The 72,089-nt window shown below is 39.6% G+C and overlaps 2 protein-coding genes across 2 annotated transcripts in view; one reads left to right on the top strand and one right to left on the bottom strand.

Annotated features, from left to right (window-relative positions):
- The window catches only part of CLEC1B (C-type lectin domain family 1 member B), a 14,884-nt gene extending 13,549 nt beyond the window's left edge, over positions 1 to 1,335 (top strand). The window contains exon 6 of the mRNA XM_043969311.1: positions 1,194 to 1,335. Within this exon, the coding sequence (XP_043825246.1) occupies positions 1,194 to 1,335 (142 nt within the window). The remainder of the gene's footprint in view (positions 1 to 1,193) is intronic.
- A 33,132-nt stretch (positions 1,336 to 34,467) lies between these two features.
- CLEC1A (C-type lectin domain family 1 member A) lies at positions 34,468 to 67,131 on the bottom strand. Its single transcript, XM_043968175.1, has 6 exons — positions 66,854 to 67,131; positions 49,349 to 49,447; positions 47,254 to 47,430; positions 44,998 to 45,149; positions 37,889 to 38,007; positions 34,468 to 35,570 (listed from the first exon to the last, which is right to left on the bottom strand). The coding sequence occupies exons 1-6, from the start codon at positions 67,047 to 67,049 to the stop codon at positions 35,420 to 35,422; spliced, it is 894 nt and encodes a 297-aa protein (XP_043824110.1). The 5' UTR covers positions 67,050 to 67,131; the 3' UTR covers positions 34,468 to 35,419.
- Positions 67,132 to 72,089: the final 4,958 nt, after the last annotated feature.

The following is a 72,089-nucleotide window of genomic DNA, read 5'->3' as shown; positions in this document are numbered from 1 at the left end:
GGAATTTGTGAGGTTACCAAATGAAGTGATGTAGAGGGGGAAAAGAAGAGGGCCCTGGAAAGAACTTTTTAATGATGAGTATATCCTAAGCATCCCTCCTTGTCTCTCTTTTTTTCTCTAAATTTTCTCTCTTAGTGATCTCATCAACTACAATGGGTTAAATTGTCATCTTTATCCATGTGATTCTTAGATCTATCCCTAATCTCTTTTGAGTTTTAGTCCCATGTTACCAAATGACTCTGGGACATTTGAATTGAATATCTCAACTCTATGTGTTCTAAAGAGAATTCATCATCTCTCCCCCTAAATCCACTCTTTTAACAAGCTGTATTTTTGTTTTCAAGGACACCATCCTTCCAAGCACCCAGGTTTAGAACTTTCTTGATGTCCTTTACTTTATGTTCTCACTTACCCTATATGGCCCATAATCTGTCAGATCTCCTGGTTTCTACTTCCACAACATCTCTCACATCTATCTCCTTCTCTCTACTCCCACAGTCATGCCCCTATTTCAGGACCTCTTCACTTCTCAACAAGATTATTACAATACACTCTTTTTTTTTTTTTTTTTGGCGGGGCAATGGGGCTTAAGTGACTTGCCCAAGGTCACACAGCTAGTAAGTGTCAAGTGTCTAAGGCCAAATTTGAACTCAGGAACTCCTGAATCCAGGGCCAGTGCTTTATCCACTGCGCCACCTAGCCGCCCCTACAATATACTCTTAATGAGTCTCCCTGTCTATAGCCTTGCTCCCATCCAATCCATCTGCCAAAGTGGTTTTCCTAATTTGTAAATCTGACTATGTCATCCTCTATACACACACACAGACACACACACACACACACACACACACATTCCTTTCTGGAGTCTTCCTTGATAACCCAGTTCAATCCATAAGTGATCTCTCTTTCCCTTGAATTGCTTTATCCATTGCTCTACCTAGCTGCCCCTCCCTTGAATTGCTATAATACTTACTTGACATTTCCTGATATATTGCCTTGTATTATTCCTTAAATCTTCATATGTCAAGTTGTATTTGCTTGTCTCCTCAATGAAACAGCTTTTTGAGGGAAAGGTCTGTGTCTTAAACCTAATACTACATGGTTATTCATGTCATTGGTGATCAATAATTATTTATTCTTTGCTTTTTAAGTTGCCATTTTCATTATCTTTTATCTACCTTTTCCTTCCACAGGTTTGAGCTTTTAGGAAATAAAGAAGGTCAGCATTGTGCCTACTTTCATAAGGGAAAAATTTATACTTCACTCTGTGAAGACACACATTACTTAATGTGTGAGCAGAAGGCCAAGACAGTAAGGATAGACCAACTGATTTAATGTACTGGAAAGACGGAGAAGAATGTTATGTCAAGGACAAGTAGCTTATGGATGGTGGCAAGTGAGAAAGGCCTGAACAGACACAAGAGACTTTACTCCCTATCTTTAAAACATACACATATGGGGCAGCTAGATGGCGCAGTGGATAAGCATTGGCCCTGGATTCAGGAGTACCTGAGTTCAAATCCATCCTCAGACACTTGACACTTACTAGCTGTGTGACCCTGGGCAAGTCACTTAACCCCAATTGCCTCACCAAAATAATAAAATAAAATAACACATCAAGAAGATGACTTAAAAAAAAAACCATACACATACACACACACACACACACACACACACACACACACACACAGAGGAAGTGTCAACTTCAATTCAAGGCAAATTCAACATTGACCATCTTTTGGCTTATCATTTTCCTGCACCCATACACACCCTTACTATAGTCTTCTTCCCAAGTTTTTTTATTTGGTTGGTTGGTTTATTTCTGTTTTTGTTTTTTTGCTTAAGTCCCCTTGTTTTTCAAACTTGAGTGCTTCTCACTCCTTTCTCAGCCATCATCATAAGTAAATAAAATCAGGGCAGAAATTGCTAATATCTCATGGATTAAGCATTTCAGCAGGACTCAGATTACTTCTAAGAGAATGACAAAGTCATTCTTATGACTAATGTTGAAATATGTTTAACATGATTGTAACGTATAACCAATATTAGATAGCTTACTGGCTTTGGGAAGGGGAGGGAAGGAAAGTGAATGTTGAAAACTATCTTTACATGTAATTAGAAAAAATAAAATACTATTAAAAAGAAAAAAAAAGTGATTTTTACAAAGCATCCTAAGGAAAACAGCTTTGAAAGACAACAGAAGGCTAATCAATGCTGTGCCCAACCATGACTTCAGAAGAAATCTAATTATGGAGCAGATATGCCAGTCTCTTTGCAGAGAGGTGATAGACTGAAAATGAAGAATGAGAAATACATTTTCCCACATGGCCAATGTGGTGATATATTTTGCTTTATTGAACTTCTTTGCTGCAAGACAGGATGTCAGAGCGGGCAGGAAACAGTGAGAAATAACAGAAATACCTAAAAAAGAACATCAATAAAATGGGAAGATACATAGAAAAAAAAAGTTTGTAAAGGAAAATAGGACAATTTTGTAACTAACAGGTTGAATCTAACATACATATGTAATATACAAAGCTATGTAAATTTAATATACATAGCTGGGCCGGGAGTAGCTAGGTGGTGCAGTGGTTAGAGTGCTGGGCCTGAAGTCAGAAAGACTCATATTTGTGAGTTCAAATCTGACCTCAGACACTTAGTGGCTGTGTGACCCTGGGCAAGTCACTTAACCCTGTTTGTTCACCTCTTTTCTTCATCTGTAAAAAAAAAAAAAAAAGGTATAGAAGGAAATGGAAAACCACTATATACAGTAGCTTTGCCAAAACCAAAACAAACCAAAACAAAAAAAACCCTAAATTTGGTCATGAAGAGTCAGATGTGTCTGAACAATACTTTGTAAAAACAATCTATATGCAATAGCAGTTCATGTTTTCACATGCAATCCACTTTATTGTTCTTTGTATAATGCAATATTTCTGTTTGTTGATGATTGTCAAGTGCTTGATAAATAGACGTTAATCCTATGAAATACAACCCTTTGTGGCAGTCTTTAAGGTCTTCTAAAGAAACTTCTACCACTTAAATGGCATTTAAGCCTTTGCTAAACAACCCTGTCCCTGGACATATGAGAAGCCTGGAAGAGGCAGAACTAGAAGATGACAAAAAAAAAAACATATAAAGAAAAAAGTATGCCAAGCAATGTAGCACCACTCTGAAAGAGTGGGAAAATATGGAGGTGAATAGCAACCAGAAGTCCCAGGCTTTCTCTTTTCCCTTTGGAAAACCCAAGACTCAGATATTAACCATCTAGTCTGTAGAGAAGGTCATGTCAAATGTTTGCAATTCATGGTGGATCCCCCAATGTATAGTGGTAAACATGAGTAGGAGAAGCATCAGGAAAAAAACAAGTGTAATAGCCCTGATGATGACACTTCAGTCAGAGTTATTGATCCTCACCATGGTAGTGTTCTCTCTGTCCTAGGGCCAGGACTGGTCAATAATGAAACTTTCCCTGTATGCCCCCCCACTCAGTGTTCCCAATATTGTTAGCCAACACTTCCCTATGAGCCCCAGCAGGCTAGATAACAAATCTCTGACCCCTTATTCCCTTTTTCTAGATTAGAGACCTTCCCTTTTTCCTTGTCATTAGAAAACATAACATTTTAGTTCAAGCCCCTATTCTTTTTTTTGTGTATGTGAGGCAATTGGGGTTAAGTGACTTGCCCAGGGTCACACAGCTAGTAAGTGTTAAGTGTCTGAGGCTGGATTTGAACTCAGGTCCTCCTGACTCCAGGGCCAGTGCTCTATCCACCACTCCACCTAGGTGCCCCTAAGCCCTTTGTCTTTTAAGCCCTTCCTTGGAAGGAATTATTCACCAGCAACTAGGTTCTCTACTACCAGTAATGTGGAAAGGTCTTATCAATTCCAGATTATAATGAACAAAAGACTGTGCTGGACCTGCCTGTATACATTCCCATGTGAGTGCCCCCTGCATTAGGAGCCATTGTTGCTGCACATTGCTGAAACTTATGCTTCTGTTCCCTTTGCCAGGGATCACAGGTACTTCTGCTGCTCCTCTATACTAGGGTTGAACACTGCCCCACTCTTCCAGGGTCTAATGATGACCCTCCCCCATCATGACTATAAATATTTGTAATAGATTTTACTTGTCTTGCCTTCTCAATGGGTGGGGGAGGGGAGGGGAAGGAGAAAATTTAGAACCAAAGATAAACTAAAATTTTATTTTGTTAACTTAATAAAGAAAAAAATAAAATTGAAAGAGGAAGCAGGTTCCTGGTACTCTTGAATAGTCATTATCATTCTGTAGTCATTAAACTAGATGATAAATATTATCTACTTTGTTATCAGTCTCAAAAGTAGCCTGGAGTCAAGCAGACTCAAATTTGGCCTCAGACAATTACTAGCTGTGTGACCCTGGGCAAATCATTTAACCCTGTTGGAGAAAGAAATTGCAAACCACTCCAGTAGCTTTGCCATGACAGTGCCAAAGGGGGTCAGGAAGAGTCAGACATGACTGAAATGACTGAACAACAAAAGAAAGGCACTCAATGTACTTGGCGCTGCTCTAAGTACCTTATGAAATCTGTTGAAAAGATATAATTCTTATTCTCTAGGAGCTTACAATTCAAAATACACCATACTGAAATAGATCTATGCCTCAACAAACTGTCTGTACCTACCTATCCATGGATTCTTGTCCAGGTATTTCCATTACTGGAGATCTAACAATGCTCTGAAAACAGCCATGCAAACCCCCTGAAGCTTGGGACAATGTACCTTCCACCCTGGAAGCAGTGCCCCACTTTAACAAAGAATTAAAATTCAAGAAATAAGATAGGAAAATAAGCAAACAGAAAAAAATGCTGACCAAGGAAGATCAAAATACATTCTGGGAAGAAGATAACAAAATCAAAGTTCCTACATCCAAAGCTTCCAAGAAAAATATAAATTGGTCTCAGGCCATAGAAGAACCCAAAAAGGACTTTGAAAATAAAGTAAGAAAGATAGAGGGGGAAAATGGAAAGAGAAATGAGAGTGATACAAGAAAATCATGAAAAAAAGTCAACAGCTTGGTAAAAGAGAAACCAAAAAACAATGAAGAATATAACACCCTTGATCAACTGCAATAGACTAGATTCTTCTCACCAATCCAATGGTATAAGAGAGTTCCAAAGGAGTCATGATGGAAAGGGCTCTCCAAATCCAGAAGAAAAAAAAAGGAACTGTGGGTACTGTTGGCTTTCTGTTTTTGAGGTTCTTCCTTCTTGTTCTGATTCTTCTTGTATAACATGACTAATGCAGAAATATGTTTAGTGTTATTATACATATGTATGTGTGTGTGTGTGTGTGTGTGTGTGTATAAACCTATATGAGATTACCTGTTGTCTGGGGGAGGGGGGAGGGAGGAGAGGGGGGATTTGAAATCTTATCTAAATCTTATCTAAACAAAGGTTGAAAACTTAAATAAATAAATATAAGAGAAAGAATATAACAAAGCCAAATGGTAAAGGGGGTACAAAAAGCCAATGAGGAAAAGAATGCCTTTAAAAGCCAAATTGGCCAAATGGAAAAGAAGGTACAAAAGCTCTCTGAAGAAAAGAACTCCTTAAAAATTAGGATTGAGAAGATGGAAGCTAATTACTTTATGAGAAATAAAGAAATAATAAAGCAAAACCAAAAGAATGAAAAAAATAGAAGGCAATGTGAAATATCTCATTGGAAAAACAACTGACCTGGAAAATAGATCCAGGAGAGATAATCTGAAAATTATTGTACTACCTGAAAGCCATGATTTTAAAAAAGAGCCTAGAATCATCTTCCAAGAAATTGTCAGGGAAATTTGTCCTGATATTCTAGAACCAGAAGGTGAAGTAAGAATTCAAAGAATCCACCAATCGCCTCCTGAAAGAGATCCCATGATGAAAACTCCCAGGAATACTATGGCCAAATTATAGAGCTCCCAGGTCAAGGAGAAAATATTTCAAGCAGCCCAGAAAGAAACAATTCAAGTATTGTAGAGCCACAGTCAGGAGAGCACAAGATTTAGCAGCTTCTACATTAAAGGATTAGAGGGTTCAGAATATGATATTCCAGAGAGCAAAGGAGCTGGGATTACAACAAAGAATTACCTATACTCAGCAAAACTAATTATAATTCTTCAAGGGGAAAACTGGGAATTCAATGAAAGGGAGGACTTTCATACATTCTTGATGAAAAGACTGGAACTGAATAGAAAATTTGACTTTCAAATACAAGACTCTAAAGAAGCATAAAAAGGTAAACAGGAAAAAGAAATCATAAGGGATATTGAAAGGTTAAACTGTTTAAATTCCTAAATGGGAAGATGATACTTGTAACTCATAAGAATTTTCTCATTATTAGGGCAGCTGGGTGGAGTATATTTAGACAGAGGGCACAATTGTGAATTGAATATGAAGGGATAGTATCTTTAAAAAAAACTCAAGAGTTGAAAGAGGAATGCACTGGGTGAAAGCGAAAGGGAGAAGTGGAATGGGGTAAATTGTCTCAAACAAGAAGCAAGAAAAGCTTATACAATGGAGGGGAAGATGGGACAAGTTCTGGTGAGTGAGTGAACCTTACTCTCATCAGAATTGGCTCAAAGAGGGAATAACATACACACTCAATTGGGTATAGAAATCTATCTTACCCTGCAGGAAAGTAGGAGGGGAAGAGGATAAGGGGGGAGGTGATAGAAGGGAGGGCAGATTGAGGGAGGGGACAGTCAGAAGTAAAACACTTTTGAAGAGGGAAAGGGTGAAAGGAGATAGAGAATAGAGTAAATGGCATGGGGAAGGAATAGGATGGAGGGAAATACAGTTAGAAATAGTAAATGTGAAAAAAATTTGCCACAACTTTGCTTTATAGAAGCCATTTTAAATCTGAACCCACTCTCCCCAGGGACCAAGTTGGTTTAGTGAAAGTTTATGTGCTTTTCTCTTATTTTAGCCTCTGAGTAAATATCCCTTTATGAAAGATAATTGATATTAATTGGTTAAATGATACTCAGTAATAATAATTGAAGGATATAGATGATATAAAGGAGATACTAATTAATTGATGATTGATATTGCAGAGAATACACTAGAATGAGGGCTTGAGCTGATAGCATTAGAAAGATACTGCCAAACTCTTTGGGGTATCCCTAGAACCCTGAGGGGGAGATTATAACTAGACTTCTGGACCTGGCCCAGGGTGACTGAAGGTCCAAAGCCTTTATCAGGTTACATAATACCCATAATCCACAAAGGTGGTTTTTTAAGTAATAAAGATTTTTATCTTATTTTCATCTCCTATCTCCAAGTCTTTACCCTCAAATTCAGCTCTTGCCACTTTCTACATAAAGTCTTTCTTTTTTGCAGGGCAATGAGGGTTAAGTGACTTGCCCAGGGTCACACAGCTAGTTAAGTGTCAAGTGTCTGAGGCAGGATTTGAACTCAGGTCCTCCTTGTGGGGACCAATTTTTAATTGGGAGTGCTAGCTAAGCGGCTTGCAGCAATATTGGGGCAAGGAAGGAGACTGGCAGCCTCCCTCAAAACAGAACAAGATTTATTTTAACAAGAATGAACTTAAAAAAACACACACAAACAGGATCAGTAGGATCAAGGGAAAGGAAATAAAAATGGGGAAAGGGAAATTATAATACCTGAAAAATACCACCACCCAGGAATCAGCTGAAAATACACAGCAGAATGCCTGTAGCTTTCCAGCTTCCACCTAGAATGCCCAATTCTCCTCCCCCAAACCTAGAAACCCCCACACAGTCCCAGCCAATGGGATGGCCACTATGACAGTCACATGACTGCCCTCACTAGGCTTCCAATCATTATAATTTTGCCAGGCCCATGTAGGCGTCAGCAAGTGGTGATGCCAGAGCCCTGGCTACAACCAGTGGGTGGAGCACCGTGTGATTTGCGGAGCCCTAGGCCAGTGAGCACCAAAGCATAAAAACCTCAAATAACAATTAATTCTTTACATTCTGAATCCAGGGCCAATGCTTTAGCCACTGCACCAACTAGCTGCCCCTACATAAAATCTTTCTTGTAAAAACAAGTTTTAGGGGCATCTAGGTGGCGCAGTGGCTAAAGCACCGGCCCTGGATTCAGGAGGAACTGAGTTTGAATCCTGCCTCAGACACTTGACACTTAACTAGCTGTGTGACCCTGGGCAAGTCACTTAACCTTTGTTGCCCCACCCAAAAAAACCCAAACAAATAAGTTTTAACATTCATTTTTTTAAATGTTGAGTTCCCCATTCTCTCCCTTTCTCCCTCTACTCTTCCCTCCCTGAGACAGTATATAAGTATATAGGTTATACTTATGCAATCATGCAAACATATTTCCATATTAGCAATGTTATGAAAGAAAATACAGACAACCTCCCATACACACACACACACACACACACACACACAGAGTGAAGAATAATTTGCTTTGATCTGCATTCAGATTTCATCAGTTCTTTCAGCATTTATTAGTTACCTTTTCTATAATGTTAGCCAATCTCATAGGTGTGAGGTGGTACCTCAGAGCTGTTTTAATTTACATTTCTCTAATCAATAGTTATTTAGAGCACTTTTTCATATATCCATAGATAGCTTTGATTTCTTTGTCTAAAATCTTCCCATTCATATCCTTTGACTACTTATCTGTTAGGGAATGACTTGTATTCATATAAATTTGGAACAGTTCTCTATATATTTGAGAAATGAACTCTTTATCACAGACACACTATAAAATTTTTCTCCAAGCTTTCTTCTTTCCTTCTAATCATGGCTGCATTGGTTTTGTTTGTGTTTTTAATTTAATATAATAAAAATTATCCAATTTTGCATCTCGTTATGTTTTCTATTTATTGTTTTGTCACAAATTCTTCCTTTATCTATAGATGTAACAGGTAAACTATTGCATGCTCCCCTAGTTTGCCCAAAATATCACCTTTTATATATGTCATGTACCCATTTTGACCTTAGCTTGATATACGATGCGAGATGGTGATCTAAACCTTCTTTCTGCAAAACTATTTTCCAGTTTTCCCAGCAGTTTTTGTTGAATAGTGAGTCCTTGTCCCAAAAGCTTGGATCTTTGGGTTTATCAAACACTAAATTGCTATGGTGACTTATTACTGCATATTGTGTACCTAATCTATTCATCTCTACCACTCTAATTCTTAGACTGTACTGGTTATCTTGATGATTACCATTTTATACATGAAGTCTTTCTTGATCCCCACTACTGCTAGTGCTTTCCTTTTCCAAACTGCCTTTGATTCATTTTGTATAATATTTGTTTGTTTGGTTGGTTTTTTGGTTTGTTTTTTTTTTAGGGCAATGGGGTTTTAAGTGACTTGCCCAGGGTCACACAGCTAGTAAGTGTCTGAGGCTGGGTTTGAACTCAGGTCCTCCTGAATCCAAGGCTAGTGCCTTATCCACTGCGCCAACTAGCTGCCCCTGTATAATATTTGCTACACACACACACACACACACACACACACACACACACACACACACACAACTAGAAAAAAGCTCTTTTAGGGCAGGTACTATTTCACTTTTGTATTTGTATTACCAGTGCTTAGTATAGTGCCAGGCACAAAGTAGGTGTTTAATAAATGCTTCTTGGTTGATTGATTGATGCTCTAACCATAGATTATAGACCACAGTCCTGGAGCTTGAGCGGACTTTTGTAGAGGTCATCTTATCCAACAATCTCATTTTACATATGAGGAAACTAGGGCCCAGAGAGGTTAAATGACTTGCCCAGGGACAAACAGCTAGTAAGATTCTAAGTCATCATTCATACTAACTTCTTACCCCAATGTCGATGCTCCTTGCAGAACCATACCACCTCCCTCTCATTGTTTATTGGCTAAATTGTCTGCCTAAGGGGTAGAATACAGTGATGACCTTAGCATGAAGAAGATCTAAATTAAAGATGACTCTCTGAAGCACATTAGGTGCTTGACTATGAGCAATTTACTTAATCTCTCATTGTACTAGGTAACCTTTTAACATGATAAATTACAGACTAGTGGTTAATCTCTAGCATTGTGGGGAAGCTGGGAATAAGGTTTCTGCAGCAGAATTTTTCTAAACAGAGAAAATTATAGGTTTGCACAACAAAGGGAATAAGGATGAGGAGGATGGAATCTTCATGGATAATCAAATGGTCTTAATGAGGTTAAGAACCAGGAACAAGATCAAGATTTAAAGATTATGTGTAAGGGATATGTATCATTACAATGCAGATATTTTATTGGGAAAAATCTTGGTAGTCATAAGTTACCTAAACATTAGGCAGCCCAAAGTTACCAAAACAAAGCAACAAACAAAAATTAAAGGAAACCATTACACGAAGGGACTGAAGATATAGTCAGAAGACCTAGGTTCCAGTCCTACCTCCTGACAATTACTGCCTTGTGTGACCTTAACTTGCTTGAGCCTCAGTTTCCTCATTAAAGAGGGGGTTGGACTAGATGATCTCTGAGAACTCTTTTAATTCCACACAAATGACCTTGTGAGTCTGATAACAAACTGTATCCTACCCCACCTCCTACATTTACCTTTCATATACATCCACAAGTGATTTTAGCTCTGACTTGCCTTCCATCACCTGGCAGCCAAATCAGATGGCCCTCCCTGTGAAGACATCAAAGTATGGAAGGAAAGAAGGAAGGAAGGAAAGACTTTAGAGTTTAAGGACCTGTATCAAATCTTGCTTCTGTTGAAGCTAACTAGATGTGGGCAAGTCACTGAACCCCTCTTAATCTCTGCTTCTTCATATGTAAAATGAGGGGCCTGGCTTAGCCAGCTTTTATGGTCCTATCTAGTTATAAATCTACGATTTGATCCTATGAAGTGTTTTGCTTCTTTGGCATCCTGAAGTTTCTGATGAGCAATGGGGAAAAACTCATTACTGAGGTAGAGGGCAGGGATGGAAGGAGGCTGCCCGTTTTCTGAAATCACCCTCAAATTTCTTTCTTTCCAGGCTTCAATTTTCATTGTTCTTACCATTCACCTCAAATCTGTCCTTGAATTTGAGAACACACAAGCACTAGAAGCTGAAAGCTGCCTGAGGGAATCATTTGAAACCTGTTAATATCTCTCAGTCCCAGGTGACAGTGGACTCCAGCAGTGATGCCTCTGGGGGTCCACCCTACTTATCTCATTAATCTCAACCAGACTTCTTAACTTACCTGCTACCAAAGTTACTGGGGCTTATCTAAAAAATTCTTGGCATTTCTATGCCAGTGGAAACTTGGGGAGAGGAGAGGAAGAGGAATTTGAGGACAGGATGCGAAAGTGCAGAGTGGTGAGTTTCAAGCTTAGCAGTGCCCTCACATGGTACATCAAGTGAACAGCACCCTTGTGGTTACTTTGCCAGGGGAAATTATAGAGTTGAACTTAAGAAGCAAGGATGGAGTTTGTCTAAAATTTTTTTTTGCTTTGTTTTGTTTTAATGAACAGACACCTATTTTATCTCTGTCCCACTCCCCATGCCATTTTAAAAAAAAGGTAAAAGGAAAATAAATTCCTTGTAACAAATATGCCTAACTGGGTATGGGGGGGTGGGGGGTGGGTATGCTCTGGATTGCTGTATGACAATACATGTGATTCATTCTTGTATCATAACACTGTCACTTTTCTGTCAAAAAGTAGATAATGTTTCATCATCCATCCTTTGGAATCATGAATGCTCATTGTGAGATCATAGTCCTTACAGCTATCTTATAGACTCTCTTGACACTCTTTGTTATTGTATAAATTGTTTCCATGGTTGTACTCATTTCATTTTTCATCAATTTACAAAAGTTTTCAAAACTGCTTGATTTTATCTCATTCTTTTCATAACCACCTGTAGTCTGGTTTATGGCACGTAATCAGATGAAAGTGCTCTCTCCAAAATTACCAATAATCTCCTAACTTTCCCTTTGCAATCCCCATACTTCTTGATTTCTCTGCAGCATTTATCAATGGGTCACTTTTTCACAACAGTGCTCTCTCCTGGTTCTCCCCCATACTTATCTGATCACTTCATCTCAGTTTTCTTTACTTGTTCTTCATCGATGTCATGACTATTAACTGTGGGCATGTCCCAGAATTCTGTCCTGGCCTCTTGTTTTCTTCCTCTGTACCATCTCACTTGATGATCTTATCTCCTGTGGATTCAATTATCATCTCAATATAAATAATTCCAGATCTATATATCTAGCCATAAAGTCTCTTTAGCTCCAGTTTCAAATTCTCAATGACTTCTTGGAATCTCACACTGGATGAAAACAGAAACTTACTGTCTTTGCCCCAAAACCTCTCTTCTTTTGAATTTTCTTATTACTGTCAAGGGTAGAACCATCTTCCCAATTGCCCAGTGTACACTGCAAAATTCCAATCAGCAACAGAAAACAGAGCTCTGAGCACGATCAATCAATTTATTAGGGAGACCATTAGTCTTCCATAAGCAATTGGATCAAAGATCTTCCTCTTAATCAAGGATTTCCCTGCTTATCAGTTGGGGGGGGGTTGTATTGCCCCCAGAAGGTTACCAAAAATTGAATGAAGTGGTACAATTCCATGATTGGTCAGCTTTAAAATGGGGCACTCGATGATCACTCCAAAAAAATCCAAATAAGGTCGTAGGAAAATGCCCTGAGCAGCAAAACTCACAGAAGAATGTGCTAAAATCATCTTCTAGCCAAGAACGGCTTGGAAGGTCAGAAGGAGGGAGCTGCTGTGCTGATACAGGAGTTGGGCCCAACCCCACAGTCACCCTGACACAGATCCAGTCTCAGGAAGTCCTCACCAGAGAAGGAGACCCCCAGAGCCTCTGAATCAGCTGCAACACCAGTGTCGTCTGGAACTAAGCTCACAGTCTGGTGAGTGGACTGAGCCCTGGGCAGGGGAGAGACTACAGGGGTCTATGCTGGTGCTAAGGCAGAACTTGGATTTTATACCCCTACTGAGAACCATATGGTAGGCTCGAGTAGAAGTGGTCCAGGTGGGGGAGGGGCACAGGCTCTTCAGAGCTAACAACCACAACACACAAAGCTGGTTGATTGGCAAGTTGGTCTGGGGTCATCTAGGACCAGGAAACAGGCAGGGCAAGGGAAGAACCTGATTCTCCTTAAATCATACCACCTGGGACTTCTTAAGCTTGGGATACTACAGCCTGGAAACAGTGCCCCCACTTTAAGGAGCTAAAAGTCTAGTAAAAGAAAGGCAAGATGAGCAGACAGAGAAAGGTGAGGACCATAGAAAGTTTCTTCAGTAACAAGGAAGACCAAGGGGCACCCTCAGAGGAAGGTGTCAACATCAGGGCCTCTATATCTAAAGCTTCCAAGAAAAATACAAATTGGTCTCAGGCCATAGAGGTGCTCAAAAAGGACTTTGAAGATAAAATTAGAGAGGTAGAGGAAAAAATAGAAAGAGAAATGAGGGTGATGCAGGAAAGACATGAGAAAAAAGTCAATAGCTTGAAAAGTCAAATGGAAAAAGAGGTACAAAAGCTCTCTGATGAAAATAATTGCCTAAGAATGAGGATTGAACAAATGGAAGCCAGTGACTTTATGAGAAACCAAGACACAATAAAGCAAATCCAAATGAATAAAAAAATAGAGGGCAATGTGAAATATCTTCTGGAAAAAACTGCTGACCTGGAAAATAGGTCCAGGAGAGATAATTTGAAAATTATTGGTCTACCTGAAAACCATGATCAAGGAAAGAGCTTAGACACCATCTTCCAAGATATTCTCAGGGAAAATTGCCCTGAAATTCTAGAAGAAGCAGCTAAAATAGAAGTTGAGAGAATAAACCAATCACCTCCAGAAAGAGATCCCAAAAAGAAAACTCCTAGGAATATTATAACCAAATTCCAGAGCTCTCAGGTCGAGGAGAAAATATTGCAAGCTGCCAAAAAGAAAGAATTCAAGTACTGTGGAGCCCCAGTCAGGATAGCACAAGATCTAGCAGCTTCCCCATTAAAGGACCGGAGGGCATGGAATATGATATTCCAAAGGGCAAAGGAAATGGGATTACAACCAAGAATCACCTACCCAGCAAAACTCAGCATTATCTTTCAGCGGAAAAAATGGGACTTTAATGAAAAAGACTTTCGGATATTTGTAATGAAAAGACCTGAACTGAATGGCAAATTTGACTTTCAAATACAAGACCCTAGAGAACCATAAAAAAATTGGAGCTGGGGGACATACCTGGGGTCGTACAGTGGGCTACTGTCTTGTGTCTGAGGCCAGGTTTTGGCTGGGATCCCCCTGGGTCCAGGGGTGATGATTTGTCCACTGTGTCACTTAGCTAGATGATAACATCTTTAGGGTTAAATTGAGGGGTGAAGGGAATTCATTGGGGGAGGGGGAAGGGCAGAAATGAAATCCTACATGAAAGTAACAGGAAAAGGCCTATGGAGCGGGGGAAGACATGGGAGAGGATCAGGGCAGTGAATGAATTTTACACTTATCAGAAAAGGCTCAAAGATCTTAAACTCATCAGAGCTGCCTCAAGAAGGGACTAATAGACACACCCAACTAGGTGGAGTAATCTATTTAATCCAGGCAGTAAATGAGCCTAACACTCATCAAAATTGGCTCAAAGACCTCAATCTCATTAGAATTGGCTCAAGGAGGGAATAATGTACACACTCAATTGGGTGGAGTAATCTCTATAACCCTGCAGGAAAATAGGAGGGGAAAGCGATAAAGAGAGAGGGGCAAAAGAAGGAAGGCCAGAGTGGGGGAGGGGACAGACAGAAGCAAATCCCTTTTGAAGAGTGATAGGATAAAAGAAGATGGATAATAGAATAAATATCATGGTGTTAAGGGCTAAAATTCTAGCTAGTCTGTCTAAAATATCCAATGAGTGGTCACCAATAAATTATAAGCTTTAGCAAGAGTTAGACTTTTAAGCATTTATTAAGGAGAACAAGAATTTGGTAGAGAGAGAAAGGCCTAGATTCCTATCTATTAAAGGGAGAGCACATTTCTAGCTCCGCTCTCCACCAGAATCCAAAGGAAAGAGTGTGAGACCAAGCGCCAGTCTCTTCCTTCCTCCTCCCACTAGCCCGCGTCACTTCCTGATGCCAAAGAAAAGACTCCTGGTCTTGCCCTCAAAGACTTTCGCTTCATGGGCAGAACTCTTCTACAGTAAATCTCCAGCAGGTGGTATCATTCCAATCGTTACAATGGGGAAGGGACTAGGATGGAAGGGAAACAGTTAACAATAGTAATCATGAAAAAGAGAAAAGGGGGGAAAATTGTACAAAAAAATATTTATAGCAACTCTTGGTGGAAGCTAAGAATTGGAATGTCCATCAATTGAGGAATGATGGGAAAAGCTGCATTATATGATTGTAGTGGAATGGACTTGTGCTACAGGAAATGACAAACAGGATGATCCCTGAAAAACCTTGAAAGACTAATGAACATTGATGTATAGTGAAGTGAGCAGAGCTGAGAGGACATTGTGCATAGTGACAGCAGTATTGTTCAATGAGTAATTGTAAATGACTTAACTACTCTCAGCAGTACAATGATCCAAGACAATCCCAAGGAACTAATGAGGAAGCATACTATGCACCCCTATAGAAAGAACTGATAAAAAGAACACTTGTGGATTGTACATACATAACCTGATTGCGATCTTGTGGAGGTGAGAGGAAAGGGAGGGAGGGAGGGAGAAAAATTTGGAACTCTAAATCTTATGAAAATGAATGTTGAAAACTACCCTTACATGTAAATGGAAAATAAAATAAATGTTTGTTGAAAGAAAAAAAGAAAAAAGAAAAAACAAAATAAAATGGGGCACTCACAATATTGACCAAGGGGGAGAAGGTGAGAAAATTTGTCCCAAATTTGGTTACTAGGAAGGAGCACCCATATTTGGTCAAGGGAAATGTCCATCAATCATTACCACTTTGTCAGCCCCATCCCTGGGCCTTTCATAGTACATCTCAGCATGGACTTTCTCTTGTTCATATTTCCATTACTGGGCATCAGTCACTAATGTCTGATCTGCAGAGACTTTCCACAAGCCTTATGAATCTTATTTCAAGCATGGTATACTAAGGATAAGTTCTAACACAGCAGCACAGGCTAAGATAAATCCTTCTAACTGTTCTCCCTAATACAGTATAAATCTATCCTATAAGTCAATGGCAAATAATATAATCAATACATGGTAGGTTAATTAATCATAATTCTCATTCTTACAGATTAACTAATATAACTAACTCAAACAATTCTATTTTACTTAACTCATTAATACAGTCACTGACACTCACTAAATCTTAATATTTGAGTAAATACTGATTAAGTTGAGTAGGGGGTATCAAAATCATCTTCATACCAGGCTTACTATCTCAGTGACATCCTCAATTTATCTCTCTCACTCATTCCACATGGCCAATCTATTGTCCAATATTGACATTTCTACTTTCACTCTACTCTCATAGCCACCACCCTTCTTCAAGCCCCCATCACCTCTCACGTGCTAATTATAATTTCCTTTCCTGCTTCAAGTCTTTCCCTGAAAGGTAGTAGGTCTGACCATATCCCCCTTCTACTTGATAATTCTATTGTTCCATATTGTCCTTAGGATCTTATAATGTCCTTTGGTTTTTCAATCTTAATGTAAACCTTCACCCTTTAAGCATTATGATTTGCATTTTGCAAAGAGGAAATTGAGATCCAATGATGTTACATGACTTCCCCAGTGGCTTATGACTAGCAAATATCCACCAGTAAGTTCAAAGACCAGGATCTGAAACTTGTTATAACCTATTTTTCAATTGGAGCTCAGAGACCAAGTTTAAACCTGAGGGCTACCTTCTAATGATAATCTGTTTGATCTAGGCTTGTTCCTACCCAGTCACATTTAATTTCTGGGAATATCTGAATTTAGTTCCTTTTCAGTCCTCCCCCTTTCTTATTCTCTCCCCCAGCAACTCAGCAAGCTTCAGATAAGCATTTGAACACAAAGAAACATTCTTACTAGGCATGTAGAAAACAGATAGGGAACTTGTCCTTGCTCCCTCCCCCAAAGGGTGGGAACTCCTTACCTGGGAAAACAGCATTGTAAGTGGCATTGGAGACCCCAGTAGAAGTCAATGTCGACCTCTTGATGTTCAGCTACTTCCTCTAGAGCATTGTTCTCCAAAGAGAGGATGTCACCCCTTGGGAGAGATTTATGGTATGACTCCAAGTCAGCTGTGCTATGACCCAAGGGGTTTTGTGACCAATCAGCCTAGATAGGAAGATGGGTCCCATCCCATGATACATAAGAAGAATTTATCTCCAAGTGCATCCCTATCCCTTAACATTCCCTCAACATGCTCCTAATCTCTTCTCTATATGCACCTAACTTCTTTGCTTTTGAGCCAGATGTTGGTCCCTCAGGACAGTTTTAACTTACAACCTAGGCTCCCATGGCAGCAACTATGCAGGTGCCTTTGAATGAATTCCACATGCCCAGAGAACCCACCACTGACCTCAAGACCACTTCTTGGCTGCTATGAGCACCCTTCAACAGACAAGCCCCATTGTACAGGGCAGTGATGGGCAAGTTTTACTCACCTCTCCCCTTTTTATTTTAAATAGTGGATTGCTCAGCATGAGTAGGAATGGATGGGTGATCTGCATCACATACTTCCTTTCTTTACATCTGCCCTACACCCTACCCCAAACCTATCCTTTCCCTAAACTTCCCTATTACTTTTGAGGGCACCACCATCTTTCTGATCACTCGGGTTCAAAACCTTGGTGTCATCTTTAAATCCTCACTCTCTCTAATCCCACATATCCAATCTTGTCATTTCTTCCTCTATCATATCTCGTGTCACTTACACTAGCCTCACCCTCATTTGGACCCAAACTATTGAAAAAAACTTCTAATTGATCTTCCTACCTCCCTTCTCCAAACAACTGTCAAAGTGATTTTCCCCAAAAAAACACAAGTCTGACCAAGTCATCTCCTTACTCAATGATCTCTAGTGGCTCCAAATGCCTCATTAGCTCATTTCAACCATGTCTGACTCTTCATGACCCCAATTGGGGCTTTCTTGGCAAAGAATGGTTTGCCATTCCCTCCTCCAACCCATTTTACTGATGAAGAAACTGAGCCAAATGGGGTTAAATGATTTGCCCAGGGTCACATAGCTAGTAAGTGTCTGTAGTTGGATTTGAACACAGGAAGATGAGTCTTCCTGACTCCAGACTCAGCATTCTATCCACTGTGCCACTTAACTGCCCACATATTAACTGTAGAATCAAACATTATTTGATCTTTATCTCATTCTTTTTTAGTTTATTAAGCATAAGCTTAATAATATATACAATTATTTATATAACAGTACCTGTTATCTACAAATAAATAAATATACCTATTTTCTTATGGGGATGTGCTGGTAAATGTTTAATAATAAGCTCCCAAAAAATGCCAATATCACACTCTTCTAAGTTTAACTACATTGTTAACATTTTCTCTACCACTTAAGTCTAGAAAAAAACAAAACAATAGATCAAGCCCTGAGTTTACCAGTTTCCAAGTTGTAAATGATCACACTGAAAATTTAACAAGAGGCTCTCAAAGCTTCTGCACACTCTAGTTTCCATATAAGTGAATACACTCAAAGTACATGCTCACAACTTTTCTGTTGTTGACAGAGCTGCATGATCAAAAAAGTTCAGAGATTAACTCCGGAGTTGATGTGTACCCCCTTTATTACTTTACAGTCTTCCTGGCACGATCAGTTTCTTGTGGCTCCTACAGTTAGTTACCAGTGTGGCTCAGGAATGCTTCACCACTCAAATGGTGGCCTTTGACTATCCAGATGGCTGCACATTCCTAAGAAACACTATAATCCTGGAAAACCCCTGTCTAGCTTCCTGCACCTTCTTGTCCCCCAGAAGTCTCTTTGTTCATGTATGCTCATCAGTCCCACAGCCATGTGGACAAGGAGTTCTGAGCTTATTGTTGATGACCCAATTCCCTTTCCAGAGACCCACATTCCCTTCACGGAGGACTTAGCCCCCTTCATAACTTTATGAGTCTTTTTTTCCATCAGGTCATATTCCTACAGAAACGAAAGTAAACCATCTACTTCCATCTTATCTACCTTGTTCTAAACTTTAAGTAGGGGCAGGTAGGTGGTACAGTAGAGTGCTAGGATTGGGGTCAAGAATATTCCTCTTCCTGAGTTCAAATCTGGCCTCAGACATGAACTGTCACTTAATCCTGTTTGCCTCAGTTTCCTCACCTATAATATGAGCTGAAGAATGAAATGGTGAACCATTCCAGTATCTTTGCCAAGAAAACCCCAGTGGGTTCACAAAGAATAGGACACAACTGAGCACAACAAAAAACTTGGAGCAGTCTCCAAGGGCAATTCTTCAGGAATTTAGAACAAAGGGGTGGATAAAGTGGATTAAAACAATGGACAGGAAGACCTGAGTCCAAATTCAGCCTCAGATACTTATTACCTGTGTAACCTTAGGTAAGTCACTTTAATCTATCTCAGCCTCAATTTCCTCATCTGTAAAATGAGCATAATAATAACACCTACCTCCCAGGATTGTTGTGAGCATCAAATGAGATAATATATGTAAAGCACTTTGCAAACCTTAAGCTGCTACATAAATGTTAGCTACTCAGGGTTTCATCACACTATAAAACTTCTAAGGATTGCTTCAAAGCCTTTTTTCTTTTTCTGTTTCTTTCTTTCCTTCTTTCTTTCTGTTCTCTCTCTCTCTCTCTCTCTCTCTCTCTCTCTCTCTCTTTCTCTGTCTCTGTCTGTCTCTGTCTCTCTCTGTCTGTCTCTGTTCCCCCCCCCCCATTCAACAAACCACAGGTTTTAGCAATAAGGATACTTCTCTCATAAATGAAGGAATGTGAGATCTTCTTCCCCTAAATAATCCCCTTTTCCTCTCTAAACTTCCCACTCTACCTACTTGATCCTTCCCTATTTCCTTCAAAGATGTGCAAGTTTCCCTTATCCTTAAAACTACTACCACTAGACCTGACAAGCTCTTCAAGCTATCACTTCATTTCATTCCTTTTCTCAGTCAAATTCATAGAAATAACTCCCTAAACCTGTTACCTCTACATCTTCTTCTCCCACTCAGCCAAGACACAGTATATGTAATCACACTGTCTAGAATTAGAGTTGAATTTAAGTATCATTCGTACGAGTGGATGGGTCTGAAGATTTCTAGGATCCCTTCCAGTTCCAAATCTTTGATGCCATTGTGAATTGACTGCATCTGTTTGCATTCCTAGCAACCAGCTGAGAATTCTTGTGAGAAGGGAAGTTTTGATTTTCAAAAAACCACTATCACTTGTTTAGGCTCAAAGTTTACCAAGTACTTTAAACACATTTCATGTGACCCTTACAACATTACCATGAGGTAGATGATAATATCCCCATTTTACAGATGAGAATACCAAGGCTGAGAGGAGTTAAGTCACTTGCCCAGGGTCACACAGTTATACATACTGTCTGAGTCAGGCTATGAATTCAGGCTTTGAAATCCCAAGGATGGGGATTAGAACACAGATATTAACAGATATTAGGTAAGTAAAGAGCTAGAAAGGAGATTGCAGGAAACTAACCAAAATTGCAAAGTAAGAAGAAGTAGTGGGCAGCTAGGTGGCACAGTGGATAGAGTGCCAGGCCTGGAGTCAGGAAGACTAATCTTCTTGAGTTCACGTCTGGCCTTAGACATTTATTGGCTATGTGACTTTGGGCAAGTCATTTAACCCTGTTTGGCTTAGTTACTTCATCTGTAACAACAGCTGGGGAAGGAAATGGCAAACCACTCTGATATCCTTTCCAAGAAAACCCTAAATGGGGTCACCAAGAGTCCGAAACAACCAAAATGACTGAACAACGACAAGCAGGAAGTAGTACAACCCAGATCCCCCTACAACAATCATTTAAGAAGAAATGAAGGGGCTGCTAGGAAGCACAGTGGATAAAAGCACTGGCCCTGGATTCAGTAGAACCTGAGTTCAAACCCAGCCTCAGACACTTAACCCTTAATAGCTGTGTGACCCTGGACAAGTCACTTAACCCTCATTGCCCCTCAAGGGGGAAAAAAAAGGTGGAAGGGAACTGTGGAAATTTATTTTGATTTGGGGACCCTACCTTTAGGCTGAGATTAGAAAGCCTTAGGTCCTCAGGGTCTCCCCCTCCTCCTCAGCTTCTGCTGAGCGAAAAAGCCCCTTGGGCTATACAAGATGCCAGATCAGACAGCTGGGGGGGAAAAAAGCTCCCAGCTTCCTCCGACCTGAGCGGAGCTATCTGAAGGATCCCAGATGGCCTGTGCTGAGGCATGAGGCTCAAGAACACCCCCCCACACACCCAGCTGCAGCTCTGGCTGGCAGATTAGCTTGGTCTGTGGGGGTGAAGGAAGCCCCGAGATTTGAGTGGAGAGAAGAAAAGGTATATAAAGACCAGGAGGACAGACCACACACCCCCGGGGGGGGGGGGGGGGGGCTGACAAGAGGAAGCCGGACCAAATAGACTAGGAGGAGAAGGGCTGCCTAGGACTAGGAGAGAGGCTGACTAGAGGGGAGCCCGGACAAGGACGGAGGAGAGTTCGGTTTGGAAAAGGAGAGACGGGTCTGACAAGGTTACAGGCCTTAATACAAACCAGGGAAAGTGTAACGTGCCCTGAGGCCCAATGCGGCTAAGGCCCTTATTGTATTCAAGAAGTTCCAAGTGCAGCAAAGAGACTACAGGAAAGCAGTCTGGTTGTACACTTTATTTCCCTGTATTCCTAATTTGAAATAGTATCTCATAAATAAACTCTGCTTTGATTATTTAGTTAAGAGCCTTCTTAATCTTTAGTCTATCAGTTTGGGAGTAGTGTGGTGGAACTTTATATACGGCCCATGTTAAATTAAACAAAGTCAGATAGCAAACAGTCAAAAGTCCCAGAATTAGTATCCCAGTCAGCTCAGCCCCCAAATTAAGTTAGTCATTCAAAAATATTCTAACAGAACTTATAGGTCAGCCAAGTCTGGCCTCCACATTTAAAGAAAAAGAAAAAGGAGGAGGAGGAGGAATAATGGAAGACCAAGTAAGATCACAGACTCAATCCTCAGATTAGTAACAAAGGATTTCTGTGGAGGGTCTGGCAGCACAGACTCAGAGGCCAAAGTCCCAATACCAGACTAGCCCAGGGTGTATCTCAGATTCAATCTCTTAACCAAGAAAGCAATCCAGTGGGGTCTTCTAAGCAGCCGCAAAAGAGCTGCCAACTTGGCAATCAATGCCATATTGTCCATAGCAATTCTGGAAAAATGCCTAAACAAATAAAAGATAAAGAGCTATTGTGGGACCAAGGATGTCCAGGAAGCAAACCCAGAAGAAGAATAACACCTTAATAAAAAACAGTTTGCTTACAAGATCAATTAGAATTCCTAAAAGACACGATGTAAGAATTTAAAAATGAGTTTTAAAATGGTATTATCGATTAGAATGATAGAGGAAAGAATACTAAAGAAGTGAGAGTTATAGAGGAGAGATTTGAAAAGAAAAGTGACAGCTTGTCATAAGAGGTACCAAATCTTACCCAAGTAATAATCTCCTTGAAAATTAGAACAAACCAAAGAGAAATGAATGACTCCAAGAGACAACAAGAAATACAAAAATCAAAAGAGTTGTTAAAAATAGAAAAAAAATTAAATACATAATATAAAAAACACCTGGCATAGAACACAGATCAAGAAGAGATCATTTGATAATCGCTGAACTAGCTGGGCATAATGGCACATAGCTGTAATCCTTGTTGCTGGAAAAATGAAGACTGGTAGATTTCTTGAGCTCAGGAGCTCTGAGTGGCAGTAAGGCTAAACCCGTTTGAGGATCAAACTCAGTAGGATCAACCAAACTAAATAGGGCACCACTATGGTGAACTTGCAGGATGCCTCAGGAACCAGACCAGGTCAGAAATAGAGCAAGTCAGTGCTTCCATTTCAATTGGGAATGGGATTGGGCAGCGAGATAGGGAGACTTCATCTAAAATATATGTGTGTATGTATATATGATATGATATTACATAACACAGTAAAGTATAAAATATTAATGGAATATAATGTAGAAAGAATCTTTGGGTTACCTGAAAGCCATGACCCCCCCCCCAAAAAAAAAGAGCCCGGATATCATATTTCAAGAAATCTTAGAACAAAAAGATAAAGTAAAAACAGTAAGAATCCTACAGTCCCTAGTCGGTTCCAAATAAAAACTCCTAAGAATGCCATAGCTCAAATATAATTCTTCCAGGCTAAAGAAAAAATATTGCAAGTATCCAAAAAGAGTTTGTCATAAGAATTCCAGAAGTTAGGATCACATAAAATTTTGCAGTTATTATTATTAAAGGAATGAAGAATATGGAACAGGATATTCCAAAAGACAAAAGACTGGGTTTACAAATAAGAATTACTCACCCAGAAAAGCTGAGTATAAGAGGGAAAAACAGAATTTTAATGAAATAGAAGCATTCTCTATAAAAGGACCAGAACTCAGTTAAAACTTTAAAATACAAGATAGATGTAAAGATAAACATTAAATAGTAATTATTTCAACAATTGAAAAAAACTTAATGAGGGTAAAGTGTTTGTATCCTACTCAGGGCAGGAAGATGATCCCATATGTTTCACAGGGAACCAGTTCAGGATTAACACTAGCAAGTAGGCCTTTCCCCAGCCCTGCATGGGGGTGGGGAGGAAAGGTCTGACTTTCTAGGGGCCATTGTTTCTCTTCTTGTATACCAAGGACTCTGACAGCAGCCTCCAGAGTCAACTCTAGGAAACGGGGGGGGGGGGGGGGGGGGGGGGGGGGGTTACCAATGCCCACCTTTTAACCTAGCAGGGATAACTTTGGCAAGGGGCCAAACCCCTGGCCCTGGGTGGTCCCCACCATGACTGGGGGCAGCCATCTGCTTCAGTAGAAGTAATACCAAGCCTAGGATGTCTGTGTGGGTACCCCCACCCCCCAAAACCAGCAGGAAGGGACAGGAAAGAGAATCCTCCTTCCAGCCTCAGGATGGTTCTTGATCTTAATTCCTGAGTTAGGGGCACACCACTTCCCCCTTTCAGGAAAGAAAGCCATAAAGAGGGAAGTTTAGGGGCTAACGAGGTGGGGCATAAATAGAAGTCTATACAAATGAGGGAGTATGGGTGAATTGGGAGCCATTTAAATCTTACTTAGAACTGGTCCAAAGTAAAGTGAGTAGGACCAGAACAATTTATACCGTAGCAACAACTATGTGAAAATGAACAATTTTAAGACTTAAGAAATATAAACACAACAATCAATTGATTCCAGAGGACAGATGATTTGGAATGTTGCTCACCTCCTCACAGAGTCGATAGATGAAATAGGGTGAAATACCTATTTTTCAACATGGCTAATGTGTTTTGCTTGACTATATGTTGCAGAAATATTGTTGGGGACGGAGTAGGAGGGAGAGAGGGAAGATACTGTTAACTGAAAAAAATGTAATTAAAAAATTGTTATACTACAGTGTGGGCCAAAAGTCATGATGTTTTAATAACTTTTTTTAAATTATTTTTTCTTTATTTTTGGCCATTTACGAGAATTGATTTTTCACACATAATGTCAATTCTTTTTCTATATATACTGTTTGTGATGCGATGTTATTATAAATTAAAAACAAAAAATAAAGGAGTTACTAAATATTGAAACCCCTTTCTTGATTTTTGGTCCACCCTGTATTTGGGCTATTAGAAAAGACAAGGCCACGGGGATGGGGGAGGGAAGGAATAGATTTCAGTTGAAGCTAGAATGAGGTGACAAGTTGTACAGTCCAAACAAAGGATGAGAGTATTGGGTGACATAGGAAAAGAGAGGTTCAGGAAGTAGGAGAGGAGTGTATGAAAAATGTATGAAGAGGATATAATGCGGGGAAAGATCTAAAATTAAATAGGAGTGGGGTAAACTCCTTCAATATTCTGCATTAATTTCCTGCTTTGGGTTTTTTCCTCAATGCTGGCACTTCCATGACTTCCCTTCCCTTCAAAATTGAGCTTATCAAAAAAAAAAAAAGTTGAGCTTATCATTCAAGGACAAACTCAAATGTGGTCTCTTTCATGAAACCTTCCCTGATAAGAAAAAACAAAACAAAACCTCTCCAACCCCAAATTAATAAAAATCACTTTTTTGGCTCAAAAACTTTTTTAATCCCTTTCATTACTAAATTCCTCTGATTAATCTTAAAAAGGAGGGGGCAGCTAAGTGGCACAGTGGGTAAAGCACTGGCTCTGGATTCAGGAGGAGCACCTGAGTTCAAATCCAGCCTCAGACACTTAACACTTACTAGCTGTGTGACCCTGGGCAAGTCACTTAACCCCAATTGCCTCACCAAAAAAAACAAAAACAAAAAAACAATGTTTTTAAATACATGAGAAAATACATAGGATTACAAAAGAAATCAGTTATATTGAAATGCTGCTGTCAATTTTTTTTTTAAGTTCATGAATCTCAGGTTGAGAATCCCTGCCAACTAGAAATAATATTTTCCTCTTTGGAAATTCATTGCACTTTTCTTATGGAACCTACTAAGTTGCTGGAAATAAAATGAGAAAAATGGAAGAAAAATTGGTCCTCCTCCCCCTATAATAATCATTATAGGACTTTGCAAGATTAGCTCCAACAGCTGCCTCTTTACCCACCCAATGGCTAGCAAATTCCCAAATGCCATTCCCTCACACCCTATGATTGAAAGTTAGTCTAATGAGGCATAAAACTCTCTATCCCAAATTTTTCTCACACTCTCATTCTTCCCCAGCTCAATCCTGCCTTACTCTTCTACTCCCTACCATAATGTCCATTCTTCTTTGGCCTTCTATTCCAATGTGGAATCTTTCTCTTTTCTTCAAATACTATCTCCTTATTGACAATTTCTTCAGCTAACACTTTCTATTAAAAGCATCTAGGTAGCACAGTGGGTAAAGCATTGGTCTGCAGTCAGGAAGACTTCAGTTCAAATTCAGTCTCAGACACTTACTAGCTGTGTGACTATGGGTAAGTCACTTAACCTCTGTTAAGTTATTACCCCAGGGGGGCATCTAGGTGGTGCAGTGGATAGAGCACCAGCCCTGGAGTCAGAAGTACCTGAGTTCAAATCTGGCCTCAGACACTTAACACTTACTAGCTGTGTGACCCTGGGCAAGTCACTTAACCCCAATTGCCTCACTAAAAAAAAAAAAAGTTATTACCCCATAAAATAGGGGTAATAGCAACTATGCCCCCCAAAGTTGTTGTGAGAATCAAATAAGATAATTATAAAGTCCTTAGCACAAAACCTGTCACATAATAAGTACATATAAATGTTACTTATTACTGTTGTTGTTAGTATTATTACCCTATTATCCTACAAAACTCCCTTAAATCTCTACATTGCCTAAAGATATTCACTCCAAAGCTCTCTGCTCTTTTTCTCATATTCTGTGACACAAAAAAACATGAAGAGACATTTGTCAACTCATAGAACCACAAATTAGAAGTAAAGAATCTCAGGATTAAAAATTATTTGAGTCCCCTTTAGTTCAAACATTGCCTCAATAAGAATTTACAGTGCTTTCAACCAGTGCTCGGCAAGCCATGGCTCAAAGACCTCCACTGAAGGAAAACTCACTCCCTCGCTCTGGAAGCAGTCCATTTCATTTTCAGACATTAGGAAATTTTAATTTTACATAAGTGTAAATTTGATTCTCTGAAACACCCACCTATTTTTCCTAGTTCTGCCCCATGAGGTCGAACAGAACAATGTAATCCTTCTTTCATATAATGACCCTTCAAAAACCTGAAAAAAAGTACCATATCCCTCCTATTTCTTTAGAAAACTAACCCTTTCTCTTCTCAGAACTGTTTCACTCTGTCTCTTCTGAGAACTCCTCCTGCTTCCTATACTGACTGCCCTAGGGTACACCCATTCACAGGCCATGGATTATGAGTCGGTAAACTCGTCCAAAGCCAGTCCAAAGCTGGGAAAAGAATCATGAAAGACAGTGATGTCATTTAAATTCAGGAAGGAAATGGTATTCCAAAGAAAAGGGTGGTTAAAAGCATTGTATGCTATAGAGATATATTATATTCTAAAGAGTGACCAGGACTGAGAAAAGTCCACTGAATTCAATAGCCAAGATCAGTAGTGACTTGAAAGAGTGGAATTTCAGTTACAGAGTCTGACAATACTTGGGTTTTTTCCTCCATATCAAATGCTAAATTCAATTGGTCCTCCTCCCAAAGGTTCCTATCATTTCTGGCCCAGACACCAGCTCCACCCTGCTGATATTAGCAAGATCTAGAATAAAAGTCTCATTTTTTCAGTCTACTTTGCATCTGCTGCCCTGTCCCGTTTCAACTCCATAGAACAAGATATCCCTCCCAAAGATAAGCTCATCACTTCTAAACTCATTACCATGTGACCAATTCAAGCCTTGATTGTTACCACCTCCCTCAGCCTCCTCTAACCTCTGATTAGAGGGCTGGAAGGCAGAGTACCAGCCTCCTCCAAATGCCTTCCTTTACAGAGGGCAGAAACTCAGCTCATTCCACTTTGCATCTGCTGCCTTGCCTGGCTTCAGTTCCACGGAACAAGATGCCCCTCTGCCGGGTATCCATTGGTGTCATGTCTCTTCCAAGCCCAGCTTTCCTTTGCAGGATACTCCCCTTTTTTTGCCTCCTTTTGTGTGTTGTCTTCCCCTTTAGATTGTAAGGTCCTTGAAGGCAGGAATTGTATTTCTTTTTATTAATGACATCCTCAGGGCTTAACATAGTGCCTGGAACATAGTAGGTACTTAATAAATATTTATTGGAATTTGAAACCTGTTAGCTCAGCCACCATCGCAAGGATGTAATTATCATTAAGTCAAATCAAAAATATTATTAGCTGCCCTGCTTTGGCCATGGTGGTGCAGCCCCTCATCATCTCAGGCCTGACTATTATAATCTCCTTCTGACCTGCCTTCAATCTCCCCACTTCAATCCATCTTCTGTTCAAATGCCAAAGTGATCTTCCTAAAGTACAGATCTGACCATGCCACCTCCCCTTCTCCCTAAACTCCAGTGGTTCCTTATTATCTCTGGGTTCAAATACAAAATCCTCCACCTGGCTTTTAAAGTCCTTCATAATCTGGTCCTTCCCTATGTTTCCAATCTTCTTACACATTAGTCCCCTCCAGGTACTCTATAATCCAGCATCGCTGACCTTCTTGCTATCTATTCTTCACACATGACACTCCATCTCCCAACTCTGCCCCTTATCTCCAGCTGTTCTCCTTGTCTGTCCTGCTCTCTCCCCCTCATCTCCACCTCCTGGATTTTTTGGTGGCTTCCTTCAAGATTCAGTTCAATCCCTGCCTCCTGCAAAAGGTCTTTCCCATTCTCCTCTACTTCTCCTGCCTTCCCTCTTAGTCTACTTCAAGTTTACTCTATACAGATCTTGTACTTACATACTTGTTTGCATGTTGTCTTCCCCATTAGAATGTGAGCATCTTGGGGGCAGGGAACATCTTTTTGCCTTTCTTTGTATCCATAAGTGCCTGGAGGCACTTAATGAATGCTTGTTCACTAAGAAAGAACTCCAGGGCAGCTAGGTGGCACAGTGGACAGAGCAACAGCCCTGGAGTCAGGAGAACCTGAGTTCAAATCCAGCCTCAGACATTTGACACTTACTAGCTGTGTGACCCTGGGCAAGTCACTAAACCCCAATTGCCTCACAAAAAAAGAAAGAAAGAAAGAAAAAGCTCCCATAAATCTGAGGACCCCCAAAATCCCTTACTGATTAAAACATCATGCCTCGGGCAGCTAGGTGGCTCAGTGGATAAAGCACTGCCTTTGGATTCAGGAGGACCTAAGTTCAAATCCAGCCTCAGACACTTGACAGGTACTAACTCTGTGACCCTGGGCAAGTCACTTAACCCTCATTGCCCTGCAAAAAAAAACAAAAACAACAAACCCATCATGCCTCTTTCCTTCACTTGGAATCTGCTTTTAAACTCTTCATCTAGTTCCTCTTTCTGTCTCCATGATCTATAGTGTACTCTTGTGACAATATTATTTCAATGTCTGCCTCTGTGGAGCCTTCTCTGATGCCTTTTTCTTAATTCTCCCTCCCACTAATTACCTTGTATTTACTTACCCATGGAAATGTTGCATTCCCCCTCTAGAAAGTAAGTTCCTTAAAGATGGGAACTATCTTGTTTTTGTCATTGTATCCTCAGCACCTAGAACAGTGCCTGATACATAAATAATAATGTTGAATTTCTAGTTGAAGTGGACAGCTAGGTGGCACAGTAGATAAAGCACCAGCCCTGGATTCAGGAGGATCTGAGTTCAAATCCAGCCTCAGACAAGACACTTACTAGCTGTATGACCCTCGGCAAGTCACTCAACCCTCATTGCCCCACCCAAAAAAAAATTCTAGTCGATACTACAAAACATTCAAATGAATCTACAAGTCGATTGTTGAAGAATACATCATCCCTGAGCAAGCTGTGGGCTTTAAAAAAAATTTAGATAGATAGATAGATAGATAGATAGATAGATAGATAGATAGATATAGATATATCTCTTTAGAGGCAGCTAGATGGTGCAGTAAATAGAGCACTTGCTCTGGATTCAGGAGGACCTGAATTCAAATCTGACCTCAGACACTTGACACTTACTAGCTGTGTGACCCTGGGCAAGTCACTTAACCCCAATTGCCTCACCAAATATATATATATATATATATATATATATATATATATATATATTTGATCTTGAGCTGAGATAGAGGGGAGTTGTTTTCAAAGGTTACTTACTCTCTTCTTCATGCTAAGCTCTGGGAAGGGATAATATAGAATGTTACGAAGCAGGGGCTTTATTTGATGGTTCCCCTGAGCTCCATTGTCCTGCTAGTGTTTGGATAGAGTAGGGATAATAGCCATTCTTGTTAGTAATAGATAGAAGTGTCCAGAAGTCTTCAAAGGCTTTCACAAACTGGGGCTAAGTATAGTTCCAAAACAGGAAACTCATAACTCTTCTTAGCCACAGTACAATGAGGCAAAGGATAATAACATCCTCCTGCAGATGTCTTCCTCCCGACCAGTTGATACAGTGCTGGAAGAATGAGAGGCTTGTTTTCTAGTCCAGATGACCTTACCCCTGGGATTTTCATTATTATCAATGTTTATCATGCAGGTGCATTGGGGAGGCAACTCTTCCTTACAGATCGCATATGGGCCAAGATTCCTGGGTCTTATGATAAGTGATTTAGAACAAGAAGAGACTTTGCAAGCCATGTCATCCAACTCTCCTCTTCCCCAATCCCCTACCTACTTTACAGGTGGGGAAATTGATTCCCAAATAGGAAAGGTGATTTGCCCATGGTTACACAGGTAGCAAATGGCAGCACCAAGGTTCAAACCTAGTTGCTCTTACTCCAAATTCAGGGCCCTTTACACTGTGATATACTGTCTTCTTGGCTGAGGTGTTAGAGGTCAAACTTTGTCACTTGAGGTCAGAGAATAATGTTCATAAGTTCCATCACTGACATTTAGAAAACTCTAGGAGATTTGTTTCTTTTTTGTATTGTTTTGTGGTTCTTTTTTTTCTTCTTTGCTAGGTTGATGTCTTCCTAAGAATATGGGAAGACCTTATTTGCTGATATGATTAAAGTACTCTGAGCTCATTAAGATATATGTATAGGGGCAGCTAGGTGACGCAGTGGATAAAGCACAGGCCATGGAATCAGGAGTACCTGAATTCAAATCCGGCCTCAGACACTTGACACTTACTAGCTGTGTGACCCTGGGCAAGTCACTTAACCCCAATTGCCTCACTAAAAAAAAAAAAAAAGATATATGTATAGTGCTCTTCCTGGACCCTCCCTCCTAATTGGGTACTCATACTTGAAGTTTGAGGTCATAGAAGGGTAGATGTCTATTCATTCCCAGGGCTCAAGGGGTAGAACCGGGTTTCTAGTAGTGTTGTCCACCCCAGCCCCTCCCACCTATAGCATGAGCTCCAGAATCAGAAAACTTGATTTCAAATCCTATCTCTGACTCTTACTACCTTGGAAAAATCACTTAAACTTTCTGATTCTCAGTTTCTCCATCTGTAAAATGAGAGATTTGAACTAGAGATGGCCTTAAATGTCTTTCTGGCTCTAAATCTGTGATCCTACTTTGCATACATGTGGATGCCTATTAAACATTATGTCTTTGGCTTGGTGGCATAGGTAGCATGTTGGACTGGGCTTAGAATCGAAAAGACTTGAATCTAAATCCTGCCTCAGACACTTACGAGCTATGTGACCTTGGGCAAATCACTTAATCTCAGCCCCAGTTTTCCCATCAATAAAATTAGGGATCTGGACTTGATGGTGTCTAAGTTCCCTTCCATTCCTAAATTAATATTCTTATGAACAATCAACCAGTTGTCTCAATTAACTTTTAGAAAATATATTTACTAAGATGACATGTTTGTACAAAAAATTTTCCTTCCATAATCCTATTACAGTATCCCACAAATACATATAGGTCCATGGGAAAAGTCAGCTCACGAAATACAGTAATAGTGAAATACACTTATAAAATATTGCTTACTTTAGTGGCAAGAAAGCAACTCACTATGACTGGCATTTTTTAGCCTTTATTTCATAGCCAACATTCCTCTCTGATATAAAGGGTCACACTCCAGGAAGCTGCCTACCTCCTTTACTAACTGTCTTTTCCTGGCTAAATATTCTGACTCTTAATGAGTTATCTTATTCCATTGTCTGTTACTGGTTCTCTGATGACATGGTTAATGTTGTCAATCGGGGATTTCAGTTCTGTCTGACTCTTTGTGATCCCATGTGGGGTTTTCTTGGCAAAGATACTGAAGTGGTTTGCTATTTCCTTCTCCAATTTGTTTTACAGATGAGGAAACTGAGGCAAATGGTTAAATTACTCCCGGGATCCCATAGCTAGCTATTAAGTGATTTGTCCAGGATCACACAGTCATTAACTGAGCTGACTGGCTGAAGGCTGGGGGTAACTGACAGACTTCAAACCTGTTGGTGAGTTAGGGGAATGTCTCCTCCAAGGATATGAAGACTTCCCCTGGCAGAATGGGAGAATGAGAATAGTTCATTCTAACAGCCATGAATGCAACTGAAGTAGGTGCTGCGGAGTGCTTAGAGCTTGGTGAAACATCAAAGACACATTCCAAGCCATTGCCAGTCATTTTGACTTTTGTCCTCACACTGAACTATGATGACTCTGGAAGAGAGACTGAGGCTAACAACTGTGCAATTCTGCCTCACTTAAATCCAATTCCTGCAGAAGTCAAGATATCATCCTGTGATGTCACTTGTCCTCTTCAAAACAAAGGACAAACAGCAACATTAAACACTAATATTAAGAATACAAAAACCCCTTAAAAGTGCTTTTGGGGGGCAGATAGGTGGCACAGTGGCTAAAGCACTGGTCCTGGATCCAGGAGGACCTGAGTTCAAATCCTGCCTCAGACACTTGAAACTTACTAGCTGTGTGATCCTGGGTAAGTCACTTAACCCTCATTGCCCTGCCCTCCCCCCATTTTTTTTAAGTGCTTTTGGTCAACCTTCTTAGAGGACACTAAGATCTCCTTGGGCAATGCCTCTTCTGGTTAGACTGTTGCCTAAATGCCCACCCACTTTTTCTGAATCAGTTTGTATTTAAGGTCAAAGCCCCATAGGCCATTTCCTGCTATTGCCATGTTTACCTCCTGTATCCTGCTGATAAAACCTAACTACTGATTCTGTGTTCTGAGGGAAAGAAAGAGCTAATTACTTACTGTGGGCCACTTCTAACAGAAGAAAGCCTGCTCCCTGCAATTCTTTCATACTTACCTTTACAAACAACGACAGGAAGATCTCAGAGAAGCAGAGTCCTTAAAACTAATTCCTCTTAGTTTTTGTTTCTCTGTTATTTTTAGTCAGGATTATCCTTGTTCAACCTATAACCAGAGTCACCTTTTCCCTTATCTTATCAGAATTTTTTATTTGAAAAAATTTATTCTACTCTCTTCTTTGTCACCTATTACTCAGGATATAAGTTAATATTGCAAGCTCTCTTATAAATAAGAAAATTTAGTTACAAAAAAAGAGGGTAACTAGTCCAAGGTCATGGAAAATGTCAATGACTGAGGTAGGAATAAATATCACATCCTGTTCAGCAACTCATTATACAAACTTTCCTAGCTTTTTAAAATGAACTCTCCGGGCAGCTAGGTGGCGCAGTGGATAGAGCACTGGCCTTGGAGTCAGGAGGACCTGAGTTCAAATTTGGCCTCAGACACTTAACACTTACTAGCTGTGTGACCCTGGGCAAGTCACTTAACCCCAATTGCCTCACAAAAAAAAACCCAAAAAACACACACACAAAAAAAAAACAACAAAAAAAATGAACTCTCCATACTTTCCTCAGGTAGATTTAAGCTTATTTTAATTCACAGTTACATTTCTCTTAGGGTCATCACACCCAATTTACATTTGCAGGATGCTAATATTTGCATGCATCAACCATCCCAACTCAGGTATTGCCAACTTTCATCAAACCTTACCCATAAAATCTAGGTACTCCACAAATTGTCCATGTGTTTACAGGTCTCTGGGGAAGGACTTTTCCCACATTTCTGTAGCTTCCCTCCCTCTATTTAATATCTCAGAAGATATTATGGGGACTAAAATACACATTTCTACTTTCCCCTTAGAATTTCAATTTGTTGTTCCAATATAGACTGGAATATTTAGTACAATACTGCTGACAAAACATACTGTTCTGTGTTCTTCATTCTAGACTCATTCCCCAGGTGATCCCAATAACCAGCAAACACCAGGTGAACTGGCAGACCATTTTCAGGAAATCTATCAACACAAAGAGGTTGTTGACTGAAGCCAAAGTAACCATACACATGAACAGGTTCCTAGATGAATTCTTATAGAAGTTTCACCGCCAGCCACATTTTCACTGAAAATTGACCTGAAACATCCAGGATGCAAGAGGCTCTATTGGAACCATGTGCAGGGTCCTTTGATTTTCTTCCACATGTGACTTTCTGTACTGAATGACAGTCTCTTCATGTTGGAGTTTGTTCTTCCATCTATTAACCTTTCCTGTGAGCTTGGGGAAAAGCCATTTGCCCTCTTTAGGACTAAGTTCAGGAGGCGGCTGGGTGGCACAGTGGATAAAGCACCGGCCCTGGATTCAGGAGTACCTGAGTTCAAGTCTGGCCTCAGACACTTGACACTTACTAGCTGTGTGACCCTGGGCAAGTCACTTAACCCCCATTGCCCTGCAAAAAAGAAAAAGAAAAGGACTAAGTTCAATCATTTTTGTTTGTTTGTTTGTTTTTAGTGAGGCAATTGGGGTTAAGTGACTTGCCTAGGGTCACACAGCTAGTAAGTATTAAGTGTCTGAGGCCGGATTTGAACTCAGGTACTCCTGACTCCAGGGCCGGTGCTCTATCCTAAGTTCAATCATTTATAACCTGTCCTTAATACTCTTGTCATGGAACCTTTTCCCCTCACAGTAGAGGTCATGGCAGCGAGCACTGAATACCAGTGTAAATCCACCTCACAGTTAGTATATACACACACATTTCTTTTTATACAAGTACCTGAAAGGATTGATGGTAATTATCTAGTGGGAAAAGGTGCTTAAAAGTCACTAATCCCATGTAAAGAGAGACATCTGGAACCTTACTTTTCTCTGAACTCCCAAGTGCATGAAAGGAGGAAATGAGTCTTATTCCTTCCCATAGTGATCTAAAATAGATATCCTTGGCTTCTGTAGGCCTCAGATAAACTTTCCTCCCTGGAGACCACTGGGGTAAAGGAAAAATCCTTGGGTGGTTAAATGATTCTCAAAGGAGGAAAATAATTCAGGTGTTATGAATTGCAGGTGTACCATAAATCAAACAAACAAAAAAGTATAATGGGGGTTGTTCTTTGGGACACAGAATTTTCTGTTAGTTGCATGACTTTTGCCCCCAGATTTCTCATTTTCCTTTAAAAAGTACTAGGAATGACAGCAGAAGGATATGAGCAACCAGTACAAAAGGGGAAAATCAGGGTGTTGAGAATTAAAAACAAGCCCAGGTTGTAGAAGATGTGAGTCTAGGGCAAGACAAGGTAACAAAATTGGATTTTTATCTGGTTGAAAAGTTTGGGGTAAAACCCTGGTATATGGGGCTGATACTTCTTGGCAGTTTCCATGAAAAAGATCCATTTTTTACTGGCCAGAGAGACCTGCTCTTCTATCCATAGTGATCTCAGTGATTCAGAGAGCTCTTGTCCTTTCTCCCTGCTTGGCCTGCATCTTTTTTGGCTTGTAGGTATGTTTGAGAGTCCATTTATCTCCATGCATTCCTTAGGAAGACTATTCCAGCCACTCTGGCATCACCATTGCTGCTGTTCTCTGGCAAGCACAGCGCCTCAGCTCCCTACAGTCCTTTGAGAAAGCCCTTCCATTTAATATCGTCACACAGTCCCAGTTCCTTAAGCTGCTGAAGTCAACAGCAATATCAAACCTAGAAAAAAAAGAATCAATCTTGTGTCACTCCCCATCATCAAAATCCTGCAGAGTTAAAATCATAGAGAAGAAACAATCTTACTGCCATAAAAGGGTCACAAAGGCTGGATGCTCCACATTTTATTTACCCAATTTTCTCTTATGCCTTGGTAAAATAGGATGGGATTAGCTATAGTAGTTCAAGAGACAAAGGTATTAATCCAGTGTCCTCTTGTCTACTGACCTATGGCAGTCACCTAAATTCTCTGTAGCTCAGTTTCACCGTCTATAAAATGGGAATGATTGAACCTTTATTTTTCTTATCTTCTGGATGCATATAAATGTGAGTTTAGTATATGGCCTTCTCCTGGCTCCTTTAAAGGAGATTATAACATCAATCCAAGACATTGCTTGAGATGGTAAGAATTTAATAGGTAGAGATTACATCTGAGTTTATAACCTCTACTCACTCTGGGTAAGTGGTTTTTGCTGCATGCTGCAGAGGGAGGAATGCTTTCTCATTACCTGAGAGAATGCTAAACCACAATGGAGAATGGAGGCTCAAGATGGTTGAATAACCACTAGAGATGCAAGCTTGGACTTTTGAAAGGCAGACAGAAGATCCCCTGGAGTCTCAGATGTGTGAGAAAATGGCACCCAATGTGTCCCTTGGTTTCTAGCATTTGTAACTCTAGAGATTGATAAGAGCAGATTCTACTTGATGAAATCATTCTTTTTTCTCTTTGCTATTATAGTTGTTCAGTCATGTCTGACCTTTCATGACCCTGTTTGGGGTTTTCTTGGCAAGATACTGGGGTGGCTTGCCATTTCCTTCTCCAGGTCATTTGACAGATGAGAGAAGTGGGACAAACAGGATTAAATTACTTTCCCAGGGTCATATAGTTAAAAAGTGTCTGAGGTTAGATTTGAACTCAGGTCTTCCTGATTCTAGACCTGGCATTTTATCCACTGAGCCACCTAGCTGTATTTTGGTGAGTTGAATTCTTATCCTTCTCACAGCTACAAAGGTCCCTTACTCTTGTATGTCTTTTATGTAGTCTAATTATTGCTTACTTTGATAAAGAGGTATACTAGCTATTCATGATGGCCATTTGTGTAAACAGTGTTTGATGGGAGGGAACTAGGTTCCTCTTGAGAACTATCAGAGAAAATGGCATTGATTATCACAATGGAAGCACTAGACTTCAGAGAAATCAATACACTCTCAGGATCACCATTAAAATAATTCCACTTTTTTAATTAAAAAAAAAAGAAAATTTCTTGCAAAAGAAATAACCAACAAACATTAGTGTGAAAATATTCCTGCAGATAAACTCGCCCATGTAGAAAATATGTGGTTGGCTAATGTACCAGGAAGATGGCTAGACTTGTGCCTGGCCTGAATAGTTATCAGAATTGAGATATGGCCCTCCCATCTCCTAGGAAGGCTATAATTTCTGCTTTTGTGAAAAGCATGAGGAATACTGTTGTTGGGCTTTCTGTCCTTCCTTCACTTGTCTTCCAGAGAGGAACTGGGCTAGGATTATATCTGCCACTTCTTGAATAGCAGTATCTTGGAGGTGCAATACTCTGGATAATCCAGTAACATTTTCCCTGATCTCAAAAACTTGCATTTCAAATAACTAATATACCTATTTATTGAAGTAAACAATAAACAGAAATCTGGAAAGTAAGACAAATTAGGATAGATCAAATAATATTCAAAAGAATAGAAGCTCTTCAGCTGGATATGAGATAAGACCTTGGCTCACAAAAAAAATAGAACAATCACCAAGGGCAGTCTGCTTTTAGTAATATCTAGGCTGAAGCACTAGAGGTTAAGGGATATGTTGGGTCCACTTCCCCAACTGAAGCTCCAGGGGAATCTCTTTTTGCCGCTCTAAAGATTGAGTTTGAGGGCAGTCAGGTGGCGCAGTAGATAAAGCACTGGCCCTGGATTCAGTAGGACCTCAGTTCAAATTCGGCTTCAGACACTTGACACTTGCTAGCTATGTGACCCTGGGAAAGTCATTAACCTTCATTGCCCCACAAAAAAAAAAAAAAAAGGATTGATCTTAACTCTTCTCACAATGTCCTCATCTCCCCAGTTTCCAAGCCCATCATTACCCAGCATTCTCTTAATCAACAAGAAGTTATGTCTCTCTCTACCCTATGTGGTAAAAATCACCCATCCTAAGCGTACAAAGGTGTTATGATTTCAGAGCTTCACATTCTTTGTTCTGTAATCATCTTCCCTAGAGTGAGATTTCCATTTCACAATGAATTCTCTCTTCTCCTTTCACCCTTCCCTGTGTTCCTGAGGGTCTAGAGTCTTACAGGTCAGAGGAATGGAGAGATCCATCTATCCACAGCCAGGGATTGCCACTGCCATTGCGGGACAGCCCTGTCCAATAGGAGTAGAAAAACTGAGAGTAGCTCTGAGGCATCACAAATTCCTGTAAGGAGACAAAGAAAGTTTGGGTTGTTCCTTATCTTCTTTTTGTGCTGTTATGGCATACCAATCAAGCAAGGAAGTCAATGTATTCATGAAAAATGATCTAATAGTGTCACTTCAGCCACCACATTTGGACTAAAAACAATCAATAAGTGGTTTTAAAGCACCTACTATTTGCCATTGTTCAAGGCAATAAAGATACGAATACCAAAAAAAAAAAAAAGAGAGAGAAAACAAAACCCTTTCTTTCAAGGTGATTACATTCTAATTGAGGGGAAACATGCAACATAAATATGAATTTAACAGATACATATATAACTTAAGTGGCTAAACAAAAGGCAATTTAGGGAAAAAAAGAATTAGTAGTTGAGGGACCAGGAAAGGCTTCATGTGGAAGATAGTGTTTTAGCTGCATCTTAAAGGATTGACATGGTTCTATGAGAAGAAGGTAAGGAGGGCATGCATTCCAGTCTTGTGAGATAACAAGTGAAAAAGCACAGAGCTGTCAGAGTCTCTGATTTTCTACATGAGAAAGTAAAAATGGAATGAAAGAAAACAAAGACAGGAAGACCCAACTGTACCAAACCAAGTTTCTCTAGAGAAAAACCATGATCTTCATGAAAACTATTTTTACATTTTCTGAGAGGGTACCAACTCATTGGGGAGGGGGCAAAATATAACTTCTTTTTTAGTTTCTTTTTTAAATAAGTTTTTATGACAATAGTTATTCCAAATATCCTTCCCTCTTCCCTTCCCAAAGAGTCATTTCATATGACAAATTATAATCCTTAAAAATGAAGAAAAGTCAACACAAGAGACCAATAAATTGAAAAGTACAAAAATATGTGCAGTGTATAACACCTGTGGGCCTCACACTTTTGCAAAGAAGTAGTTGAAGGTTTCTTCACATGTCTCTTCATTTGAGTCTTATTCAATCTTTTAAATCTTGTTGCTTTTACCTTTGATTTTGTGATGTATAGTTGTTCTTTCCATTTATATCATTGAAGTTACCATGTATATTTTTTCTTGGTTCTGATTACTTCACTATACATCAGTTCTTGTAGATCTTTCTATGTTTCTCTATATTCATCACACACATTATTTCTTAAAGCACAGTAATAGTCCACTACATTCATGTACCACAATTTGTTTAGCTATTTCCCAAATGATAGGTATCTGCTCTATTTCCAATTCTCATTTATTTATTGATCTATTTACCTATTATTTATTTATTTACTCATTCATTCATCCGTTTATTTTTTTGTTTATTTTGTGGGGCAATGAAGGTTAAGTGACCTGAGCAGGGTCACACAGCTAGTAAGTGTCAAGTGTCTGAGGCCAGATTTGAACTCAGGTCCTTCTGAATCCAGGGCTGGTGCTTTATTCACCATGCCACCTAGCTGCCCTTCTAATTCTTTACCATCACAAACTGCTGCTATAAATATTTTGGAGAATATAAGGACTGTTTTCTTATTGATTATTTCCTTGGGATATAATCCCAGGAAGGAGATCTCTGGTTAAAATTTTAGTCATTTTACTTGCATAATTCCAAATTGTTTTCCAAAATAATTGTATCATTTTACAGCTCCATCAACAATGTTTTAGTGTGCTTTTCCTTCCACAATACCTCTAACATTGACTGTTGCCTTTTTTTCTTTTTTGTTATTTTTGCCTATTTGCAGGGTATGGGGCAAAGCCTGAGGGTTGTTTGAATTTGTATTTTTCTTATTATTAGTGATTTGGATCATTTTTTCATGTGGTGAATATTTTACAATTTTTGGGAAGTTTGTTCATATCCTTTAACTATCTATTGGGGAATGGCTATTAGTCTAATACATATATATATACACATATATGTATTAGACTATATATATGTATTATATATGTATACATATATGCATTAGACTAATAGCCATTCCCCTATATATGTGTGTGTATATGTATAATATGTATATAATACATATTTAATTATTGTTTACATATCTTGGATGCCAAACCTTTTTAGTGGAAATTTAATACAAAGATTTTTATCATACCAAATTTCAAACTATATCACAAAGCAATCATTAAAACAATCTGGTACTGGCTAAAAAATAGAGTGGTGGGGCAGTGGAATAGATTAGCCAAACAATATATAGTAGAAAGGGGCAGCTAGGTGGCACAGTAGATAGAATGCCAAGCTTAGAGTCAGGAAAGACTCATCTTGAAGAGTTCAAATCTGGCCTGTGACACTTACTAGCTGTGTGACCTTGGGCAAATTATTTAACCCTGTTTGACTTAATTTTTCATCTGTAAAATGAGCTGGAGAAAGAAATGTCAAAACATTTTTTTGCATTTTGTAGGTATTAGGAATGGAATTTCTCTTGCCACTATTGCTTCTTGTGTTTTATTAGTATTATATAGAAAAGCTGTTGATTTTTGAGGATATATTTTGTAGCTTGCAACTTTGCTGAAGCTTTTAATTGTCCCATTTGGTATCTTTACTGAGTCCCTATTATTCTCCAAGTAACCCGTCATATCAACAGCAAACAGAGACAATAATATTTGAACTCAATTCAACAAACATTGATTAGATGCTAAATAGAATGACAAAAGACACGCAACAAACACCTAAAAGAAATACCAATTGAAAACAACATGTAAATAGAGAAATAAATATAAAAATATGCAAAATAAACACAAATCAAATTGAAGTGGGAACACTAACAAGCTGGGGAGTTAGGAAATATCTTTTACCAAAGGTAATCTTTGAGCTAAGACTTGAGATGCCAAGTGGTAAAGAGGGAATCTTATCTTCAACATGGGGGAGGGAGGATTATGCAAAGGCACAGAAATGGGAGAGAAAAAAATATTGTGAATGATTGACATCAAGTAGAACAGTTTGACTGGCATTGAGAGTGTATGAAGGAGATTAACAGCATGAGGTTTCAAATACAGGCTGGAGTTAAACTGAGAAGGGCTTGACATACCAAGGAGATGTTTGTATTTTATCCTAAAGACAATAAGGAATCAAAGAAGCTTCTCGAGCAGGGAGGCATCATGGTCATACCAATTATATCAATTTTTCATCTTTGTAGAGAATAAATGGGAGAGAGAAGAGGTTGAAGGTAGAACGATGAATTAGCAGAGTACTTCAATAGTCCAGATAAATGATGAAGAGGGCCTGAAGTAGGGTGGTGGCTGCTTGAATGAAGAGAAGAGGGTGAAGCTGTGGAAGTTGAAATGGCACATCTTGTAACTGACTACATACAGCTGAAGAAGAGTATGGAGCTGAAGATGACCCATAGGCTATGAACCTGGGTGACTAGAAGAATGTCAGTGTTGTCCATAGGAAAGGGGAAGTTAAGAGGAAGAGTGAACTTAAAAGGAAAGATAATTAAGTTTAAAGCATGTTGAGTTGGAGATGCCTATGGGACTTCCAGGTGGAGATATCTAGCAGTCAACTGAACATGTAGAATTGGAATACAAGAGAGATAGGAGGGCTCGACATTTAAATGTAGGAGTCACCTACAAAGAGATGATACTTAAACACCTATGAATTCATGAGATGACCAAGTGACATACTGTAGAAAATGAAAAGAAGAGGGCCCAAATTAGTGCCCTTGGCATATAAATACAACATAAAAGGTGCAGGAAATAGATGATGATCTTGCAAAGGACACATGATTGAACAGGAAGGAAGTGCAGCTAGGTGGCATAGTGGATAAAGCACTGGTCCTGGATTCAGGAGGACCTGAGTTGAAATCCAGCCTCAGACACTTGACACTTACTAACTGTGTGACCCTGGGCAAGTCACTTAACCCTCATTGCCCTGGAAGAAGAAGAAGGAGAAGGAGAAGGAGAAGGAGAAGAAGAGGAAGAAGGAAAGAAGGAAAGAAGGAAGGAAGGAAGGAAGGAAGGAAGGAAGGAAGGAAGGAAGGAAGGAAGGAAGGAAGGAAGGAAGGAAGGAAGGAAGGAAGGAAGGAAGGAAGGAAGGAAGGAAGGAAGGAAGGAAGGAAGGAAGGAAGGAAGGAAGGAAGGAAGGAAGGAAGGAAGGAAGGAAGGAAGGAAGGAAGGAAGGAAGGAAGGAAGGAAGGAAGGAAGGAAGGAAGGAAAGAAAGAAAGAAGAAAGAAAGAAAGAAAGAAAGAAAGAAAAGTAGACAGGTAGGAGAAGAGAACAGTCTCCAAAATCCAGAGAGTAAAGAATATGAAGGTGTAGAGAAAGGGTAGTTGATAGTTGCTGCCCAACATTCAGTCAAGTGTTGAGCTCTAAAGCTAGGTTGTAAGGCAATGAGAAGTGAGTAGGAGATGTGAAAGTCAAAGTAATGAAGGTAGATAACTTTTTAAACCAAACATTTCTACTTGAAAACATGATTGTGAAAATAGCAATAGTTACCAACCTTTGTATCTATTTTCCTAACTCTACAAAATCTTTATGAGAATAGTCTTCCCAAGCATGCAGAGAATCCTTAATGAGAATGGAATAGACTTTCATAATACTTTATAGCAATTGATTTTTTAAAAAATCATACAATTGACTGAAAAGTACAGAAACTATCAAATCCCTTTGTGATTATTATTTTTTTTTGTTTATGAAACTTTTGCTTTGACATTATAAAATGTCACTTTAAAGGCTCTCTGTCAATAAGGTATCTCTGATGCATGTAAAAATTATACAAGATTTCTTGGGAAATGAAACAATAGAGAGAACCTTGCTCAATGATCTTTGGATTATTAATATCAAATGAGACAAAAAATAGAGATGTATGCTCACCAAAGGTGTTTGTTACTGTCATGTAGATGGATGCAGACACCAAATAGATGAGAAATTCCCTATAGGTGATGAGATCCTCCAGATGCTCCTTTTTGCAGATAACATTGGGATTGTATCAAGCCTCAAAACATTGCAGAGACTCCTAAATGAAATTCATAGTCACTCAAAAGAGTTTAACCTAACTATTCACACAGGAAAAACTAAGTAGATGAAGAATGCCTATATTCCAGACTATAAGATGCAGTTGGTTGGACAGCCCATAGACTTTAGCCATCAGTACACATATCTTAAATAAACAGCCTACAGATCTTATCCATAGGTAAATATATCTCAAATAGATACTACAGATGGATAATGAACTGGGCTGAGAATTGGAGGAAAACAGAGGGTTGGATTGCATTTGGAGAATTGGACTATTCTTTTAATGACCCCGAAGTTTCTCTGTGAAACAAACAAAAAAACAACTCAACAACTTTTTAACACCAATATTTAGCTAATACCATATAGTAATAAAAAATCCTCATCTAAGAAGAACCAAAATTGAAGGTAGCCAAAGTGAATGAAGATATGAATGGTAAATGTGAGTAAGCTCAAGAATTATGGACAAGAATAGGCCAAAATATATATTATCAATGAGATTTGTGACTAGAAAAGAAGAACCAATCATTTAGAAAAATCAAGAGTTTGGTACCAATATATAGCAAAGACATTAAAGGAAATCACATTGAGCAGATCTCCTGTGAAGGATTTATCAGAGGACATAGACATGTCATACAAAAGAAGAAGATATGGATAGTTTGTTCTTTGCAGAGTTTGAGGAAGTATCCACACTGATGAAATCATGTTGAGAGATCTGTAGATATACCAAAGCAGTAATTCTCATATTGTGACCTAGGGACCCTTGGAGATTCCAAAAGATCCTTTTGCGAGTCTACAAGGTCAAAACTATTTTCATAGAAATACTAAGATGTGGGGCAGCTAGGTGCACCGGCCCTGGAGTCAGGAGGACCTGAGTTCAAATGTGGCCTCAGATACTTAACACTTACTAGCTGTGTGACCCTGGGCAAGTCACTTAACCCCAATTGCCTCACCAAAAAAAAAAAACCCAAACAAACAGAAATACTAAGATGTTTTAAATGCTAACATGGTAAATAACAATAGGAATAACTTGCATAACCAACAAAAAGTCTTTGGGGATCCTCAATAAATTTTTAATTTTAAGAGTATAAAGGGATGCCAAGACCAAAAACTTTGCGAACCACTATCCTGGAATACTGGGAAAGCAATATCTTTAAGTGGACTCTAAGGTCACATATGGCACCAAATAAGATGGGTTATGTCCCATTTTGTTCTGTTGTTTAGACTTTTTAGAGGTAATAGAATTTGAGCTATGGCTTCAAGAACTGTAGGCCTTGAACATGGGAAGAAGGCAAAAGAGGAGGAACAGGAGCAGCTCAGTGGTGCAGTGGATAAAGCACCGGCCCTGGATTCAGGAGGACCTGAGTTCAAATCTGGACTTGACACTTACTAGCTGTGTGACCCTGGGCAAGTCACTTAACCCCACTTGCCTCACCAAAGGAAAAAAAAAAGAGGAGGAACATCATTAGCAAAAGCAACGATGGGCATATAGTAAGAGACTCTAAAAATGTGATTATATTTATTAAATGGCTCATTCAGTTTTCAGTATGCCTTTATGTCAGCATGCATGAATACTGTGCTTTAGATCGTAAATTCTTGGAGGACAAGACCATTCTTCTAGTCATTCTGGTTTGCAACCTAAGAGCCACTTGAAACATGGCCCTCTCTCTTCCCCTATTCAGTTCATAGTGTTAATAATAGCACATTAATATGGAAATTTTGATGGTGACAATGTTCACAGTGATCATCTATAGTTTTTAGTCAATAATTTGTATATTTGAGAGGAGGATGACTGTGGGTGGTTATAGAACAGCCAACAATCGTACTTTTGATTCTCTTTCTTCTTTAACAAAACACTAGACATTCGACGTTCTTCCAGTTATCTGATCTGAGTTTGAAATAGAAATCTTACGAAGATTCCCTAGTCCTCATGGGAACTATTTTATTTGTGTTTTGCTGAGGTACTTGGCTAGGAAGTGTCACTCCTAGATGCCCCCAGTGAAAGCTGCCAAATGGAATGGGGTCTGGAACCTGAGGTCTTGGTTCTCTTCCTGTCTCAAGAATACTAGGGATAAAAAGCCCCAACCAAGGACACCTTACCAGAACATCTTGTGTCTCTATCTTCAGAAGGGTGGAGTTCTCAGCAGTGCAGAAATGTTCACAGTCTTGCCAAGTATTGCTCTCCTTAGAGAAACAGTAGCAATTATCCTTGTGCCATTTCCATTTCTTTGGGCAGGGGCTGCATTTGTGTTCTGGGAAAGAATCCAAACATTGTATTTATTTGATTTGTTTAGCTGTACTCTTCCCACTTTTTTTTAATGGAGTTTTCTAGGGAGGAGGGAGAATGAGTAAGAAGTGATGACGGGTATAGCTTATATTGAATTGCTTGAGTTCTGGGGCGGGGAGGGAGGGTGGAAGAGAATTTGGAACATAAAGTTTTTTAAAAATTGATGTCAAAATTTGTATTTACATGTAATTAGGGAAAAATAAAATTCTAAATTAACAAATAAAAAAGAAGTGATGATGACTTAAGAAAGGGGGAAAAAAGCAATGATAAAGAATTTTTTTCCTTTTTAGAGGAAAGAAATCAGTAAGTTCCTTCTCCACCAAATGATTGTCACCTCCCCCTTAAAGTTAGTATCTCAATCAGATATTCAATCAATCAAGAAGGCTTTATTAAATATTTCCTATGTGAATAATCAGTAGGGATACAAAGTTAAAAGTGAAATAGGCTCTGCCATCCAAGAGCTTACATTCTTTTTTTTTTTTAAGTAATACATGCTTTTATTTATAGTTTTGTGTTCCAATTTTTATCCTTCCTTCCATCCTTCCCCTACTCCCTCCCTGAGGTGGTAAGCAATCAGATATGGCTTATACATGTACAATTATGTAAAACATTACCATATTCATCATTTTGTATAAGAAAACTCAGGACGGGGCAGCTAGGTGGTGCAGTGGATAAAGCACCAGCCCTGGATTCAGGAGGACCTGAGTTCAAATCCAGCCTCAGACACTTGACACTTACTAGCTGTGTGACCCTGGGGAAGTCACTTAACCCTCATTGCCCCACACACAAAAGAAAAGAAAAGAAAACTCAGGAGCTTACATTCTGTTTTGCTATGATATGGATAAATGGCTTTTTTTTTTCCTATTCACTATATGTGTTCATTTTGGAAGTGGTATTAGGTAGGAAAGGGGTCAAACATTGGATATAGGGCTTGGGGGTTCCCTTCTCATAACAACCCAAATGACAAAGCAATTAGAAGTTATATGGAATCTGATCATATCCCCTAGATGGACAATATTTAAGGATACATATTGATACAATTCTAGTCCATACCTCTTTCTTTCTGAGGAAAGAAAAATAGCCTTTGGCCTCAACTTCCTGCTTCCCCTCTAGGCAGGAACAAAAATATCTCTTGGAGCAATTTGGAACTATGCCCAAAGGACTATAAAACTGTGCAAACACTCTGACCCAGCAATACCACTATTAAGTCTTTATCCCAAATAGATCCCATATATACAAAAATATTTATAGCAGCTCTCTTTGTGGTGGCAAAGAATTGGAAATCAAGGGAATGCCCATCAATTGGGGAATGGCTGAACAAGTTGTGGTATATGAATGTAATGGAACACTATTGTGCTGTAAGAAATGATGAGCAGGCAGATTTCAGAAAAACCTTGAAAGACTTAAGTGGACTGATGCTGAGTGAAGTGAGCAGAACCAGGAGAGCATTGTACACAGTAACAGCAACATTGTGTGATGATCAACTGAGACAGACAGCTCTTCTCAACAATACATTGATCCAAAACAATTCCAAAGAACTCATGATGGAAAATGTTCTCTACATCAAGAAAAAAAGAACTATAGATTCTGAATGCAGATTGAACCATACTGTTTCTACTTTCATTTTTGTTTTTGTTTCTTCTTTTTTGAGGTTTTTCCCTTATGTTCTGATTCTTCTTTCACAACACAACTAATGCAGAAATATGTTTAATGTGATTGTACATACATAACCTATATTAGATTGTTTTCTGTCTTGGGGAGGGGGGGAGGTAAGGGAGGGGAGGAGAACAATTTGGAACTAAAAATCTTATGAAAACAAATGTTGAAAACTATCTTTACATGTAACTGGAAAAATAAAACACTTTAATGATTTTTTAAAAATTAAAAATATCTCTTGGGAAATGGTGAGGGGAGAAAAATTTCAAGATGTCTAGTCTTCCTCCCTTCAAGCCACACACAATGCTAAGCCTTTGCAACATGTGGGCCTCTACACACGTGGGACCCACCACTTTCTTTCAGTATACTGCTAATCCAAGCTTTATCAAGCAGACAAACAACAGAGGACTTACCTCCAGTTTTGTTATAGAGCTCCCGACAGAGCTTTTTAGCCAGGTGCAGCAGAGTATCTGTGAGCTTCCTGTTCTGAGCCTGGAGAGAATGTAGTTGTCTAGAAAAGTTTCCCAACTTTTCTTCCTTTTGAGTGAGGATATCCCTCTGAGTGATTGAGAGTTGATTGATCTGAAAAACTGATCCATGGACATGGTCAGATTGTGTATTGGAAATGCCCCTATCATCTCGCTCTGTGTGTGTGTGTGTACCTACCAGCACAATCCTTGTTCTTACTAAATGCTTATATGGGTGGTGTAGATTGCCCCCTGTACTCTAGAACAGGGCTTCTCAAACTTTTCCCACTCACAACCCCTTTTTGCCTATGAAATTTTTACACAATCTCAGGTATATAGGTATATAAAATAGGTATACTGTAGCCAAATTTTATGACTCCCCATATTCAGTTACATGACCCCATATGGGGTCTCAACCCACAATTTAAGAAACTTTGCTTGAGGGGCATCTAGGTGGTGCAATGGATAGAGCACCGGCCCTGGAGTCAGGAGTACCTGAGTTCAAATCCGGCCTCAGACATTTGACTAACTGTGTGACCCTGGGCAAGTCACTTAACCCCAAATGCCTCACCAAAAAAAAAAAAAAAAAAAGAAACTTTGCTTGAGAATGGATTATGGCCTGGGGCAGGGATGAAACTTTGCTTGAGAATGGTTTATGGCCTGGGGCAGGGATGAACTGGTAAATGTTTAATATCTGGCTCTCTCTATGCATGACACACTCTCAAATTTAATCTGCATTTGTGTGTATAACATTTTTTTCTCCATCACTTTCTTTAAATATCAATTAATGGGGCAGCTAGGTGGCACAGTGAATAGAGCACTGGTCCTGGAGTCAGGAGGACCTGAGTTCAAATCTGACCTCAGACACTTGATACTACTGGCTGTGTGACCCTAGGCAAGTCACTTAACCCCAGTTGCCTCACCAAAAAAAAAACATCAATTAATAAACATTTGTTAAGCGCCTACTATGTGCCAAGTACTGTCCTAAACTAGGAATACAAAAAGAATGGAAAAGATAGTCCCTGCCCTCAAGGAACTTACAGTCTAATGGGGGAGATGCCATGCAAACAAATATATGCAAAGCAAGCTATATAGGGGGAGGGGAAGGAAATAATTAACAAAGGAAAAGCTCTAGAATTAAGAGGAAGGCTTCCAGTAAAAGATGGGTCTTTAGTTGGGGTCTAAAGAAGAGAAGGGAGGGTGGGAGAAAAATTTGGAACTAAAAATCCTATTGTCATGGGGCGCAGAGCACCCCAGAATTTCTCTGGGGCACACCGAGGAATCTTCTCCTTGAGAAACTAAACCAGAGGACAGATAACGCCTAGAGGAACCAAATCGGACTGAGCTAGCTTGGGATTCCTACCCTTCATTCCGGTCTCCCTTATCCTGGGGAGATAAGTTTGGGTGTGGCTTCGGCCTTTGTGTTCTGAGGAGGGATCCATAGCCACCCCTCACCCAATTCCTTTAGTCACTACCAGTGGGGGATGGTCCTCCACTGCTCACCCAATTCCCCCAGCTACCACCAGTGGGGGATGGTCCTCCCTCACTAAAGGAACTTTTCACGGGCAGATGGTCCACCCCCATCAGTCATCTATAAAAGTACCTTCCGGTCTCCTATTCGAGGAGATTTGGTACCTCTGAGCCATGTGCTTTATGCCAAATCTCCCCATGAAAAGTCTAAGGATTTCTTTCATGGTTTCCCTCCCCCCACCCTTCCCTTCCCTTGCTCCTAAATAAACTATCACCTTATTCTAACTACGTTTTGTGTGCAAGAGGGTGTAATTCTTTAAAGAGGAATTCCCAAGAACCCCAACCCCAACCCGTACCCCATTTTCCCCTATATCACTATGAAAACAAATTTTGGAAACTATCCTTACATGTAACTGGAAAATCATAAAATACTTTTATTTTTTAAAAAATTAACAGTTGGCTCTTTTGAGCCCCCTGGACTGTGGTGGTAAGGCTAAAAAATCTTGATCATTCCCATCTCAGGGCCAATCTTTGAACGATAGTAAAATCCTGAGTTGGAGTATATACTTACATTCAAGTCCTAACACTCCCAGTCCAATCAGCAACACCAGGCACAAACTCAACAGAATTAGAGCAGCTGGGCGCCAAGCTGGAGAAACGGTTGGGTATCCTAGGGAAACACAAAGAATCAAAGATCAAGAGAGCCAACCTTTTCTCCCCCTGGAACTAATTCAGCAATAATTAAACTCAATCAAACATTAAGTGCCTGTTACATGCCAGGCACTGGTAGAGTAAGAGAACATAAAACCAAATGGAAACAGTCTTGGTGCTCAAGGACAGTCAGTGATATGATAAAGCCTGTCATTGGATTCCTTAGCTTTAAGTAGTTATGGAGGCTAAAAGACACACATTTCTTTCCTGCATGAAGTCAGACCCTTTCCTAAGTCCCTCGAAGTCGCTAATTAAAATGACAATATGTACTTAAAAACAGCCCGGTGATCCTAGGCTCAAGAATAAGAGCTTTATCCTTAAGAGATCATCTAGTTAATCGGTCAATAAGCACCTACTGCACTCCAGGCACTAAACTAGACACCGGAAATACAAATAAAAAATTAGCTAGTCCTACCTTTAAGGATCTTCTATTCTACTTGAGAGGGACATAGGGATATGACCCTCCACTGAGATGGAAAGTGCCCCCCCTTCGGCCTAGTGATCTGATCTCAAAGTCTTAAAGCCCCTTAAAGTCCCCTATTTCTCTTTCTGTTTTTTCTCTAGAGAGAGGCAATAATGGGAAGCTACTATCCCCCTTTCTAAATATAGGCATATCAACTTAAAAATTGCTTCATAGGGTCCGCACTGAGACATTATGTAGATATGATAAATTGTTGCTGAAACATGAAATTTTGTAAAATAACCTATGGCTGAACCCCTGAGGTTGGGGCACTCTGACCCAGGAGAGAGACTTATCGCTGAACATCCCAGGAGAAAGATTTATTGCTGAACATATAGTATTAACCCAATTACTGCATTTTGCTCAAATTAGATGTCTGTAAAGAGTATAAAAACTGCTTGGTTTCCTAATCTCGCTGTGTCACACCTCCTGGTTGTCCCAGTGAGTGTGGTACACCTTTCTTTAAAAAGAAATAAAATCAGTGCTTTGGCCTCCTTTCTCCTCGAGTCTCGATTACAGGGGTCAATGGGTGTACTTCCCATCCCACTCATACTTTAGAGATGCTATAGAATCACAGGTAAGTTAATAGAGAATAGAAAAAAGTACAATGATAGGGAAGGACTGGAAATTTACAAATGGTGGGAATAAGAAAAGATCTCTTGAAAGAGACAGAACTTGAGTAGAAACTTTTCAAGGGAGGTTGGGGTTCCAGTAAATGAAGTCAGGAGAGAGCATTCCAGTTATGGAGAATTTCCTGTTCCAAAGTGGTGGAGAGAGAAAAACAGAATATTGCATACAAGGAATAGCAAACTGGGTGATTTGGTTGGGGAAATAGAGTGTATAAAATATACTAATGTACAATCAATCAACCTGTAAAGATAGGCTGGAGTCAAACTGTGAATAACAGAAATTTATATTTTAATGCAAAGGCAATGAGGAGCCACTTCAGTTTCCCGGGCAGAGGAGTGAAATGGTCAAACTTGCACTTTAGGAATATTAATTTGTCAGCTTGCTATATGGGCAACAGATTGGAGAGGAGAGGTAGATTATATATATTTCTTTGGGGGGGGGGTGGGCAGGGCAATGAGGGTTAAGTGACTTGCCCAGGGTCACACAGCTAGTAAGTATCAAGTATCTGAGGCTGGATTTGAACCCAGGTTCCACTGAATCCAGGGCCACTGTGCCACCTAGCTACCCTGAGATTATATATTTCCATCCAAATTTTGAGACCATTGTAATAGTCCAGACAAGGGGTGGTGAGGACTTACACTAGGGTAGTTTCTGTGTGAGTAGGGGTAAAGGGATGGATGTGAAAGATGTCAGTTGTAGTGGAATTCACAAGACTTGGTAACTAATTGCACTGCGGAGGTGTCTTAATCCCAATATTAAGATGAAAAGGTGAAGTGATTTGTTCAAAGATACCACATAGAAAGTAGGAGAGCTGAAGCCATAACCTCTGACTCCAAGTCATGCCATTGCTGTTGCCTGGTTTTGGTCAGTGGGGTGGAGAAAGTGAAACAAAATAAATGGAAGCCATTATCCCTGTCCTTTGAGAATTTGGATGCTAACTGGACAGAGACAACATAAACTAACTGCATTCATTGTGGGGTATGGGGGGGGCAAAATCTCTGGTTTTTCAGGCATAACCTTTCTCATGCCAGTTGGTTGGCTGTGCCCAAGCCCTATTTCCTCCTCCTCCCTAGTGCCCTCTCTCTCCTACCATGCCCCTTTTCTGAAACTTTCCACATCTGGAGTCTTATATGCCTATTAGCTTCCAAACTAGAAAAGTCTAGGTTCCCAGTAATTAGCTATGACAACAGAGGCAAGGAAAACAATAAAGAACACCACCCTTCCCCCCAAAACATTTTCATTACCTGGTTCCCTGAAATGCTGTCATGAGTACAATGACTATGGACTCAGAAGTCTCAGGAAAGGCCTAAAGAGACAATGAGTGGCCTCTAAAAAGGATATTGTACTTAGTACAGTAGCTAGCACATAGTAGGCACTTAATTCACTAACCAACTGGACTCCCTCCTCCTGCCATGGCTTGAAGGCCATCATACATAGGGTTCTTGGTAACCTGAAGCTTACTTTTTCTTTTTTTGTAAATTTTTTTATTCATTTTTTTTTTTTTAGTGAGGCAATTGGGGTTAAGTGACTTGCCCAGTGTCACACAGCTAGTAAGTGTTAAGTGTCTGAGGCCGAATTTGAACTCAGGTACTCCTGACTCCAGGGCCGGTGCTCTATCCATTGTGCCACCTAGCTGCCCCAGAAATATAAATAGGCAGGGTTTTTTTGTTGTTGTTTTTTTCATTTTTAACTCAAATACAAAATGAGAGGAAAAAATAAGAACATTTCCATGTACACAGCAGAACGTGAGAGGATGCAATATAAAATGATACATTTCCATTTCAAGAAAACCTATATAATAAATACTACACATTGTTTTTAAAACTACTCCATTTTTCTTTGCTTCCTTCTAGGTTTTCTTTTGTTTCTGCTGTACACTTATTACTTTTTTTTTTCCCCTCCCTACCATACTCCGACCAAAGAAGGCTACAGTTAAATAGCGATATATGCATATATATATATATACATATAAATACACACATAGACACATATACACTCATACTCATATATGTAAGATCTACCATGAATATTTCCACTTGGCATCTATTTCTCTGGAAGTAGATAGCGTTTTCCTTCATATGTCCAAGTCTTTCTATGTTTTTCCAAGTCAACCAGCTCATCATCCCCTATACCATAGCAGTATTCCAACACAATCACATCCTATCAGAGAAGTTGTCTATAAAAGTTTTCCCCCAATTTTCTGTATTCCTTCTATTTTTGGCTATGTTGGTTTTATTTTCACAAGAAGTTTTTAGTTAAAAATAATCTAAATTATCCATTTTACAATTCAACAATTCAACAATAATACTGCTGAATCTCCTTCCTTTAAATCTTTTTTCCCGGTTTCTTTAAAATTCCTGACCTTGGGGCAGCTAGGTGGCACAGTGGATAGAGCACTGGCCCTGGAGTCAGGAAGACCTGAGTTCAAATCCGGTCTCAGACACTTAACACTTACTAGCTGTGTGACCTTGGGCAAGTCAACCCCAATTGCCTCACCAAAAAAAAAAAAATCCTGACCTTTTGTTCCTCCAATGAATGCTATTATTATTTTTTTCTAACTCAGTAAGATAATTTTTTAGTAATTTAATTGGGATGACATTGAAGAAATAGATTAGTTAGGTACAATTGTCAGTTTTATTATATTGGCTTTACTCACTCAAGAACAATAAATATTACTTCAATTATTTAAATCTCACTTATTTGTATAAAATGTTTTATATTTGTGTTCTTTAGTTCCTGTGTCTGTTTTGGCAGGTATATTCACAGGTATTTTATAATGTCTAGTTATTTTAAATGATCCAAAACAATAATTGAATAATTTTGGTGACATATAGTTTCCCTACTTTTCTCTTTTGATTAAACCTATTTTATTTTTAACTCTGTCTGGGATCATGATCACTACCCCTGGTTTTTTTACATAATAAATTGTACTCCAGCCCTCTATTTTATCTTTGTGTGTATCTCTTATTTTTATTGTACTTCCTGAAAGCAATATATTATTGAATTCAAATTTGCAATCTGCTACCCATTTTTGTTTTATGGGTAAATTCATCCCATTCACATTCATAGCCATAATTACTTGTGTATTTCACTTCTATGTTTCCTCACTATCCTTCTCACCCTATATACCCTATTGCTCCCCACTCTTCTAATTTATTTCTACCTGCTACCTTCCTCTACTATTCCTTAACCTACCCACCTTTCTAAGAGTCCCTGCCTTATCTTCTCCCTACTCCCTGTCCCCCTTTTCAAGACTTCTTACATAGGTTTTATTTTTTTTTTCAGGCAGTGTCAGTTGAGAAGCATTTATGATGAACAGGAGAGCACTCATGCTAAAGTCTAGGGATACAAAGAAAGGCCTAAATTGAAACAGGTTCTTGCCTCCAAGGAGTTCACCTTTTCAAGGGATACTTAACATGGTCCATAACTATGTCATAGGTACATGGAGATACCTAGAAAGGTCCAGACAAGATATTTATATATAATGTAAAATCAAGGTAAACTTGGAGAGAAGATATTAATAGTATGGATAAGATTGGGGGGAAGGGAGTTAGGGGACTGGAAAATTCATCTTGCAAACAAATGGCAACCTGATGCTTAAAGGATGCCAGGAAAGCCATGGTAACAGAGGTAAGGAGGGAAACCACTGAGCTATGGGGAATAGCTGCTGAAAATGAGGAACAGCAAGTAGGTTAGGGTAGCTGGATTGTAGGTTAGTATGCCTACATTTAAGCATATAGGGAAAAGAGTAAAAGGTGAGAAGACTGGAAAAATAGAATTCTTCCACATTGTAAAGGGCTTTAAATACCACATAGAAGATTTTTTAAAAATTTGATCCTGGGTGTAATAGGGAGTCATTGGAGTTTATTGAATTGGAAGGAAGGCTCACATTGTAAGACTTGTATTTTAGGAAATATCGTTTTAGCAGCAGAATAGAGGGCAGTTTAGAGTTAGGTAGGGAGGCCAACTATTTGAAGACTGATCCAGCCAGACATATCTTCTATCTTAAGAACCTGGCAAAACTATTTGTATAATTCAATTAAGCCTGATGTTGTGGAATTTTGGCCTAATTTGCTCAGGGAATATTAATTTTCTATGTTGCAACGGAGCCCTGGTCTTTGGGATCTTTAATTTATGCCCCACAATAGTAGTAATAAGACTCCTTTCCTAGTGTTTTCTCTGGGACAGCAAAAAGAAATTCAGCATGTCTCTTAATTATATCCATAGGTGGGCCAAAGCTTTCCAGGATCATTTGGAGGGAATCCTCTTTCTCTGATTACATTTAGAGTTCATCCTTGTAGTTGAACATTTTCACCAACATGGCCCTTACAAGCTTTCCAAAGTAGCATAGTTTAGTTTGAATCTTTTCTCTTTGGGAAGGAGTACAGGGTCAGAATTTCTCTGACTTTCTCCCCCCTCCAATGCTTTTGTTCCCTCTGTTTTCTCCTTAGGCTGAGTTTAATGTTCTTCAAGATTGTTCCAAATGCCCTCAACTTTAATGAGGTCTCTCTCAAGGGGTTCCATCCCGGAACAAAGCGGCTTTTCATGTGCTGAAACTGCCTGGGAGGTGCCTCTGTTTGACTTGGCTTTAACTGGATTTTATTTTTTAGGAGGAAACTCCCATACTGTTTACCAAAGTATGTTTGGCAAAGAGGTATGGACAGGTCAAAGAACGATATAAACATCCCAAAGAATAATAATATGTGTGTATAAATAGTCCTTTCCTGTATCTCATTACTAAAAAAAAAAGTCTATCATCTGTCTGAAATTAGAAATATTTGAACTTTGTATAGGACTTGCCAAATATTGTGCTCTCCTGCATAGGCTTCTCAAGGTCATTTCCAGATACACTTAGAATCAGAGTGAGCGGGACATTATTGAAAGGAGGACTATGTGAAAGACCATAAGAATATCTACCCTACCTGCCCACACGTTGTAGGATAATTTCCTCAGGCTTTAAATAACAAATACATTTGAATTCTAGAATTGGACTTATTTTGTATTTGTAGTGAGATCATGCTAGATTGGCCCTCTCCAGGTCAGCTTCAAGCACCCACAATATGGAATCTAAGGAGGGGCAGCTAGATGGTGCAGTGGATAAAGCACCAGCCCTGGATTCAGGAGAACCTCAGTTCAAATCTGGCCTCAAACACTTAACACTTACTAGCTGTGTGACCCTGGGCAAGTCACTTAACCCTCATTGCCCTACAATCAATCAATGAATAAATGAATGAATGGATGGATGGATGGATGGATGGATGGATGGATGGATGAAAAAATAAATAAATGGGGGCAGCTAGGTGGCACAGTGGATAGAGCACCGGCCCTGGAGTCAGGAGTACCTGAGTTCAAATCCGGCCTCAGACACTTAACACTTACTAGCTGTGTGACCCTGGGCAAGTCACTTAACCCCCATTGCCTCACTAAATAAATAAATAAATAAATGAAAGAATGGAAAGATAGATGATAGGTAGATAGATAGATGATAGATAGATGGATGAATGAATAAATGAATGATGGATGGATGGATAAATAGATGTTAGATAGATAGATAGATAGATAGATAGATAGATAGATAGATAGATAGATAGATAGATAGATAGGAAATCTAAGATGGGGCTGCCATTCATTAGTGGAATATCCAAATGTCAGAAGCCCATGCAGACTAGTGTTTGAATGCAAAATTCCATCAGGAGCTGCAAACTTGGACAAGAAGATGGAAGAAAAAGAGAGCCATATGGAAAGAGGAGTTTGGTGTATCCTTGAGCTTGTTAAGGGTTAAAATTCTAGCTAGTCTGTCTAAAATATCTAATGAGTGGTCGCCAATAAATTATAAGCTTTAGCAAGAGTTAGGCTTTTAAGCATTTATTAAGGAAAACAAGAATTTGGTAAAGAGAGAGAGAAAGGCCTAGATTCCTATCTATTAAAGGGAGAGCACATTTCTCGCTCCGCTCTCCACCAGAGTCCAAAGGAAAGAGAGCGAGCCTGAGCGCCAGTCTCTTCCTTCCTCCTCCCACTAGCCCGCGTCACTTCCTGACTCCTGGTCTTGCCCTCAAAGACCTTCCCTTCATGGGCAGAACTCTTATACAGTAAGTATCCAGCAGGTGGCGTTATTCCAATCGTTACAAGCTGTTGTAAGAGAAGTGCAATAATGGGGTGCTTCAATGTTAAAGGACACTGGACAGGAGATATTGTCATGGCAACTGCACTTGGTTCATCCAAATTCAAAAGACAAGGGCCCATGAGCTCTGCTATGCATGGAAAAAGCTGCCAGCCCCAAATTGAAATCAAAGCCAACTAAAGGTTTACAATCAACTTCAGAGACCATCACTAAGAGGAAACTGGGGGATGATGAATAGTTCCCTCATCTCATTTACCTATGCATTGAGAGCTAGTTTCTTTATCCCCTTCTAAGTTTTCCCCTGAAATTTTTTTTTCTTCTATCAGGAAGTATAAAAAGTTTAATTTCTTCGCATATGGAGAATGGGGGCATGGCATGGCAGAGGATAATTACACTACTTCAATCTCCCTTTCTATTTATGACTCCATTAAATGATTTTACTATTGGTTTTGTTATTGTTGTACAGATGGAGGTTTGGATCTTAATCTGAATAAATTTACACACAACCTCCCCCCAAAAAAATGCACCTGGAAAAAGTAATAAAGGGCTTCAGAATTAGAATTCTCAGAACTTTCAAAGATCCAGTTGTTAGACATGGAAGATATGTTATTGATAGACTTTCTGACAATTGAGTAGTTAATCCTCATTAGACTTCACCCATTACCAGGGCCATTAGAGTCAATGGGCAGATATGCTCATGGTCTTCCTCACAGTTCTCCACCAAAATCCCACTCATTCTAATATTCACCATGATGTAGAGAAGACCTTGAAAAGATCATTCAAGTAAAGTACAATTTCCTAAAGGTCCTATACTAAGTGGAATTGCTTCTGTTACAGACCATGTGTTCAAATACTAGCTTAGCTAAGATGAAGAACAACTTTACACCAAGTTGACATAAATGATTTTTCCCCCTCAAATCACCTCACAAATCCACTGATGTGCATCACTGGGACAAATATGCTGACAATGAAATCAAAACTCTTTTGAATTGTTTAAGTATCTTCACTACTCCTTTGTAATGTAGGGGGGATCTCTGTCTATTTGTCCCTTTTATTTTTTTAATAATAAACTTTTTTATTTATAGTTTGGGGTTCCAATTTTTATCCCTCTTTCCCTCCCTCTCCTCCCCCCTCCCTGAGGTGGCAAAGAATCAGATATGGATTATACATGTCCAATTATGTAAAATATTACCAAATTTGTCATTTTGTACAAGCAATCTTGATTTTTTTTTTAAATGAAAGTGAAAAATAGCATGCTTCATTCTGTTCCATCAATATCAGTTCTTCTTTGCAGGTGGATGGCATGTTTCATCAATAGTCCTTTGGGATTGTCTTGAATTACTGTATTATTGAGAATAATCAAGTCATTGGCAGTTCCTCATCAAACAATATTGTTGTCTCTATGTACAGTGTTCTCTTGGTTCTGCTCATTTCACAATACATCATTTCATACATATCTTTCCAGGCCTTTCTGAAGTCCTCTTGCTTGTCATTTCTTATAGCACAATAATATTCCATCACCATCATATACCAGTTTGTTTAACCATTCCCCAATTGACGGGCATTCCCTCAATTTCCAATTCTTAGCCATCACAAAAAGAGCTGCTATATTTTTGTACAAATAGGTCTTTTTCTCTTTTGGGTTATATCCTTCGGATATAACCCAGCAGTGGTATTGCTGGATCAAAGGGTATGCATAGTTCTAAAGCCCTTTGGGCAGAGTTTCAAATTGCTCTCCAGAATGCTTGGATCTTTTCACAATTCCACTAACAGTGGATTAGTGTCCCAGCTTTCCCACATCCCCTCCAACATCCAATTCATTGTCCCTTTTAGAGATGGAGAAAATACAAAGAGGAACTTCACCACAAATCACATAGCAGATTGGTGGCCAAGCTAGATTTTCGAGTTTCTTGTCTTGTGCTTTCTCTACAATAGAGCAAATATTCATCTTCAAAGGGAAGTGAGGATTGAACTTTCTGTACTGCCAATAACATCAGAAAGGTAGAGTAAGCCCCTTGAAAGGCTGTGGTCATTAGTCTTCTCCTTGACTATGTGTGAGTATTGGCTCTCATTTTTGTATTATGTCTGACCCCTATGCTGCCTAGTGAATATACTTTTGTTTTTCTTCCAAAATAAATGTTTTTCTTTTGGGGAGATTCTCAGATTTTATTTATTTTTTCTTTAATCTGCATATGTGGAATAGAGTGAACACACCCCATGCCTGACTGAGCTGGTCACAACAGATTGATCAAAATGTAGTTCCAAATCATCATTCCTTCTATATGCATAATAAATAAATAATCAATCAAGAATAAAATTCTATCTACAAATTTGGTATTACTTACAGAAGAATTCCTACATGATTCAAATGATGGGGAAGAGGGAAAAGGAGAGGGCCAGAAGCAGGAGGGGAGGTTAGGCCTGTTCAGATGGGCTCTATAGGAACAATGAATGAGAGTTGCAAAGGATCAGTTTTAGAACCATGAAAAAAAAATGGAATGGGCTGACTCAGGCAGTAGTGGGTTCTCCTCCACTAAAAATCTTCATGAGAAGGTTAGATGACCACTCATTTAGGATATTGTAGAGAGGATTCCTATCCAGGTAAGGATTGGATGAGATGACTTCTCTGATTGCTCCTGACTCAGCTTCTGTGTTCTGGAAAAAACTACAAATTCTCCACACCAGTGTTTCACCTCAGAGCCGACTTCACCATTTATTCATTCACCAGATGCTTACTTTATAAGGTCTACCAATTTGGGATTCCATTCAAGTGAATATATAATATAATAACGGAATCTATTATAATGAGTAAAATATATTATATTGAATTATACTGAGTATAATATAATAACTGGATATAATAAACAAAATTAATTTCTAAAGTACCAAAGTTATCTCACATTGAGGTGATTTTATCTAGTGACATGCTAGAACCAGCTCATTGTATTTATACCTGGAGGGGAGGAAGCTAACAAAGCAGAGCTTGCCTGATTATTTTGTTGATTATCTAAGACAATTATGGAGAAAATATTAGTAATGCAGATTAAACTCCAAAGTATGTTATATATACTTTTTTTTTCCTGGAGAGGCAGTTGTTAAATATTTACCAGTATGCCTCTGACTTTACCTTTAAAATAATTTCCCTACATAGGAGCCATAGAAAGGCTCCAATATACTATCAGCTTCTCATAGATCACATGATTTTAGAGTTGTAATGGCCATTAGAACTCATCTAAGAGGTTTAAGAGAGAAATCATGAGATAGAGGAGAGAAGATTAGAGTTTGAGTTAAGAAAAAACTCAAATTCCACCTTTGACACCCCCTGTATAACTAATATTACTTCAGTTTCCTGATCTATAAAATGATGATAATGGCCCTTGAAGTACCTATTTCGTGGGGATGTTTGTGGGGCTCCAGTGAGAGAATATATGTAAAATGCTTTGCAAACTTAAAGTTTGCAGAAAGAATGTCAACTATTTATGATGGGGATGATGATACTGATCAAGTCCCATGCTCTCTTTTTAGAGATGAGGAAACTAAAGAGAGATTAAGTGATTAGTTTCACATCACACATCAGAAGAAATTGATTTCCCCTTTGTCTGCCCTCCTTATCTAGAGTGTCAATGAGCCTCCTATTTGCAGTAGGGGCAGAAATCATGCAATAGGTTCAAAAAATGCTGATTGAATTTTGCAATACCCTCGTCTTGCTTCCTGTTTTTTCTTCTTGACATCCATCCTTCAGAGAAAGATAAAAGTGACTGAGGTCATCAGGATGCACATTAACAGGTACAGATACTACAACCAGTACTGTCCAGATGTGGAGAGAAAGAATGGGGGTGTGGGTGGAAGCAGATGGAGAGGGAAGCTGGTGCATCCAGTTCATATTTTGAACCTGAGCCATGGACTTGCTTTACCTAGAACCAGTGAAAACTAGGTGCTAGAATTCAGGTAATTTCCTCCATATTTCTGTAAACCAACAGTTATAAAAGTATGATTCTCTGAGACCTATTCAAAGGGTCTGTAATGAAAAAAAATATTTTCATAATGATACTAAGATATTATTTGCCTGTTAAAGATGATGTGCTGGTAAATATTTAATGACCAGCTTTCCATAAAAGAACAGATACTGATGACACACTTTTTAATTCAATCTATATTACTAAGATTTTCCCATCATTTAAAAAATCAGAAATACAATAAATAATACCCTGATTTGTAGTGTTTGCCAGTTTATGGGGGGGGCAAGTGTTCATAAACAATTTGCTGTTAGAATTGAATTGGCTCCAGCACACCCCTTTCTATTAAAATACTCCTCTGCTTGCCAACTACATATCTGTGTAAGGTCAGATTTCCTTCATATGCTTCAACCAAAATGTCATATCACCCCCCAAGACTGAATGCAGAAGAAGATAGAAGAATTGAACTGTCTTCTATTAAGTCAAACATTAAAGAGATTTGCAAAAATGTGCAGAACAATGCCACCTTTTTCACTCAACTTTTTTGTTTTGTAAAATAGTTTTTCATTGAAATGTTACTTATGTTAACATGATGGGTTTGTTATTGCTACTTTTAAATGAATTAATAAATATTTTAAAACTTAATTTTAATGTTTAATATAGTAAACATCAATAGATATGACCCACATAAAAAAATCTTTGGGTTTCTCAGAGTTAAGAAATATTGCTCTAAATTCATGTATTTTAGATAAGAGGAATGGAATACTTTACCCCTGCCTATTTGATATGGAATAAGAGTGCACTGATTGTGAGAATTTCTCATCTGTACAGAAGATATGAGAGAGGGGAAGGTGCAACAAAGTTAGTTTATATATTTGCTTTACGTTTATGCCCATGTCATTAGAACCTATATTATCACTGCATCCTTTAGTAACTTTATTGGGAAGCCACTTTGGAGAGTAACATTTAACTGAGTTGGGGCTCAGAGCTAAATACAGAGAGCAGGTTTCATATTTTAGTATTTTGAGCAATAAGACCCAGCCAATGAAGGGTTGATAGAAACTATCAAAGTTTTTGTCATGGATTTGGTAGTGGTGATGAGCCTCTGGCTAGGTGTTTTTAAGCCAAAAACTCTTGTGGCCAATGGGAATACTGCAGTCTCTTAGGAAATGGTTATCCTTCAAGATAGCACCCGAGAGTAACTAATAAGGTCAGGAATGCTATTTAAGTAGACCACCGCCATGTGGACAACTTAGACATTTAAATTAGCTATCTGAATTCCACTGATGGAGACAGCATCCTGTGAGCTTAAGGGAGGCAAGTACTCAAATCATATAACTAAAGGACCCCAATATGTGGATCAATGTCATGCAGGCAAAAAAAAAAAAAGCTGATATTCAAATCTAAATCTTATAATAAGCAGGTATTTCTGACTAATCTATAGGTTGGGGTATATGAATTTTATGTATTAGCAATTGTTGCAAATTCCTGAATCTGGTGAAAGTGATTTTAAGAAAATTCATCTGGCAGGAGTATAGAGGATAGATTGGAATAAGTAAAGACTAGAGTCGAGAAGACTTTAGCTAAGAGGCTATATTCATGGTTGAGGTGTGAGGTCAAGAGGGCTTGAATCAGGGTAAAAACAATGGAAATGGAGAGGAACAAATAGATAAAGGAGCTATTTTGAGAAAAGAACAATATAACTTGGTGGCATATGAGAAACTGTTATTGTTTGTCATTCATTCTCAAAGAGGACCATGATAACAGGGTGATGTCATGACTTGAACTGAATTGGATTTAAGTTAGAGGGGGCTGTGTAAGGCCACCAAACTCACTCTCTCCTCCAGAGCCATCTGAGTCTAGTGGCAAGATATAGATCAGGACAAGAGGGCTCCAGATGTTTTTAAGGCAGTTAGGGTTGGTTAAGTCACTTGCCCAGGGTCACACAGCTAGTAAGTATCTGGGATGAGGTTTGAGCTCAGGTCCTCCAAACTTCAAGGCCAATGTTTTATCCACTGCACCCCCTAGCTATCCATATGAGAAGTAAAGGATGAAGAAGGAGTAGTCAAAAGTAAGAGAAGGGAATCTAGCCTGGGAGACAAGAAAAATTTTAGTCATTGATAGAAATGAGGAATTTGGGTTGAAGATTGATTTGGGGGAAGTGTTGATAAGTTTAGTTTTGAACAAAGTTGAGTTTGAGGTAATGGGGAAACATCAAAATTTTCATACTAGAAAATATATATAGCCCTACATTGTAATGAAGATAATACAAATGTTTTAGAACTGGGAGTTCTGGGCAGCTAGGTGGCACAGTGGATAGAGCACCGGCCCTGGAGTCAGGAGTACCTGAGTTCAAATCCAGCCTCAGACACTTAACACTTACTAGCTGTGTGACCCTGGGCAAGTCACTTAACTCCAATTGCCTCACTAAAAAAAAAAAAAAAGAACTGGGAGTTCTGAGAAGAGTTGTCATCATCTCCTTCACAACACAGGGCTATAGGGCATCAGATTAGAACTACAAGAAGAAAAAAAAAACCCATGTAGCTTTGGAAATCTTCAACACTGAGGTAAAAGTCGAAACCTTAACAATAGATGAGGTTTGGGGACTGAATCCAAAGAAAGAAGAAGCAGCTGGGTAGAGTGCTGTATTTTGGAGTTAGGAAGGCCTGAGTTCAAATCCTGATTTCCACATTTACAAGGTTTTGTGACCCTAGGAAAGTTACTTAATGTCAACATGTCTCAGTTTCCTCATCTGTAAAATGGGAATAATTATAACACCTACTTCACAGGGATGCTTCAAGGACTAAATGAGATAACACATGTAAAGTATTTTGCAAGCCTTAAAGTGCTAGCTACTGTTATTAAATGGCAAAAGGAAGAAGTACCACCTTCTTCCTATTACAACTAATATTATTTTAAAAAACTAATCCCTGATAATACGTTCAAGGTGTCCAGGGACAATAGTTCTATTATAAGTGAATTACTCAGTTACCCAGTGAAATCCCTGAACCTTATTTTTGTAGCCAATTCTTTCTAGATCTTTTTTCTTTCTCTTTTTAAAAAAATGTAAATAGTATTTTCCCCAATTGCATGTAAAGACAATTTTTCACTTTTATAAGATTTTGAGTTCCAAACTTTTCTCCCTTCCTCCCTCCCCCTTCTCCCCAAGGCAGCAAGCAATCCGATATAGGTTACATATGTTTCCAAAAAAAAAATTGTTTTAATTGTACCATTTTTCCCTAAATAGTGCTAATATTGCCTGAACTTAGAAACATAATTATTAGTTATAGGTGCAGAGGGTGAGGTTTTTATGTCCAGATGTTTGTCTTCAAGATATGTTCTCTAGCCTCCACTCCCTGAATCATTAGCCTTTCGGTTTGAATGAGACGGGAAGGTGGGGCAGGTTTCCTACACTGCTCCTCCCACCTCTCTGTCCCTGCCATCCCAGCAGCAGGAATTTGAACACTGTGTTCCCTGATAATGCTAATGCTTCCCTTAAATAACAGGAGCTTCGACACTTAATACTTACTAGCTGTGTGACCCTGGGCAAGTCACTTAACCTCAATTGCCTCACTTAAAAAAAAAAAAAACCACACACACACAAAAAATAACAAGAGCTTCTATCTCTTTTCTGTGCTAGCTTTGAAAGCAGAAAGACTTGAGTTCATATTACTCTGATATTATGTGACTATGGACAATTTGCTTAACTTCCGGACATAAGTTTCCTCAGATGTAAAATGGGATCCCTATCCTTACTGCCTTGCAGGGTGATTGTGGGGCTCAAAGAAGAAAATCTGTGTAAAATGACATTAAAGCTGGGGGCAGCTAGGTGGCACAGTGGATCAAGCACTGGCCCTGGACTCAGGAGGACCTGAGTCAAATCTGGCCTTAGACACTTGACACTTACTAGCTGCGTGACCCTAGGCAAGTCACTTAACTAACCTTCATTGCCCCACCCCCCAAAAAAACCCCACAACAATAAAAAACACACTAAAGCATCTATAAATGTCATTGTTGTTCTAGGAAAAGGGTCTGGACTTGTGTTTTTTATTGGCACAGAGAACTCCCAATTTGAGGAAATTAACACTACTAATGCAGGTTGCTATCTTCTTTTCAAGTCTTAGAAAGCACAGGAGCTAGTGACTTACCCAAGGTCACGCAGCCAATATGTATCACAGGCAAGACTTGAATTCTGTTCCAAGACCAGTTCTCTATCCACTGAGCTGAACTGTCCTCTTGTTACTATTTTTGTTTTTACAACAGTGAGGGAATGGGATTAGCCAATGAGCCCTGTCCTTTTAAGGACATGGCAGGTTTAGATGATATAATCCTATCATGAGCTTTGGAGCATATGGGGACTTTGTGTAAATGGTTCTGGTCTGCTAACCATCTGATGAAGACAAGCCTTTTTGATTGGTTGTGGAGCTGAAGCAGGTTGCATTCAAAAGGCATTAACTGACCCAAATGAGTTCTCCTTTTTCCAATCTGGCTACCATTTGAGTAAGTAGGTAGGCCTCTAAGGCACAGGGAAGGCTGGAAGAAGTCACTGTGCCTTGTTAGTACCTTTTCAATGCACTCTAGTTCTAGCTTCACAGCCAATTTAAGAAGCTTTTCACCATAGAACTAGGAGACCAGAACCACTCCCAGAAAGTCCATGCATGCTCCAAAGTCCACATAGACATAACATCAATTAATCATGCTATGCATGCTCATAAGAATCAGGCTTATTGGCCAATCTCACTCTCTTATTTCAGTAGTAGTGGTGTTAGTAGTGATAGTGATGGTGGTGATGGTGGTGGTGGTGGTGGTGGTGGTAGCAGCAGCAGCAGCAGCAGTAATTCCCACACAGATCTAATTCTGTATAAGAATCCAGGAAAACAAAACAATGCTACTCTATTGCTCACATCCTATGGCTACAGAAACTGTCACCAACCAGGCCCCCACCTATCTAGAGAATGTCTAGAGGACTGGAAATTCCCAGGGGACATTTCCAGAAAATGGTACTATTAGGGAAGGAAATTGTAATTAGAACTGGAAAAGAGCCTGTATAGGGATTTTGTACAGATGTGACACCAAGAATAACATTAAAGAATATTAAAATGTGAATAACTAAGTGGAGGAGGAAAAAGGAGAATTTTCAGCCAAAAGGTGCCAGTGCCCCCAAAGTACCATTATGATTACAGGACAAATATGGATAAGTTTCAGGGGGAATGGAGAAGACCCTTTAAATGAAAAGAGATAAGGCTGGAAGTTGTATGAAACTTGGGAGAGGAAAGAAAGATGGGGGTTTGGGCAAACTATAATATAATGGATACAATATAAATTATAACACAAAGCGAAACATTTGAAATGGATTAGAAATTAGGGAGTGAGTTCATGTCACAGCCTAAGCATGAATTGGTAGAGAATAAAATTTCCCTTGCCTCAGTTTTTCTTTTATAAAACTAAGAATAAAAAAAAAAATAGGAAGAACAATCCTAAAATGAAAAGACCTAATCAACGTTTTAAAGCAAAGACAATCACGAATAAATGCTCCTATACTAATAGAATTAAGGGGCTTAGTGAATCTGGTGTGCTTGCAAATTGAGTGTACAGAACCAGATTTAGAATACACGACTTTTATCTTCAAAGCCAAGGATAGTGTTTCCCTTTTGAAACCATTAAGTCAAGTGAAAAAAAAAAATCCAGGTAGGAGGTAGCTTTCATAGTACAATTTTCAAGTTAGCCACATTGCAAGGAAAAGTTTCTACCAATTCAGACCATTGGGATATATGATCAATCTCATCTCTTTCAGTCACAAATTTTCTTTGACCCAAGGTTTCACAGTCTCTCTCTCTCTCTCTCTCTCTCTCTCACACACACACACACACACACACACACCACAGTATAGCATAAGAGAAAAAATACATAAGTGACCCAACAATGCCTTCCAGCTCGCTATTTTTGATCATATGTACATAAATACCTATGTATGTCAAAATGCCACCAGTTCACATATAATAGATATGTAGAATGCATAAAAACATACTCAAGTGAACCCATAGCAATATAATTACTCACAAAAGCTTTGCTTCTTCCTCACCCCAAGCGGTACACACTCTGTTTCTCTTTTGCATTGACCAAGTGATAAAGAACATTGTATCAATATCTTTGGCCTATTTGGCCAAGGCTGGAACTGACCACCGGGGCTGACCTTACCTGTGTTCTTGCTCTCTGGTCTCTGAGAAATGGTGAGGGCTTGGGAATGCAGGCTTAGGGTGGTCTCCCCATCATCATCCAGCATATCCAATGTACTGTTGTACTTTGCCTGCATCTGAATCCTTCGAGATGAGCAACAGCTACAGTGTTTATTCTCCAGCTGCCCAGGGTTTTGGGAGGCAGATCGATGCTGCATGAGAAGGAAAAAGCATTCCCAATGTGCTTCTGGCTTCAGTTGCTGAGGAAGTCACCGGCCCCTGTTCCTGAACACAGAGGCCCAGCCCTTCTCCTGTGTACTTGTAGCAGTCAGAGGGAATGCCAAAAGTCAAGCTGAGGGGAAATCTTTTTTTCCTGTTTGGTCCATCCCTTACCAAGCACTCAGTGAGGGAGATGACCATCTTGGGACATTTTTGTTTTTCAATTTTTCCCCTTGATGGTAAAGGGATTGTGAAATTTCATTCTTTTGCCATAACAGATTGACCCTCTCAGACACCATAGCTGTGGGGTGGAGAGGAAGGTTCTACATTGTTGGTGCTCACAGGGAACATTTGAAACAAAAGGGCAAGTAAGTCTCAAGACACTTTGACAGTAAGTCAGTCAACAAGCATGTAGTAGGTTTTTTCTTTCCAAGTACTACACTAAGCTCTGGGGATGAGAGAAAGGCAAAAACACCCCAAGGAGCTCACATTACAACGAGGAGGAAAACACGTAAAAAAATATATATACATGGCGGGGGGCAGCTAGGTGGCGAAGTGGATAAAGCACTGGCCTTGGATTCAGGAGGACCTGAGTTCAAATCCAGCCTCAGACACTTGCCACTTACTAGCTGTGTGACCCTGGGCAAGTCACTTAACCCTCATTGCCCCACTTAAAAAAATACTTATTATTATTATTATACTTAAATTATTGTTATTATTATCATATTCTTATAAGTGCTTATTATATACCAGGGAATCTTCTAAGTGCTGGAGATCCAAAGAAAGACAGATACAGTCTCTGCTCTCAGAGCTAATAGAGGAGACAACAACTATGTACAAGCAAGGACTATACAGGATAAACTAGGCTGGAGTGGGGGAAGGACCACCAGGAAAGACCTCCTAAAGAAGTTTAGACTTGAATCTGAAGGAAGCTGGAAAAGTCAGAAGGCAGAGGTGAATAGAAGAGCATTTCACACTCAGAGAAGTCAATGGAAAGACATGAAGACAAGAGATGAAGTTTTGTGTATGAGAGGAATAGCAAGGATGCCAGCAGGGCATGCAGGGAAAGAATGTGTGGAGGGGAGTGAAGAATGAGAAAACAGGAAAGATCTCAAGGGGCCAGGTTATGAAGAGCCAAATGGAGGACAATATATTTGATCCCAAGGTAATGAGGAGCTGCTGGAATTCAATTGAGTAGAGAATGTATTGGTGAAGGGAGAGACTTCCCAGGGAACCCTACAGCATCTCCCCTCCAGGCCACATGCCAGTGGTCTCTGTCTTTGACCCAAGGTCTCTCCAGTGATCCAGAGGCTTTTCTCATATTAGACCCAACTTAGAATCATCAGCTTTTATGCGCTGTCCAGCCGCCCCTAGGCCACGCTTTGATATGCTCCTGCCTCCTATGGGTCTGTTGTCCTGTGACTTCACATCACCACCTGCCCAAAGAATGGACCTTGAGGAAAGGCCTGGAACAGTCTAATCCCATTCCTCCTTCAGCGAACCCTCTCAGCCTCTCATACTCTCCTCAGTGGTAGCGTATTAGTGCCTTGTCCCCACCCCTGGCTATAAAAACCCGTTCCACATCCCCCGTGGCGCAATCCATTACTCCCGTTTTCCTTAACTATACCCCTCGAGATGTTCTACTCCAGAACTACCCACCCGTCCACTGTGGCCTCCGGAATATCTGCTTCTTAAAAACCACACTTGCTTCCATTTTAAATTTTATGCCTTTTCTCTTCTCACTCTTGCCATCTTTCTGGCATTTCTGGAGAGTGCTGGGAGGGGTATATGGGGTAGGCAAGGAGGACCAGCACCTCTGGTGTGAGGGCTGTGGAACCCTTCTCAGGACTGCTCCTCCACCTTTGGTAGCCACTGGCCACACAACTCTAGCTTCATTGTTGCATTCAAAGCAGCCACACCCTGGTAAAACCGTCTGTGTCTCGGGCAGACAGGCTAAACCAGGTTGAGAGTAACTGACAGGCCTCAAACTTGTCAGTGAGTTAGGGGGGGTGTCTAACCCAAGCAAGGAAAGACTTCCCCAGGTGGAATGGGTAGATGAGAACAATCCATTCCAACAGCCATGTAGGCAGCTGAAGCAGGTGCTAGGGATCACATAGAGCTTGGTCTGACATCAAAGACACCAAGTTCATCCACTGCATCCTGGGCCATGCCCAGTCATCCTGATTTTTGTCCTACCACTGGACTTCAATGACTCTGGAAGAGAGAATGAAGGCAGTGACTTTGGGCAACTAGGTCTCACTAAACTCCTACTCATGCTCAAGTCAAGACATCACCCTTGTGATATCATCAGTCCTCTTCAAAAACAAAAGACAAACAACAAAAATTGAGACCAGGTTCTCTCCTGATGACACTGTCTCCCTTACTACCCTTTCCAGCAATGATTACATTTTCACTTGTATTCCCTGACTCAGCAGTAATGGAAGGAGAATTGGAATACACCCTGCTTCTCATGGCCACTTCTAAATTCTCACTCCTCCATCATCACTCAGTAACTTCTCCGCCCTTGAAGTTCATTCAATCCCAAATCATCACCCAATCAATACTCTGGCAGATATTATTCATCAGAACATTCTCCTTTTTAAAGTTTCAATGAGTTCAATGTCTGGCTTTCTCTCCATCCTAACTCCTGCTCTCATACTAGGGAACTTTGGCATACCTCAAACACCCTAACCTTCCCTGTTCCTCAATCTATTGAATTCTCTACTCCTTGACCTCATTTCAAGCTTTACATACACACACACACACACACACACACACACACAAATGGTCATAATCTTGATCTTACCATCACTCAGAAGTGATTTCCATATTCATGAACTCTGAAATTCCTTTTACAGTTATATAATCTTTTATCGTTCATCTTTCCCTCTGCCTAACAGCTCTTGACCCTATTCTTTGATCTCACGATGATCTCTAATCCCTGTGCTCTTCAGTACTTTCTCAAGCCAGCACTGCTTCAGTGACAATTCTCTTCTCCCTTTTCCATCTCTACACCTTGGTAAATTCAATTCTACATTGTCCTTTACACCGGAGTCCCTTTGCCGATTGCTCTTAGCGTCTTCATTCCTGCTCACATAATGTCGTATAGTGCTGGAAAAATTACAACACCGTACTGATTGGGTTCACTACAAATTTGTTATCTACTCTCAATTGGGCCCTTACTACAGCAAGGTGATTCTTTCATATCTTCCTGATTCAATATCCCCCTCAATGAAGTGATGATTCCAAACCTCTTTATCTCTCCCAAATCCTCCCATAGAACTGTTCCCTTCACTCTCTCAGCTGAAGACCTTGTCTTATACTTCACTGAAAAGATTGAAACCTTTTGCCAACATGTCCCTCTTCACTCCTCCAACATGATTTCCCCACATTATCTCCTCCTTCACCCCTGTTTTACATGAAGAAGTGACCCTTCTTATCAAAGCAAACATACACCCTTGATCATTCCATCCCTCTTCCCCAGCATATTACCTTCTCTATCATCCCCTTCTCTCATTAATTTGTTGTTGTTGTTTTTTTTTTGTGGGGCAATTGGGGTTAAGTGACTTGCCCAGGGTTACACAGCTAGTAAGTGTCAAGTGTCTGAGGCTGGATTTGAACTCAGGTCCTCCTGAATGCAGGGCTGGTGCTCTATCCACTGCACCACCTAGCTGCCCCTTCTCTCACTCATTTTTAATGTCAATTTCTCTTTCTCTCCTGACTCCTTGCCTGTTACCTGCAAGATATGGCCATGTCTGCTCTACCTTGATCTGAACATTCCCATTAATTTTCTTCCTATGTCTCTCTTCTCTTTCAAGCTAAACTCCTTCAGAAAACCACATGGGTAGTGCCTCCCACTGCCTCTCCTTTCTCTCTCTTCTACATCTTTAATTATCATTCCAGTAAAACAGCTCTCTCCAAAGTTACCAAGGGTCACTTAATTGCCAAACCTAATAGCCTTTTCTTAATCCTCATCCTTCTTGTTTGTTCTTCAGCCTTAGACACTATCAATCACCCTCTCCTGTATAAACTCTCTGTTACAGGTTTTCATGGACTTGTTCCTTCCAAGTTTCCCTCCTACCTCTTTGCTTCTCCATTTTCCTTCATTGGATTTTGCTCGAGGTCAGATTTTACTCCAGGTCAGAGCAGCTAGCTATGAGTGTCCCCCAAAGCCTGGACCCTATTCTCTTCTCTCTCTATACCATTTCCCCTGGTGAACTAATCAGTTCCCATGGATTTAATTATCATCTCTATTCAGATAATGCTAAAGTCTGTTTATCTAACCCTAATCTCTTCTGACTTCCAATCTTGCATATTGAACTGGAGGTTTAGTACACATCTCAAACTCAACATGTCCAAAACAAAACTCATTGTTTTTTCCCTAAAACCCTCCCCTCCTCCCAGTTTCCTTATTACTCTCAGAATTGCCAACCTCCCAGTGTCATCCTCAATTTCCCAATTGAATTCCTTCTATACATCTAATATGTTGTCAAGTCTTGATGTCTCTACTTTCACAGCATCTCTCTTTATGTCCCCATCTCTCCACCCAGAGTCACACCCTAATGCAGGCCCTCATTTACATCAGACTTGGATTCTTGTAATAGCTTTCTGTCTGAGCTCTCTGTCTCAAGTCTCTTCCTACTCCAATCCATCCTCCACTCAGGTGCCAAAGGGACCTATATAACATGTCACTTCTCTACTCAGTGAATTCCAGTGGCTTTCCAATATTAAATATATAATTCTCTGATGCATATTGTGGCACAATGGATAAAGCACTGAGCCTAGAGTCAGAAAGGCCAGAGTTCAAATCAAGCCTCAGAAACTTATTAGCTGTGTGATCCTGAGACAGTTACTTATCTTCTGTTTGTCTCAGTTTCTTCAAGTTGTAAAATGGAGATATTAATAGCACCTACCTCCAGGGGTTGTTGTGGGGATCAAATAAGATGATGTTTGTAAAAACGCACTTAGATAGGGCAGCTAGGTGGTGCAGTGAATAAAGCACTGGCCCTGGATTCAGGAGTACCTGAGTTCAAATCCGG

The sequence above is a fragment of the Dromiciops gliroides genome, chromosome 5 (assembly GCF_019393635.1).
Source record: "Dromiciops gliroides isolate mDroGli1 chromosome 5, mDroGli1.pri, whole genome shotgun sequence".
Classification (NCBI taxonomy): domain Eukaryota; kingdom Metazoa; phylum Chordata; class Mammalia; order Microbiotheria; family Microbiotheriidae; genus Dromiciops; species Dromiciops gliroides.
This window is presented reverse-complemented; position numbering and strand designations above follow the sequence as displayed.

Excerpts from the sequence above, each read along its gene's own strand:
- CLEC1A (XM_043968175.1), bottom strand. The coding sequence starts at position 67,049 with ATGCAGCATCGATCTGCCTCCCAAAACCCTGGGCAGCTGGAGAATAAA. Across the intron at positions 45,150-47,253 it reads GCTCTATAACAAAACTGGAG|AACACAAATGCAGCCCCTGC; the intron begins GTAAGTCCTCTG and ends ATTCTTTCCCAG. Across the intron at positions 38,008-44,997 it reads TAGAGACACAAGATGTTCTG|GAATTTGTGATGCCTCAGAG; the intron begins GTAAGGTGTCCT and ends GTCTCCTTACAG.